Source organism: Sebastes fasciatus, chromosome 23 (genome assembly GCF_043250625.1).
Source record: "Sebastes fasciatus isolate fSebFas1 chromosome 23, fSebFas1.pri, whole genome shotgun sequence".
NCBI classification, from domain to species: Eukaryota; Metazoa; Chordata; class Actinopteri; order Perciformes; family Sebastidae; genus Sebastes; species Sebastes fasciatus.
Window position 1 is genome coordinate 9,216,746 of NC_133817.1, and position 72,089 is coordinate 9,288,834.

At 40.6% G+C, this 72,089-nt stretch overlaps 1 protein-coding gene across 14 annotated transcripts; it reads right to left on the reverse strand.

The window, feature by feature from the left end:
* Nucleotides 1–22,338: 22,338 nt before the first annotated feature.
* On the reverse strand, nt 22,339–41,216 carry gata3 (GATA binding protein 3). 14 transcript variants are annotated; one of them, XM_074625000.1, is made up of 7 exons: nt 34,593–34,864; nt 34,082–34,462; nt 32,057–32,536; nt 29,752–29,808; nt 29,544–29,590; nt 26,063–26,188; nt 22,339–23,886 (listed from the first exon to the last, which is right to left on the reverse strand). In XM_074625000.1, exons 2-7 carry the CDS (start codon nt 34,314–34,316, stop codon nt 23,608–23,610), a joined length of 1,224 nt encoding a protein of 407 aa, XP_074481101.1. In that variant the 5' UTR covers nt 34,317–34,462; nt 34,593–34,864; the 3' UTR covers nt 22,339–23,607. The 14 variants fall into 14 exon arrangements, with proteins under 14 accessions (XP_074481101.1, XP_074481100.1, XP_074481094.1 ...); XM_074624999.1 differs by having other exon boundaries at nt 22,339–23,889; XM_074624993.1 differs by having other exon boundaries at nt 32,000–32,536.
* Between the last annotated feature and the right edge of the window lie 30,873 nt (nt 41,217–72,089).

Sequence of the window (72,089 nt, forward strand, 5' to 3'; positions counted from 1 at the left end):
CAACATACTTAAGAGTAAAAGTAATCAGGAGCATGTGTTGCTCAATAACAGCTTTTGAGTGACTGAAGAAAAAGCAGTTGACACGCCGACTGGCAACGGCCACAAACACATTCTCACAATAACAAGCAGTCTTTGAGCTGTATATACAGTAAACATGAAGAACCCCCGCAAACACACACACACACCCATCCACAAACACACACACACACACACTCAGCATGCTGTCACACACACACCGAGCTCTGACCTGGCCCTGCGGGTCTGACAGGTAAAGAAGAAGAGCTGAGCAACCTGTCGATGCAGGTAGAGAAACATTCCTCATGGCCACACACACACACACACACACACACACACACACTGAAAACAGGGAGTGTGAGGAAGACGGCGCTGCTTACATGTCATATAGTCACTACATCTGCGTTTAGTTTATTCATTTATCAAGCGCCGCAGATCTTCCTCTCAGTGCCCACTCTCGCTAACACCAGTTCTAAAACCCAACATCCCCGTTCTCTCTTTACTATCTCTGCTACTTTACAGAGCTGTCACTGAGCAGAAATCATGAATCTCAGTCCTCCAAAAGCACGAGCAGCCTTCAGACATGTAGTGCCTAATCACAAATCTAACGTTTCACCTGTTTGCAGATGGAATCTCTCCCATATTTATCAAACACGGCCCATCTCCTCTTCCCTGTTCTCCCCTCCTCCCCCTCAGGCTACCGGGCATATCAGAAATGACTGACACATCGGCACATTTATCACACCTATCGCCATCGCCATCACTCTGCCACACATCTAGCCAGCCCAACACACACACCTCAGTTACATTACCACTTATGACACATTACACAGTTGATAAGATCCCTCGCGCTGATAGCGTCACCTTGCCCCAGAAAAGGTCGACGAAATGTGTTGGGGGGTGGGGGGGAAGGAAAACTATCAAAGCACGCGCTGAGAGTTTTTAAAACATGCCAACATGTCACACTAGACTGTTGGAAGGAAGAGCCTAATGTTTTTTCTTTCTTAGTTGTACAAAAGGCTGATAATGAAACTCACGTAAGAGGCAACATTCATTCATTCAACCTTTATTTATACTCAAGAGATGGTTGAGGGGCGACCCTCATTTACAGTGATATCCAGTCAATTACAAAACAAAGAACAACACTGAAATATACAGAGAAGATGCAACAGCATTATAAAAATAGTTAAAGCGACTAAAACTTTTTGATTAGGAAAAATAATGTGTAATAATATTGTGATGGATACATTCGGATATTTAAGATGTAAAACAAGCAGAAAAAAAAGTCCTAGAATATTGTAGTTACAATAGACGGATTCAAATGTAAAATAAAACACAGTAGAAGTTGTCACCACCTATGAGGTTTGCCTCATATATCAGCCAATTAGACTGTTGTCAGGTTATTAAATAGGCGTTATCAGTCGCTATAAGCCCCATAGATGTGGGTCAGTAGGGGCCTACTACACCTACTAGTAGGTTTTATCATCTATTCACATGGTAGATCACTGAAAGAAGGTTTAAAAGAACATGACAGTGACCGTAGAAATTATGACAGGAGCAGAAGTGGAAGTCAGGCGCTTTTATTGCCTAAACCTAAAGAAGTTGTAGTTTTATTGCCTTAACCTAAAGAAGTTGTAGATTTGTCACCTAAACCTAAAGAAGTTGTAGTTTTGTCACCTAAACCTAAAGAAGTTGTAGTTTTGTTGCCTAACCCTAAAGAAGTTGTAGTTTTATTGCCTAAACCTAAAGACGTTGTAGTTTTATTGCCTAAACATAATGTTTTAGTTTTGTTGCCTAAACCTAAAGAATCCTTTTTGTTTGTATTCAAAACTTGACGTTTCATTCAGTTTTACAACATGTTGGAAGTGTTGTTTTTAAGTTTCACTTTCACTTTTACAACATAATAGGCATAGTAGGCCCCTAATGTCCCAAATCTATGGTGCTTACAGCGATATAGCGACCTATTTAATTCCCTGTTACCAGTCGAATCAGGTGCACATATGACCTACTAGTACATCCCATTAACCTTTAGCTGCACTCGTGCGTTTAAGTCTTTAGATAATGAGATTTAGAAACAACTTAAAAGTGACTGAGGCTGAATGATTTCCCTGAAAGACTCCGACTTCACCGCCGGCTGCACCGCGCTGCGTTCCATCATCTTAACCGAGGCAACCATTAAATAAAGTAGTCGTCTTTCCATCCAGCTGCCCTGCTGTCAGCGGTACTCAAGAGCAGCGCGCTGTATTGCAGCCGCTACAGCTAATTGGAATATCTCTGTCTCACTTCTCCAATCACACCTGACATGTTCCCCGTGAGGGAGAAAAAGGGGGCGAGGTGATGAGATGAAGAGGCCTCTGGCGGATAGAGAGCCGCTCTCAAACTCTTTACTTTCCCAAGAAGATTGGGAGGCAGAAAACTCTTAAAGAAGTTGTCTGCATTTGAGGGAACAACCGAAACAAAAGTTCAACTGTTCCTGAGTCTTGGCCTCGCTGCTTTTCATGTCAAATCTTGCCTCATCTGTTACACCACTTGAGGAATGCGAGGAGTGTGAGAGTGTCCGATTTTTCAGATTTTCAAAGTAAAACTCAATAGCATTAGCTCAAAGTTTCCTTCAAAGCCGTCATAATTGCATCAGAACACTGATTGAAACAGGATATAACAAACCTAATGGTGTGTAAAAATATCCGAATGTAGTGTACACGCAGTCGCCCTCACACTACATGCCAAAAAGCTGTCCTCGTGCACTTCACTTCACCTCTCGCTGTGAATTATAGTGTGATTCACCTTTCACGTACTCTGCACACGTGTGCGCTCAGATGCAAGCGGACCGGTGTGTGTTTACGTGCTCATATGAGTGTGACTTCAAGCTTTAGAAATGGAAAATCAGGCATGTTAATGTTGCGAGTATAGCCCCGCAGCGAAGGGAGCGAAATCAACTTCTCTCTGTTAATGAACAGTTGCATTCTTTCATGCGGTAGGTAGTGTGTCCCCTTCGGTCTCACACACACACCTGTCTTAAGCTTTCCCACCTGTTCCATGTCGCAGCACAAAAAAGGTTGCTACTTTCCTTTTCCTTGTTCAGATCAATGCAGCGCCATCAGATTTAATCAGGTTTTGAAACTCTTGTAACCTGAATCATGCTCACACACCTGCACCACAAGCCCCTCCCCTTTACACCTGTCTCCACAGGGGCAGAAGGCAGGTAATGATATGAGTCGGCAGTGGTGATCGAGTTTTAACTACCGGCCGGTGGTCGGGGCTCTCTGAACCTCGGCGTGACCCCCGGCGACCCCTCCACAGCTCCTCGGAGCTGGCTCCGGCCTCGCCGTGAATGGAGCTTTAAATGAAGCCCATTATCCAGTTGCACAACCTCCCAAACTCGAGTCCCACCGGGGCACCCCTTAGGGGCTGGTGAGGGCGTCCGTTATGGGTCTTCAGCCAGGAGTTAGAGGAGGAGGAGGCGGGGGGAGCATCCATTACGGCTCTGGGGGATGTAATGTCCAGATGGCCAGGTGCTACGGAGGGACCTGTCCCACCCTGCAACAATCCCAGCTTTCATCCCCGACAAACCTCAGCCCTCCACCGGCCCAGACCTGGTGGTCACGCAGGGCTGGTCAAGCGGAGAGAAGAGGAGGAAGAGGAGTGGTGGACCTGCCTGGAGATGTTTCATTGACAAGATTTAACCCTCCCTCTTGTGCTTATCTGTTCACGTTAGGCCTGGAAAATAATTAGCCTCACAGCGAGTTCATCCTGATTCAGAGGAAATTCATGCGTAAGGAATCTACGGCAGTGTCAACACCACGTACAGAGATGCTTCTGACTCATCAATCTGTCAACAAGTACATGAGGCGAGATAGTTAAATAAATATAAGACTTGCTACATCATCTCAAACAGCTTTCTCTTTGAGACTGGAATTACCCGAAGCAGAGGTAGAGGAGAAAAAAAAAAATCTATTTTCGATTCCCTGTTGCTCAAGAGCTTGGCAAGTATAAAGCATGCTTCGCTCTCATTCCAGCCCTTCACCGCTCACGCAAACACATACATACATTCGGAAACTCACACACTTCCCACCCACATGCATACAAATCCCACCCCAATACACACAGGCCCATTGTGAAGCCACAAAACAGAAACAACAAGCCGCTCAAAAAGCACCCAGGGGACTCGCAATTCACCGCTCAATCAATCTAACCGCTGTGCGAGCGGACGCGCACGCTCACTCTCACAACGCACTTAAATGCGACAAATATGTTTTATGACAAATGAATGAAAAACATGCGCATACAGAGAGAGAGGGAGAGCACTACATTGCATCGCCCTCGAGGGACAGGCCAGCAAGTGCAGATATAGGATTACTAGAATTGACGCTTCAGTCTTTCCATTGTGAACGTGAAAATCCAATGAGGGGCCTCTAAGTGGATGCACTCACACAGAGAACCTGTTCTGAGGCCGCTAATTAAATCTAAACAGGCGCTGACATTGATTTGAGAGGTCATTATTGTCCCCTTATGGTCATAGAAGACTCGTATATTTTACAAGTGGTGTTGGCGAGGGAGCACCATGGAGTTAACGGTTGAAAACTGCAAAAATCTGCAGAACATATATGTAGAAATAGAGGTACAAAATCATAAGAAAAAGTGAATATTCATTAGTGCATTCTGATTAAAAGAAAGGAGCAAACATGAACTTTTAAGAAACCTATAAATGGTTTTACTAGGGTTATCAAAGTTAACGTGATAACGCGTTAACGCAAAATTTGTTTTGACGGCACTAATTTCTTTAACGCATTTTTGGTTGTATTGGGCTCAGTTTCAAAGAGAAAGGGAAATTAGATAAACCTAATGAATCCATTGGTACCAACCATGTCATACCAGCTTGTCGCGAAGGAGGTTAAATAACGCTCCAAACTTACGATGAATTTTGGCGTGGAAAAACCGTCCTGGCCATTTATTCCATTGACCTCTGACCTCAAGATATGTGAATGAAAATGGGTTCTATGGGTACCGACGAGTCTCCCCTTTACAGACATGCCCACTTTATGATAATCACATGCAGTTTGGGGTCAAGTCATAGTCAAGTCAGCACACTGACACACTGACAGCTGTTGAGTTTGAGTTTGCCATGTATTTTTTATGCTAAATGCAGTACCTGTGAGGGTTTCTGCACAATATTTGTAATTTTTTTGTGTTGTTAATTGATTTCCAATAATAAATATATACATACATTTGCATAAAGCAGCATATTGTCCACTCCCATGTTGATAAGAGTGTTAAATACTTGACAAATCTCCCTTTAAGGTACATTTTGACGACGAAAAAAAAAGTACGATTAATTTGCGATTAATTACAATTAGCTATGGACAATCATGCGATTAATCGCGATTAAATCCATTGACAGCCCTAGAAAAAAGTGATACATTCTGATTAAAAGAAAGGAGCAAACTTGAACTTTTGAGAAACCTAAAAATGATTTTACCACAAACTAAATGTTCTTAAAGTGGTCTCGCCCACCTGCAGCCACTGAGTCCACAATCCATCATGTTCTGATTCAACTGTACTTGCAGAGAGAGCGAGTTAGTCAGTAAACGCTGAAGGGTTCAATAGGCCAAGACTGAGTAATGCTTCCACAGAAAGGCACACTGGCGTTCACCTGAGGGAGGAGCAGAACGGCATGGAGGTGATGCTGCTACTTTTAGTTTTGAATTCAGACCTGCATGAACACAAGAATGGCACTATTAGAGCTGCAAGCATGATTAAACAATTAATATATATTTCTGAGAATTTACCGCACATTTAAATGATGATTTACTATCAATAAATCACATACAAATTAGGAATATTGTGGCATTTACAGCCCAGGGTGAATAGGGACATTCTGTATGACAAGAAGCGCATACCATTTAGGGGAAATCCGGTTTTAGAAAAACACAATCTGACAGGTGTTGGATAACCTGGTCACGGTTCAACTCAATTTGAGTTTCAGGTTTGTAGTGAAGGAGGGGAGGAAGGGATATTATCAGAAACTACGGGAAAGGTAGATCCAGAGTTTCAGTTGCCACTGTAATTACCATAACCTCTGACAGCGTTCAGTTAAACTGTGACTGAGCCGCGGCGGGTGTCTCAACCTGCTTTACAGGTACAAACCAAAGAGGAGGAAGACGGAAGTAAAGGGAACCAAAGAAAGGGCTGCCAGGGTTTCACGGAGAGAAAACTCCTGGTAGAGTATCTGTATGACATGTGTTAATAACTCAGAAATATCCCACCCCGCGTCCCCTTCTCACCCCAGCACCAGGGAGATTTGCTGCGAGGCATCAACGTCCGGGTGAAGCAAAGTTCAGATAGGTTTGTTTTCTCCTGCCGGCCTGACAAACCGCATGCAAAGGATACACAAGAGAGACAGCGAATGCATACCTTGTATATACAGTTAAACCAAAGTATGCGTGAGAAGACATTCAGTGCATGTAGAACATGAAACCAAGTGATTCGTTTTTAAAATAGTTTTGCTGTACTGTTTGTATTGTGTGCTATGTGAGTCACTAAGAAAACTCTTTAGCAAGACTCAAACTGATTTGTTTGAGTAATAACGAAGTTTCCAAGCTTGAGTTAGTTTTTCTCAAACTGAAACCGAGAGGATTAATCACGTCTTCGAGGAAGTGGTGGAGCATCAACGGTTCGGTCACGCCAGGGCAAAACTTCCTTTGTATGTAGTTGCAGTTACCAGACTTTAGCTAGCTCGCAAGCGTGCTATTAAGCTGGAGGCTTGGAAGTCCAGGCCGTATTGATGGGCCCGCTGGAGGGAAGGGAGGCACGGGAGAACCAGAACCAGGACAAAGCGGGGTAAACTTTCAGACCTTGCTGCAGTAAAATGAGAGGTTTTCTAAAGGGACTCTGGTGCTTTGAAACACTACCGCTTTTGTCCACAGGGACCGCCAAAATAAAATCAAGATGAAAGCTCCTCGTAGTAGCTTTAAAGACACAATTACATCTATTGAATAATTACTGTACAAATCACGGATGATCTGAAGGATCAGAGGCTCTGTGTGGCGTCCGTGTATACCGCCAATTTGTTGCGACTGCGCAGACTTGTCCGGACATGGAGGACGCGCTCCATATGTGTGTGCGTATCACCGAGGCTTTAGTCAGGGGGTTGGATTGGAGAAAGCAGCGCAGCATGTGTTATTGAGAAGGGTGGTGTGTCACTGCTATTGCTAATGCTAAAGTGATGCTGAAGGATGCAAATTCTGCAGCTGAATCAGGTCCCAAGACTGATATAATGAACTAGAAGCATCAAAGCATTTAGATTTTATACTAAGAAGAAATGTCACATAGCATGAAATCACAGCATTTTGAAGCTTTTCATGAAGGCAAAGCTGATGAGATATCACTGAAATGAGAAAAAAGAAGTTTAAGAAAACAGGGGAAGACTGAGAAGTGTAATTGAAACCATGCATTTCCAACATCCTATTTCTATTTCCCTCTAGAAGTCTGACTTTTTACAGGTCGCATCATGACTGTTTAAATGCTCCCCGCCAGCCGTGGTTGTAATAAAGCTCCTACGTAACTGTATGAAGTTATCGTGGTGCTCAGTGGACTTTCCTTGAATGGATTTTAAAAAATAGTTGTTGATTGATATTGCCACACCACTCAACTTTTCACACCTGATTAATTGCCATGTGTGAAAAATACGACAATAACAAACAGCCCGCCATCACGGCCAGACGAAGCAAAGAAAAAAAAAACTGTTTTTAAAAACGTCTGCCGGCTTGTCCGAACTCTATTTATCCAACTTCTCTTGGTATGTGGGGAGTTTTTCTTTTTCTTTCCCATGGGCCAACAATTACAGGAACATTTTCATCTCCCTGGAATTTAAAAAAAGAAAATACCTCAGAGAAGGAGAGGAGAGGAGAGGAGAACGTAATGTTGTGAGGGAAAAGCCCTACTTGTGTGAGGAGAAGAAAACTGAAGGAGTGATGGAGATGGAGATGGATACGATAAAGGCAAGCGAAAAAAAAGAAAAAGACTGACGCCAAAAAAGATTGATGAGAAGCAATGAGAGGTGTTTTCTTTTTCTGAAGACTCACTTGCTGTCCTTTTCTCTTCCCTCTCTTTTCTCTTTCCTCCCCTCGGGCTGATCTCTCTCTTGCGTGTTCGGACGGGCTCGAGTCAGTCCCAGGTAAAACTGGTCACCCGAGTCCTCCCCTTCATCTCGCCCCACCTCCATCTCCCCTTTTGCTCACCTGCCCCGAGGCAAGCCTCCCCCTCCATCTGGCACCGTGAGTAAGAACAGGAGAAACCACCGGGATGATCCGCAGCATTCTGCACTGATGAAACATTACGTGAAACAATACCCCCACTGTTGAGCCAAAGTTTTCTATGAAACAACTTTTTTTTTTTTTTTTTCCCAGTTGATTTACAGCGACATTGTTCCAAAATGAACCCGTGTATGCCATTTGACAATCCAAACTTTTGTTTGTCCCACTGCTCTCGGCGCTTGGCGACAATAGGGCCAGCTCTCAAGGTTAAGCTGCAGATGTGTTAATGTGCTAAGACCGTGTGATCGGGCTTTTTAAGACATTTGAAGAAACAGCCGAGTGAATTGCAGGGGAAGAAAAGAAAAGGGAAGGGATGAAAGAGGAGGAAAAAGCTCATTTCTGCTGACATGGACGGGCTGCTTAAAGGGGACAGCGAGCCAGAGCAGCAGAGAGTGACAGAGCTACAATGGAAACACAATGGAAACTCTCCTTCCCCCAACGCCAGCCATCTCCCCTCACTGGCTTTTTTATCCCGCTGTCGCCCCTGCCAGGCGACTAACGCGGGCCAGGCTTGTTCAGCAGAGCCGCAATAAGACAACACTAATAAACGCCAACTGGGGGGAAAAACAACAAACAGCTTACACTTTCATATTTTACACTGAACTAGTCAGGGCTAATTCCTCCTCCAATGTTTAGGGGAAAACACCAACCCTCACTAACCCCTTCCTCTGTCTCTCAAAACTACCCCATCCCAACCCCAACCTGTTTATCCACTGTCAACAATACACGGCCTGCCGTTGGAGCGAGGCACCTGCTGCTTCCTGGTTCACGGCTGGTGATCGGGAGGCGTTCAGATAAACAAACTCCGTCTCGTTTGGTTCGAAGTGTTGACAGCGATGCATTCCCGCTTTTCATCTGCTCTTCTCTTACGCAACCCCACGCTGCACTGGCGCTCTGCAATGCTTTTTTTTTTTTTGACAGATTGGTTTCCCTCGCCGGGGTTAAGCATATTTCTGTGTGTATGTGTGTGTCTGTCTTTGTGTGGCTTTACTTTGCTTATTCTGCAGCTTAAAAATTGCTTGCGCAGGCACCATTAAGTGCAGCGCTCCAGAGCCTTCCCCCCGGAGCAGCAGCGAGATGAACTGTTTATCTGTCTATTACAGTAGAAACCACACCCACCCTTATATTATCACCAGTAAGGCCCTGATGGAAGAATTTCTCCAGTAAACAACGCTACCGTAGCCCAGGTGAATCATCAAAGACACCAGTACCTGAGGGCCTCAGGTAAACCACAAATCAAAAATGACTTTAAAGACTGTCTTTAGTAATGGAAAGCAGAGCTCATGTTTATTAGTTTAATCTTGGGGAGATACATTTGAGGCCGTAGATCATCCAAAGAAGTTTGATGGTGGTTTCTTTGTCCATCTGCTTTGTATGACTGTCACTAGAGGTCAAGGTCTATTAGCGGCATTCTTATCTCCTCCTCACCGTTTAGACTGCACTTAACTAAATTAGAGGCCACACACTCCTGCCTCCATCCTTCCTCAAGTTCGTCTACTGTCCCGGCCTCTTCAGACTGCGCTGTATAACATGAGGCCTGAGCTTCAATCAATATGAACCACATGGTTGAGCTTGGGCAGCTTGGTAGCATAATGTCACAGCATCCCAGTAAGCATTGATTTGGTCCAGCAATAATCCATTAATATCCAGTATGTCTGGAACATAGTTTTGAAATGACTCTTTTTCTCACGGCCATTCTCGACTGAAGAAATGTTTTCAGGAACCTTTTAAAGAAGTCGGGAACTTAACATTTCAGCAGCAGTTTCCTGGTTCCAGTTTTGGTTCCTGGGTCATAGTCACAGTTTCTGCTTGTCTGATTGTTGCTGCTCTTGTCATAGACTATATCATCGAGAACTTTATTGGATGCATACACTCTTTGGTTTTAAATGTGGTGTGTCATGTTAGCATCATGCTATAGATGGAACGTACCACAGGTACGACACCTTCAACCACAGGTGCTTTCCCTCTGCAGGTTCATTATTCATTCAGAAAAATGTACTTTCTTTTCCCGTGATGATATCAATATGCACGCAGCATCAGCCTCAGGTATCCAGCCGGAAAGCAGACGGTCCGCGAGGGAAACTATCAATGGAGTAAAGTAAAAAAACAAACCAAAAATTCAATTAACGTTAGTCCAACGTAGTTTTAAAATGTTTTTCCAGATGTTGTCATGTATGAAAATACCCAAAATGAACACTGTAAGCGGACTACTTGATTAATAATAGTGAATTATTTAGCAGCGTTTGTATAGGAATGATTCTGTCCCGAGATTTTTGATCAATAGAAGCGGTTGATCACTGTAACCGTGATCACTATAAGCGGATTCCACTGTACTGTTTTTTTTACAAATTTATTATTAGTCCCTGATGATCCACTTCAAGTGTCTTACCAAAAAAACAAAATTTTACAAGATTACATTTGAATACATCATGATAACGTTATAATTTACCTTTGCCCAATTCTCATTTTTACTGAATAGAGCTTGAACACATCACAACGTAACTCAAAGCAACCTCCGTGCTGCCCAACGGCTGCTAACAGCTAACGTGTTGAATTTCTCATGAGACTGAAAGCAAATCTTTCGTGCATTGGACCTAAATGTGCAGAATCTTCCCTTTTTACTATTGTTGTTCTGTCTTCTTGCACCATAGAATTAGCTCTTGATTGCAGTAATCTATTTAAAGTATAAGCTCACGTGCTAACATGACTTGCTCAGCCTGCCAGAGCTAAAGGTGGGACTGACAGGTACTGACATTGATGCTGCTTCAGGCAACAATTCACACTGGGAGGGCAGGCAATCTGTTCAACTATTTATCATAAATGATTGTGTCAAAATCTTTTCATCTTGGCAGATGGGGCGTATATTTTAAAATTGTCAGTAATTAATCTTTTTTTTAAATTTTCCAAAATGAAATGGGACTCGGAAAAAAAATAATGAGCAAAAGATATTTGACATAACTTTTGTAATGGTTTTTAACTTCCACGACTGTCACATTCATTCACATGATATAATGTATTTTAAACATTTCCTGACATGTTGTGGGCCTGCTCCATACAGTCAGGCCGTTAGACTCCCAGGCAGCGAATGCATGTGAACTGCAGTGCTTGTGAAATCATGTCATAACGCAAATATCGGCCGCTATTAAACATTAAACTGCAGGGCTCCATGGTGATGTGATCACAGACCATCCATGACCTCTTGCCAGAACCGCCGCCGGTCTGTACGTGCCGCAGCGGTCAACCCAGGCCAGCATTACCTCAGGAAAGAGATTTCACTATGAAAACACCAGCCGTCTCCGCTGGCTGCCTCCAGTACAAACACTCCCAGGGCTCCCAGAGGGAGGTGGGGTGGCTGTGGGAGCAGAGCGGGGCTAAAAGAACATGGGACAGTGGCAGGGGTAGAGGGACAATTTGCGTTAGGGAGGGTGAAACGGGCTCCTTCAGTCCTTGTAAAGCATTGAGCAGTACATAAAAACACGGTCGATCATCACACTGATTGTGTAAGACGGCTCAGATTGCATCAGTGTGATCTGCAGCTGCAAGTTCTGCAACTGTTTAACTGGCACATTTTGTCTTTTTATTCGCTGCTTTGGCATCGCCTCTCAGTATTACATAATCTAATGAAACAAATCATAACTCAGCTGCAAGCACGAACTGAATACAAAACTGGCGGTCCTAAATTTACTAAATCAACATCATCAGTATGGTCTAGGTTGCATATGATGTCACTATGCAACGTATCCTCAGACAAAGGTTCGTATGATATCTTACGAAAAGTTCTTTGTCATTTTTCGTACATTTTCCTACGAATGTCCAGCAACACGTGTCAATTTCCGCTCGTTTCATGCATACAGTCTTTTCAAAATAAACTTCTGTATTCACAGGAAACAACTTGGTTAGGTTTAGGCAACAAAAATACTTAGTTAGGTTTAGGAAAAGATGGTGGTTTGGCTTAAAATAACTACGGAAGTGGCATTACTTAAGTACATAAATTGCATGACAAATAAGTCAACATCTGGGCTTCCTGATTGATTAAATACACATTGGCTTTGTGAGACATACAGTGCATTGCTTTTTTTTTGTAGGTATAGCTCTGAACAGTGTATGAGAACAACATGTACTATCTCTTGAAACAAGGAAGTGCATAAATCTTAATCCAGCCGTTGACATCTGATTGTCATGACCGTGACAGAGCTCTCTGCCTTCTCAGCTTTGTAGGAAATAAGGTGTTTTTTTTGGATCTCATCTTGTTGATCACACATAGTTCTCTATCCAGCATGATGACCTGAGAACATTGGTTGTGTGATTTTGAAATTCTCGAGGTAATCTTCAGGAACAGTATTGGACTCTGCATATGGCATATGGAGGTGCTGGGTATCCCTTTTTTCACATCAGATATAAGAAATACACATTTTCCTGCTCAAAGTCAGGTGATAAACTGAGTGTTTTTTCAAGTTATGATGCATTTACAACCTTACGTTGCATCAATATAGCACAAAAATCAAGTTTTTGGTGTGTCGAATGTGAGAAAACCGTCATACACATCTTTATCACGTGTTTGTTTCCAGATTAAACATCATAACTAAGATTAAATTGGCTTGTTAAAGCTGCAGGACAACCATTTGTTTGTCTGTTGTCTTTTCAGTTTAGTTTTCTGACACAACAGTGTGTAGAAGCAACGATGTCTATCGGCCAACTTGGAAAACACACATTTTGGAAGTTCCCAACAACCCATGAAAACACCTTATGCAAATGGGAGCCTGGCACCTCGAGTGTATTATTACAGCCGATCAACTAAACGTTCCCCAGTGTCGGTCAGTGCTTCTGCAAAATCTGGACAAATCTGCAGGTGTTCACACTTCTCCAAACAGTTAATTTATTATCAGAGATGCTTAAGGCTCTTTATGAAATCCATCGGCCACAGACGAGGAGCGAGCAGAGAGATATCGACCCTCCAATGAGACGGCCACATGAATTAAGTCTCTAATGAGATATGAGGGAGATAGTCAGCGAGGAGGAGATAGAAGTCATGTTTTTGTCACTTCCACCATCATTTCTCCCACTTCCTGGGGTGCTGCAGATAACCAGCCCGGATTGGCTATGGACTTATTTACCTAGTAAGGGTTGTCTGATTGGCCCAAGGGAGACAATGGCATGTGTAAACAGCCCCGGGGCTCTGGACAGCCGACCGACACAGCAGTCCCTTTGTTAGTTAGGTAGCTACTCTAACTGTTGGCAGTCGACTCATGCATGATCACACACGCACTCACTGGTTGCAGTTAGGTTGGACTTACATGGGGGTTTTTTTTAAGGGTAAAAGCTGCCAATAAGCAGTCACCTGGGCCAAAATCGTTAAAGCTGAGCAGTATCAAGAGCTAATTCAGTCTTGCACAACATTAGGAATTCTTCAATAAAGTGCTGGTAGTGTACAGGACACATCAATAATCAAAAGGTCGTTTTCAAACTGACATTAAAAAAATACAGACCACTTATTAATTTCAATGGAAACCAGTGTGTTGTCACGGCGGGAATCATGACTCAGAGGCTCCAGTGAAAGTGTTTACCTTGTGATTGTTGAGCGGGAGCGTAACATGATTGGTATGAGAACTTTTCAGAGTTGTAGTACTATGCTACTAATAATAGTATGGTGTTATTTGAAACCAAAGTGCAGTGTTTTGGCATCTGATGAGCCTTCAATCTCATGGATCTGTTTCTCAAACTGGACTTCCTGGATTTTATTTTGTATAGGGATGTTAATAATTAACCGATATTAAGAATATTTACCAATTAATGCTATCAGTTAAACGGTTTAAAACGCATATTAAAAATTAAACAAAAATCTGAGCAACTCAGAGGAGCGGCTCGTCACTTAAAAGAGAATAGCTGGTCCACCTTAACAGTCCACCTTAAGTGAGCCGGTGTTGTCACTAACTTCGGGGCTAACCCTCTTCACTTTAACCAGCGGACAGCAAGCAAGACACGGGAACTTGGCTTGGGTCTTGAGGAATTGTATCATTTATTCACCGACAAATAAACTGTATACACACAATACACTGCTACGTTCACAGCTATAACGTTACTGCTAACTTCGTACTCACCATCACACATGTAATCACTGAAGAAATAAGAACAAAAAAACTTTCAAAGTAGAATAAATTAATACTCATCCCTAAAAAAGTATGCAAAGATATAAAGCGGCAACATCTGTTCTGAGATTTCAACTTCTTACTCAGTTTATTAAAAGGTGATTAACGCCTGACTTGGCCCAGATATAAAAGGAGTGGTACTCAACACACTCTCTTCAAACACACCTTTTGCAGATGGTGCCAAGATCATGTCATCAAACACAGCTTAGCTAATGCATGTCCCCTGGCACTGCAGCCAAATGAGCAGCATACAAACACCTGTCTGCTCTACTTTTCTGTGGATTTGTGATGCGGCTAAGAGGTGCCAGTCAGCTATCAGTCGGTTTACTTTCGCGGATCAGGTGATTTGGCTCCGAGTGTTCGTTCGCTGTGAAGAGCGGTGAAGCCTTCTTGCGGCGTTGGGTAAACCCCAGTGACAGTTTGTGGATGCAGGCCAATGCAAATGCGCTGCTGCCATGGGAGGTTTCGACAGGTGAGTTCCAGTTTCGCCCGAGGCCGGGTGGCCAACCAGGGGACAAGGCTGTAAAACATGTCCTGAGAGCCATGTGGTGAAGCAGAATACATGGAAATACACCCCAAAGGTACTACAGATGGAGGGATCTGATGGAAAACATTTGACGTCTGACAAATAAGGGGAGGGTTGAAGAATTGAAACAAATTTTTCATTGTAAACGTTCTGCACAACAAGCACAACAATAAAAATGACTTTTATCCAGCACTGTTGTGTTTCAGAATGTGAAGAGAAAGACGGTACGTTAAACTAATACTTCACCCACAAAACGATAATTAGTATATCAATAACTCACCCCGTGTTAACCTTCAATTCTTGAAGAAAACTTTGTTTATCTCTTATGCCTCCACGGTGAACAAAGCATCAAAAAAATTGAGAAAAGTCTTTAACAACAGCAAAACTATTTCAAAACATCAGTTTGCAAACTCTCAAACAGCTCGTGCAGTATAACCCCAGTCTCATTTATCCAGTCGTATGCTCATTACTACTAAAACCTGACTATTTAAAACACTTCCACTTCTGTAATCTGTCTCACGTTTGCGTGCTACTCGTCCGTTCGCGTCTGGACGAGTCCGAAATGTTTTATTAGTAAGGTTTTAGTGAAGAGACGGGCCTCCATTTGCTTCAATTCATCAAGACTTTTCTCTGTTTTTTGATGTTTCGTTCACCGTGGAGGCATGCAACAAATACAAAAATTTCTGAATGGCATTAAAAAAAGTCTTAAATCTAACTTGCTTTAAGCTGTAGGAATCCTGTTACTGTTGCAACTTAGTCGACTAAATAACTCTTTGACTATAACTACTGCACAGGAGAAGTCATGCAACTAAGTTCCACTTTTGCACATAAACATTTACTTTAACTATTTTCTGAAAAATCTTATCTTTGCCTACTTTAACTTGAGGTAATTTTGAATTGTGTTTTTTTTGCATGAGTAGGATAATTTAGTACTCTTTCCTCCACTGGCAGCAACATATTTCACTCATGCAACCTTCCATCCTCCCTAAAATATTCCCCCCTCCACTTCTGTTTAACCCAAATCCTTCGTGCCGTGCCTCAAATCTTCCCTGAAACACGCCACCTCACACTCTTCGTGGCCCTCTCAGGTCGTCATTCATTCCCTCTGACACTTTCTGTCATAGACTGAGGTTTCTGCCTCCCTAAGTGAACCTGTGAACTTTGTGCCACCTCCATTACTCCTAATAGTGCCTAAAAGCAACTTCTTAAAGCCCTGTGTTTTTTCACAACCATGCTGCATAAATCAGACATAAATCAGTTTATTCAGAGTAGGGCTGTCAATCAATAAAAAAGTTCAATAATGATTAATCGCACATTTTGTATCTGTTCAAAATGTACCTTAAAGGGAGATTTGTCAAGTATTTAATACTCTTATCAACATGGGAGTGGACAAATATGCTGCTTTATGCAAATGTATGTACATATTTATTATTGGAAATCAATTAACAACATAAAAAAATTACATATTGTCCAGAAACCCTCACAGGTACTGCATTTAGCATGAACGCTCAAATCGCTCAAATCATAACATGTCAAACTGCAGCCCAACAGGTATCAACAGCTGTCAGTGTGTCAGTGTGCTGACTTTACTATGACTTGCCCCAAACTGCATGTGATTATCATAAAGTGGGCATGTCTGTAAAGGGGAGACTCGTGGGTACCCATAGAACCCATTTTCATTCACACATCTTGAGGTCAGAGTTCAAGGGACCCCTTTGAAAATGGACATGAGTTTTTCCTCGCCAAAATTTAGCGTAAGTTTGGAGCATTGTGTAGCCTCTTTCGCGACACGCGAGTATGACATGGTTAGTACCGATAAATTCCTTAGGTTTTCTAGTTTCATATGATACCAGTATCTTCACTCTAGCTTTAAAACTGAAATGAGTGACATCAAAACAAATTTGCCCTGATTCAGAGACATAACAGAAGGTTTGGAGGCGTTTTTTCCATGTGCACATAAACACTTTGAACATTCAAACTCATCTGTTGACGAATCTCTCATCATAGCGGCGGCAAGCTCCCAAGCCTGTTGCAAGTCTGTGTGTGTTTGTGTGTGTGTGTGTGTGTGTGTGTGTGTGGGAAGAGGGTTTAGGCACGTTGTCTGCTAGGCCGTCCAAGAAGCCCCAGGGCACCTCAGTAAAAGAGATAATTATCTTTTATCTGCTATGTTGTGACGGGAGATTATGGTTCAAATTTACGATTGTTAAGGAGACAATGCAACGCGAGGCTGCTCTTTTCAAAGTGGCGAGGGGGTCTCGAACAAGTGAGAGAACTCCCACAATGCCGCGGCAGCTCATCCCTCATGTTTCAGGCTTCAGGTCTTTGGAAACAAAGGGAAAGGATAAGAGCAACAACAGCCATTTACTTTCTAAAAGGACTATAGTAATCCTATAATATATTTAGGGAGGGTGCTATATTATCTTGTATGGGTATCAAAGTGATATTGAGAAAGATTGAAGATACCACAGACTCCAGTAACATCCCAGTTTGCTCGCTATAGAGCATAAAAATACTCTTAAAATACCCTTAAATTAAGCCTTAAAGTACTATAATATCTATATAGTGTCCCTGCAGAGACTTGAAGGTTGTCTGTTGGACTTCCAAAGTGAATGTATAGCATCTTTATCACAGTTCGGAGTAGTTTTTACACTATAATGTGTCGCAATAACATAGGTATGATATAAGGAAAGTAACCTGTATGGCACATTTAATATTATAGGAAAAATATTTCACTTATATTTAGTCTGATGGCAGCATATTTTGCTTTTTGATTCACTAGCCATTGCTAGCTGTTGAGTTAGAAGAGAAGATTGATTAAAAATGAAGCTGCAGCTGGTTAGCGTAGCTTAGCATAAAGACTGGAAACAGGTGGAAACAGCTAGCCTAGCTCAGTGCCAAAAACAGAGTGTGAAGATGGCTTTTTGAGGGGTTATGCGCCAGACCTTATTCGTGGCCGGGTGCAGTGATTCAGTTTTTGTACGGAGTAAACAAACGAGTTATAGCATGTTCATTAGAGCGCTCCAGAGATGCTGGTAGTCCGATGTTTGGCCACAGTCTGAGCTGGGATTGCCTCCACTTGGCTCTCACCTCTGACTTCACAAGAAAACATGAAGGTGGCTGAGACAAAATTGCGTTGGCTAGCAGTACGCTAGGGAGACCTGGCTTCCGCGACGGCGTTATCGTTATCAGCGGTAACCGCCGTATGAGCACCGCTCTCTCGCCGACGCCCAGCCCGGGTAGTTCGCAGTCCAGAGCGGCGATGATTAAGCTAGCCAGTGGGACATGAACACGAAGGGAGTCAGGGGAAGAAACTGGGAGGGCCAACAGTTTGAAAGGAAGGGACTCACATGCACTAACATGGACACCTGGCCCGACTACATAGACAAAGAACAGAGAAGCTCTGGTTACAACACACACAGAGGGCGAGCGACTTCATTCTAGACAACCATTCACACTCACATTCACACCTACAGACAATTTAGAGTCAACAATTAACCTAACCTGCATGTCTTTGGACTGCGGGAGGAAGCCGGAGTACCCGGAGAAAACCCACGCTAACACGGGGAGAACATGCAAACTCCACACAGAAGGGCCCCAAGCCGGATTCGAACCTGCGACCCCTCTTGCTGTGAGGCGTCAGTGCTAACCACTTTGGTAATAAGCGAATAACATTACATATTTCCCAAAATGTCAAACCATTCCTTTAACAATAAAGAGTGGTATATTCCTAATATGTATCTGCCTCTGGCTGCACCATTCCTTCTCTTGATGTCTTGGGCATCACTTTAATAATAATAGGCTAATAATAGCTTGAATTTTTAGAGCGCCTTTCAGGAGACCCAAGGACGCTTTGCACATATAGGCAGGCACACGAGGCATGAGTTTGTAATGAATGAAGCTCTGGCAAGTTGGTGAAGTTTGACGGGTTAAAAATGGAATGATTTGGGGTTTTGTTTAGGAACAGACACCAAATAGAAGACCAAACTTCCATGTGCTTCTTACCAGCATTTGCTCACATCGCAACTCGTGAACCCGAGCTGTCAGAAAATTTCCACTGATAAAGTTGTGTATATCATGCAAGTGTATCATTCAAATGGACTCTTCTTGTGAAAACACAACCTTCCTCGGAAACTGACGCAAAAAAATGCAAAACAACAAAGCACAGAGTGTGATAAATAATGATGTTTCTTCGCATCAAACTTTTTTTTCATCACTTCATTCATGCCTTTATTAAATCAAATTACAATTGAAGAGCAACTATATCAGTGGTGAGTTCCAGCCCACATACAGTACAAACTTTTCACTGTAACAGACATTGACTGTCACAGACACAACTAGACATTTTCACCCACAACACACATCTGGCTGCCCCATATATGACCACAGTGACACAGTTTGCATTTCTAGATAGAATTTGGATGATAAAGGTGAATTTTTAGCATTCAAATTCCTCCATCATGGTGACCCCGAGTCTGACCTGACCTCTGCTGACGGTGACAGCAGGCGCTGCCTGGATGAAGATGGACTATTCCTTAGAGCCGATTACACCCACAAATCTGTCATCATCCTCACCTGAAAGACGAGAGGCAGACGCAGGAAGAGAGAGAGACAGACGGACGGAGAGAGAGACAGAGACAGAAATAAGTGGTTTGTGACGATGATGATGGAGGAAAGAGATCACAGAGAGTTCGTCAGTCCGTATTCGTCCTCACCTGAGCCCGCCGCCGCACATCCACTCACCCTTGGCAGACGTCCACAGCCAAACGCCAGAGGGAAAGAGGTCAGCCAGAGGCCATGGGGTCCCACCACGGGGCAAAGCGCTCCTCAATCCCTCTGTACACACACACACTATTCCCATTCTCATCCCACATGCCCCCTTGACCTCACTATTAAAACACAGGAGCAAATCTCCCGATTGGTCACAGAGGCTCAGAAACAAATGACGCCAAATACCTGACTTCTGTATGGCCTTTTTCTGCAGGGAGGCATGAGAGGGCTGCAGCTGCATTCCACTTGTGCAAATATATTCTGATATTGGAAATGTGGTTCCCAACAGTCCACATGATTTTTGGGTATAGGGAGATCTGTTTGAGTTGTGTGGAGTTTACAGGCTAGATTTCAACAATAGCTACCAGAACAAATAGCTTGTGTTATGTAAGAGAGGATCGACTTAATGAGACTGATGATGTGCAGAAAAGAAACAAATTAGCAAATTAGTTTTAACGCCTCTAATTTCTTTAACGCAACTTGCGGTTTTAGGTTGTAGCGGGCTCAGTTTCAAAGCTAGAGTGAAGATACTGGTATCATATGAAACTAGAAAAACCTCAGGAACCCATTGGTACCAACTATGTCATACTAGCTTTTTGCAAAGGAGGCGAAACTTAAAATACATTTTGGCGAGTAAAAACTGGCATTGGCAATTTCAAAGGGGTCCCTTGACCTTTGACTTCCAGATATGTGAATAAAAATGTGTTCTATGGTTACCCACGAGTCTCCCCTTTACGGACATGCCCACTTTATGATAATCACATGCAGTTTGGGGCAAGTCGTAGTCAAGTCAGCACACTGACACACTGACAGCTGTTGTTGCCTGTTGGGCTGCAGTTTGCCATGTTATGATTTGAGCACATTTTTGATGCTAAATGCAGTACCTGTGAGGGTTTCTGGACAATATTTGTCATTTTTTTTGTTTTTTGTGTAAACATACATTTGCATAAAGCAGCATATTTGCCCACTCCCATGTTGATAAGAGTATTAAATACTTGACAAATCACCCTTTAAGGTACATTTTGATAAAAAGATGAAAAATGTGCAATTAATTTACGATTAATCGATATATTTTAATCGATTGACAGCCATAAAAGAAACCCATCTGGTTAACTTGTGGCTCAATTATGTAACAATATAGTGGATACTTTCTTTCTTCTTGATATAAGCACCTCGTTATTTACTCTTGCCTTCCGTCCGAGAAATGTATCTGAATGTTAGCAATCGGTAGCAGCTTTAGGATAAAAGGTTAAATATCTTTGTTTAGGATGTTAGTGGGCTTTCGCTGGTAAACACCTGCTGAAAAGTAAAGATTTTCTAAGTTTTGACTTCACACTACTATCACTACATTGCGGCAAATACTTTTATTTACATCTGCAACATAGCAGAGGAATAGCAGCCAACAGTCTTTGTTGTTGTACATGGAAAGTTATATCTTATATTATTCTGTGTTTTTGGCATGGTTCAGTCTTATGCATTACACCTTCTTTTTCTTACATGCTTTTTATAGTTTGTTTTATTTTATTTCGTGTTATACTTTTTGTCTTTGCGTGCCCAGGACCCAAGTTGTGGGTTATGATTTTACTTTTGTTGTTTTGTTGTAATATGAAAAAATCAAGTCAGATCATTGTAGCAAATAACTGAATCATTATATTCAATACCCACTGGGCAATTTGACGTTGAAGATACGTTAAATAGATGTATATTATACTTCTATTTGTCTATAGACGTTTAGTTTTAGATTAAAGTTTTTCAAAAGTGAAAGTTTAGTAGACGTCTAGCCTTAGCCTCGGCGTTGTTTCAATCTGTGAATATGTGTATATGACAAAACGCGGGGGTGTGCAGTGCTTATGTTAAATATTTACTGAGCAGAGCTGATAACTTCCGGGTTCGTAGAATTAAAACATGGAGGAAGCTCCTGACACTGGTGTGGTTAATGCAGCGGTCGAAACCAACAGTTCCTCTTATTTTCCAGATGAATCATTTCTCAGCAGTAGAGGTGATGCATGACGCAACTGAGGTGAACTAAAAGTGTTAATTAATTGACGTAATTGAGTGTTTATCTGAGTTTTTTGTTCATTTTTAAGGTCCAGAATGACAGATGTGACTGTATTTTTACTTTAAAAATTCATATTTGATCACGTTGCAGCATCTCATTGATATAAGACGCTCGATAAACGATCATAAGTCGGAGGAAATGCCTGAAATGGTGCATTTCCTGATGAATCGTCCTCGCTAAATGAGCGCTAGATGTCTGATGTGTGTGTTGCATGTCGGTCGGTGTGTATTTATGTATCAGTACGTTGAGACAAAAGCCCCTTCAGCCCTCGGTGCCTGTGTGGCCCGCCGGCTGGCCTCTCTGACCCTGCCATCTGACTTGTTCCTCCATTGCCACTGTTTATTTCTGCTCTTCCTGTTTGTGCTCAGCTGACCGTAAGAGCCGTTCCTGTGAATGCTGGGTAAAAAAAACAAAAAACTGAAAAAAACTAAAGAAATGGCGGGGTGTCGCTGGTTGTGGTTGCGGTGGGTGTGCAATGTGTCACACAGAAAAGATGTCTCTCGACCACAGCGCTAACATGTCAACAGAGATTAAACTAGTTTATTATTTTCAAAGAGGGAAAAAAAATTACGAAACAAAAAAGCAGTCATATTTTACACTAGTGATTATTATTAAATTTTTACAACCATTCAGTCTGCATAACATAAAGAAATAATTCTACATCTTTGTTTATTTCGTATTTTTGGTACTCTGATTTATACATACAAATAACAAATACAGGAACTTTTTTCACAATGCATATAATCTGTGGGCAGGAAGAAAGTCTTTCAAGGTGATCGAATGTGTGTGTGCATGTGTGTGTGTGTGTGTGTGTCTGTGTGTTCATGTGTGTGTGTGTGTGTGTGTGTGTGTGTGTGTGTATACGTGCGCGCGTCAACACAAACCAATTGCCCGAGACCTATAGCACATCCAAAAACAAAAAAAACAAAAAAGAAGAGAGGCGCCTGCAGCCGGAGCAGCCGACTCTCTGCAAACTTAATGCAACACAATTCAGGCGAAAACCGAGGCCTGCCCTTTTCTCAAGAGTCTCGTCTCCTCATCTCCTCCTCCCTCCTTTCCTTTCCTCGCGTCCTCTCCTCACTCGTCTGGCGGCAAGTCTCTCCAACTGCTGCAACTCGTACCCTTTCTCGTCGTTTAGCTGCCCTGGGGCATTTTTTTTTCTTACTAAATTAAAAAGTCTTCATTAAATGTACTGTATTTCATACAATTTGTACAAATATATTCAACGTCTGTCATCTCCAGCAAGAAGAAGAAGAAGTAGGGGGAGCGGGGGGTTTCCTGTTAAACAGGTGCAAAGTGGAGAGAGAGAGGCGGGTTTGGAAATCTAGGGAGAGGTCGTTGTAAAAGTTTTTTTTAATGTCTGTTTTTGTGATGTGAAAATGGCTTTTTGTACACAAATGGAGCTCCTTATCATGTGGATCAAGCTGGGAGGACAGCCTCAATGTGGTGGTGGTTGTCGCGGCGGCAGCGGCGGCGTACGTCTTGGGGAGAAAATGTGCTTTCTCTCCCTGGTTTGGAGGAAATCTTCCCCCTGGAGGTCAGTGCGCCACAGTCAAGTCTGCAAAGCATTCACATCGCAGAGGTACACTTTTATAAAAATAAGATACAACTGAGGACAAAGGAGCCGTAAAGCCGTTCTCGCACCGCAGCTCGGTGGTGGTGGGGGCTTTAGGGCGGGCCGAGGAGCAGTTTGTCTTTTAGGTAATGGAAGCAGAGGTACCGAGGGACGTGGTTGGTGGTGGCGAGGCCGAGGGTTTCAGGGGTGGCGCAGCACAGCGAGGTCTAACCCATGGCTGTGACCATACTGGAAGGGTGGTGGGGGGCGAAGGAAGGGTGCATGGGTGTGGGGGTGCTCAGCATGTGGCCGGAGTGCGAGAAGGGAGGGAAGGAGGACATGTGGCGGGACAGGGCGGCCGGGCTGAAGGAGCTGCTCTTGTCCATCAGGCTCTTGGAGAAGTCGTCCATGCCGTCCTGGGACTTTTTGCTCTTCTTGGACTTGCTGGACATCTTCCGGTTCCTGGTCTGGATGCCTTCCTTCTTCATGGTCAGAGGTCGGTTGATCTGCTCTCGAAAGGAGACAGAGAAGATGGCAGATTAGTATTTTGTCGCTTTCGTCGCTGTGGCTCCATTTACATTAGCACAACACAATAAAAAAGAGAAACCCTTAAGTGAAGGGTGGCACCGAGTTTGAAAATAAGTCACAAGATGTGGCACATCACTGAGCTTTTTAGTTTCCTTTGAGGCAGATTTTGGGGTTTTTGGGAGACATAATGACATGTAATGGAGTCCCATTACGTTAAATCTGACTGTCCCATCCTGAAACAGAAGATTGTTTATATACTCTTTGTGTGTGTGTGTGTGTGTGTTGGATTTAAATGTTGATTCATTTAACTGTATCTGAGGCTGCGACTGTGCCAGAAAGAAAGAGAGAAAAAGGGGGAAGACGGAGGAGGGGATGTGTGCAGAACAGAGACGGAGAAGGGTCTGGCAGCTAATGTCGACCACAGAGACACATGGCCATGACGACCGCCGGCGTCGGCCAAGTCCTCCTCTCTCCACCCTCCTCCTCGACCGCGTGGCCGTCTCCTGGCCAAAATGGCCCCAGCTGCCATATTCCAGCATAGGTTTATCCGGGAATGAGAGCTGGATGATGGAATTCCGGCTGTGGGCCGGATTACGAGGGGAGGTGGATGATGAGGCCGACTGGATCTTTTCTGAGCGCTTCTTCCCGGGGAAATGGGAGCGGGGAAACGTCTGAGACATTGGCATTTTTTCGCTGAGTGGCCTGGATGATTAGTGGAGGGCAGAGATCTGTGCCCCCCCTAGTGATGTGGTTTCATTCTCTAAGATGTGACTCCATACTGGGGTGACTTTCTCCGCCTCGCTCCCAGCTCTGAAGGCATGCTACGCCCACCTAAAGCCGGTCAGGCCCTGCGCTCTTTGATGCTGAGATGTCTACCGTCTCACAGAGGAAGCCCTGGGCCTCCGGCCTGCGCTCGGGCCGCCGCCCCGGCACATCAAACAAAAGCCAAGCCAAAGGGTTCGAGTCAATGACCACCGCAGAATACACAGCGACAGCCCCTCACATCCTCTCTCCTCAACACCAGCAGCTAACCACCTGAAACCTCAGCCCCCAGTGCTGAGGTGTCAAAGCCGAATACTTCAGAAAAGATGAGAAAGACATCTTTCACACTCTGATTACTAAGAAGATGCTGTCTGGTGTTAAAGGTGTTAACAATGCCTCCTGTTTGTGGTAACTCATCTAAGCTTAGAGTGCAACCAACAGTTGTTTTGGGTCGGTTAAAGTCAAGCAGGGACTTTCGCTAAATTCACCATGAAGAATGAGGAATTTGTTTCAAAGGCCCAACAGAAGTCTGGATTTACCAAAATAAACTCATTTACAGGGGTCGGGGTCAGTTCAGATGCTAATATGTGACTGGGAAATATTATTCTTCTCTCCGTTTTAACCTTGGTCTGAATCTGTTTCTGCAGCTATCTGCCAAAAGTAACATGGGAAAATGATTTAACAGGAGGCGCTTGCGTGACAAGCAGGCCAGCAGAGCAGGATACTCTTCCCACCCCTAGCCTATATAGGCCACCTTTATCTCTTGTGTGTGTGTGTGTGAGAGAGAGGGGGGAAAATATTACCTATACATGTGGCCTCGGAGCCTGAATTATTATTATTATTAGTTTCAACTACAATGGCTGTTTGATTAGAAGTGACAGCTTTGTGTGCACAGGAGAGGCGGAGATAAACTGAGTCCCTGGGGTTTGCAGATTGAGGATGTGAAATGATGTGGTGAGGAAACCCAAAACGAATCAGGCGGATTGGTGGTCAGAGGGGGGACTAGAAATAAGAAAAAAATATTCAGCCTGGAAATTAATCGAATTTTAATTAAGCCCCTCTTCTTTAATATTCAAAAGCAACACTGCTGCTGCTGGCTTAGTTCACTTTTTACATTTTAGATTCACACTTACTGCCAATAAATCATATTAATTCTGCAGTATTTTGTTATCTCGGTGCCCCCTGTAACTCTCTGCAGGGACAAGTCAGATCCAGAGGAGGAGGAGGGGGGAAAGGTGGGAAAAGAAATAAAGATGCAAGCTTTTTTTTTTTTTTTTTTTTAGGTTTTTTTTTTAGGTGGCAAAGAAATTTAAAAAAAAAAAAAGGTGGCAAATAAATAAAAAAAAAAAAAAATCATTTTTTTTTTTCTCCTATGAAGGTTTTATTACTTACATTGTGCAGTTTATAGTAGAGTCCGCAGGCGTTACACACCGGGTCCCCGTTGGCGTTTCTCCGCCACAGCGTCGTCGTTGTCGTCTGGCAGTTTGCGCACGACGTCCCTGCACGTCTGGCTGCAGACTGCATCAACACACACACACACACACAGAGAGAGAGAGAGAGGCCAAAGAGCGTCACATGACCAGTAATAACCCAATCAACATGAAGGTTTATTCTGACACCAAAGATTCAGGGCTGCCATTCCTGCAGAAAGCATTTGAAATGTGCATGGAAAATTGTTTTATTTGCAAATTTCTGGGCATTTAACCAGGATTAAATAAAGAAAAATATGACAAATTTGTTTTGTTTTAGGTTGTAATTGTAATTGTGGCAGCCCTGTATACATGGCATCCTGCATAGTATAGCAACTACTAAAAAATGCAATATTTTCTTAAATGCATTCTTTATTCTCACACGTGCATTGCGTAAAGCAATTTTAAAAACAAGGATTATTTGATGCACTCTTAATATAGGAAATTCTTATTTTGCATTCAAGCTGAAAATAGTTTAAAATAAAGACAGAAAAAAAAAAAAAAAAAAAAAAAACAGAGCTGCTTTCACTCGAGGCTAAAAATAGCGCCATAGAAGCACATACCTCCTGGAGAATAAATATTTACAGAAGACATAAAAGCAGTGCCTTGAAATGGGAGAGCTATTAAATCTGATTAAATTTCCCCTTAAAGTGCCATTTTTTTTAATGTTAAACAATTGAAGTGAACAGGAAAGGGCCTGAACATATAGATTTAAAATACTTTTTTATCATTTAAAAAAATGGATAGAACATATGAATATGTCATGCAGTGAAATGAACCATATAAGCATATAATTGCCAATTAAAAGCATAATAAAATAAATAAAAAGGTGTATATTTTTAGCTTCGCTGCAGGCTATACCAAGCCTCTCCTCATCCTGACACAGTGAAAGTCGTGTCTTCCCATGGATTTAGCTGCCTGTCTGCTGCAGTGGCTCTGACATTGATGTTATAATCTCTAAAAACAATCGATAGACAGGTGACCGCAAAAAGGACACGCAGACGTAAAAGGACTACATTATCTCAGGGAGGGATTTCCAATTAGACACACGTGGGGGCCTAATAACCCCTGCTGCTGCTGGAGCTGTGTGTGCTGTGAATAACCAATCACATTGGAGGATTAAGTCCATATATGATGTGTATATGTATGTTTTGCATCTTTTTTTTTTTTTAATGCGCAAATTCACCAAAATCCTTAAATAACTTCTTATTTTCTACCACCAAAAAGTCGATTTTATTAATTATTACACAATTTATCAGATGGTCTGGTCCTAAATCCTCCTCTGATGTCACTTTCTGGCCTATAAATAACATTTTTGTTGGCCTCCTGCTGCTGGAGCTGTGTGTGCTGTGAATAACCAATCAGATTGGAGGATTAAGTCCATATATGATGTGTGTATGGGGATTTTTTGCATCTCTTTTTTTTTTTTTTTATGCGTAAATTCACCAAATCCTTAAATAACTTCATATTTTCTGCCAGATATGATATTATCTGCTCGATTTTATTAATTATTACGCAATTTATCAGATCGTTTGGTCCTAAATCCTCCTCTGATGTCACTTTCTGGCCAATAAATAACATTTTATTTGGTCATTTCTGTATTGTTATTTAACCATAAACAGATGTTCCTTTTATCACGATATCAGATCACTCCTAATTTGTAGGTTAAATTACATTTGTGTGCCTTTTCAGTTTTGGTTTGATTTAATTAGGACATAATCTTTGTTTTTTGGTGCTGATGCAAGCAGGTTGATTATAAGTTTTCTATTATAGGGCATTAAGGCATTTATCTTAAAATAACACTCACATGCTCGTTAGGGTTGTGTATTGGCAAGAATCTGGCCATACGATATATATCACGATACAGGTGTTACGATTCAATATATTGTGATTTTTTTCTTTAAATCTACTTTTTGAAAGTATAAAGAACACACCACCATGTGCATAAAATCTGAGTAAAAAGTTTACTTTTTTCATGCAATCAGAACATCTGTATTTGCATATTCTAACACTAAACAATCTCAAGTCATCTGTTTTTTTTTGTTTTGTTTTTTTTATGCGTAAATTCACCAAATCCTTAAATAACTGCCACCAAAACGTGTAATATGAGCAGATCTGATATTATCTGCTCTATTTTATTAATTATTACACAATGTATCAGATTGTGGGGTCCTAAATCCTCCTCTGATGTCACTTTCTGGCCTATAAATAACGTGTTTTTTTTGGCCTCTATAACGGTCATTCCTGTATTGTTATTTATCCATAAACAGATTTTGGCCTAGATATAAAAAAACACTACAAGGTCAAATGTTGCGTGCCAATTACGCACCTGACGCGCGTCTTTAAGCAGATATTCTGACACTAAACAATTTCAAGTCGTGACTGTTGTGCTGGCCTGGCCTGGCTCGGACTCCTGTGTGTGTGTGTTATGACTGTGGAAGCTGGGCTGTGTTGTTTAAAGCGACTTATCTGCACTGCTCAGATATCCGGCAGCCCTTTCCTGGGAAGTCAGCTTTTCACATTAGAGAGGAGAGAGAGCAGAGGACTGGACGGCCATCTATTGCCTCGAAAGATTTTTTCATAAGAGGGTAAAGGGGAACTCCTCTAAAAGCTCATGCAGCTTTGATGAGAGGGGGGTTTTCCCTCTGAAATAACTGCAAAAAAAATAGCTCCAAAAATAGCCCAAATGTGTCCTAAAATGATGCGGTTTTTTTTAATGCAGGCCTGCAGCCACAACTCTTTAAAGGTCCCATATCGTGCTCATTTTCAGGTTCATATTTATATTTTGTGTTTCTACTAGAACATGTTTACATGCTGTAATGTTAAAAAAAAAAACTATTTTCCTCATACTATCTGTCTGAATATACCTGTATTCACCCTCTGTCTGAAACGCTCCGTTTTTAGCAAATTTCAACGGAATTGCGTTGCTAGGAAACAGTTTGGGGTCCATGTTTTACTTCCTGTCAGCTGATGTCATTCACATACAATGCAACCAGGAAATAAACTGGGACACATTTAGAATGTTTACGTTTTAAAATCTAAATATTGTATATTTGTGACATCACAAATGTACAGAAATCATGACGGCTTGTTTCAAACGCACAGTTTCTGAATACGGGCTGTGTGTATTTCTCCATATATTGAGCGTTTTGATACTTTCACAGTATTTATATATCACTTAAACCTGCTTTATAATATATAAAAGACATGAAAATCTCACTTTTTTACAATATGGGACCTTTAATGGAGGCATCTCCAAAAAAAATACACCTATTGTTTATTTAAACACTGTGAATCAATGACAATTTGTAGCAAATAAAAAAATAGTCATTGCATTTTTATAAAAAATAAAAAATACTGTGCAGTTTTTTTTTTTTGCTATGGTAGTATCTGAAAACAGAGACCTGCACTTGTCGAGTCAATTTCCTGCAGCTAATAGGCCTACTTCTTCCTGGATAGGGAAAAAAACAGAGAGAGAGACGGAAATGTCATCAATAAAGAGAGAAATGTGGTGGTGACGTACCAGCCGCCGCTTGGGTTTGATGAGAGGGCGATTCTGCCCGTTCATCTTGTGATAGAGTCCGCAGGCGTTACACAGATAGTGACCCGTACCATCCCGCCTCCACAGCGGAGTAGACGTGGCTCCACAGTTCACACACTCTCTACCTTCTGCAAGAGCACATCACACACACATATCACACAACACACACACACACACAGCACACACACAGGCACAAAACACATGGAGATCCAGGTCAGTTCATGCATGCATAATAATGCTGTAAACAGAAAAAAAGGTAAGAATATATTTTTGGAAAACATGCAATAAATGATAATAATAATGTATAATAATGTAACATTGCAAATTTACTGCAGCAGATATTTTATTTTTAACACACACATTCACACACACACAAACACACACACTAAACACACATGTTGGTGGTGAATACAGTAGTTGTGATAAGGTCCATAAGGCAGATATTATTTCAATAAATGTTCAAGCTACGAGTCCTGGAACAGGATTTTAAGACTATAAAATGCAATTTGGTCCTTTATAAATAATTTTTTTTAAATAAAATAAAATAGGCCTTCTTATTTGAATAATTATAATAACAATAATGTGTCTATAGATATAATAGGCCTTCTCATTTGAATCATAATAATAATAAAATTAATAATAATGTGTCTATAGATATAATAGGCCTTCTCATTTGAATCATAATAATAATAATAATAGTTTCTTTATTAATAATAATAATAATAATATGTCTATAGATATAATAGGCCTTCTCATTTGAATAATAATAATAATAATAATAATAATAATAATTTCTTTAATAATAATAATAATAATAATAATAATGTGTCTATAGATACAATAGGCCTTTTGTTTTGAATTGATTGAGGGGTGTTTTCATGTTTGACTGGCACTTCTCTAGTGACACCGACAGGTGAGACGCGCACTAACAGTCTGATTCAGTGGTAATAAAGTGGGCCTGAAACTGAAACAAGCGCGCTGCAGCTTCACTCGCATTATTTGAAAGCAGAGACTCACTCGGTTGCTTTTGTGCAGCGCACTGAGAGTTTTTTTTTTTTTGCATTTTCATACAGCCGCACTTCCCCTTTTTTTTCGGAGCTGCAAAAAAACAGCCCGACTTCTTCGTGCCGCGTTTTGACGTGACAGACATGCAAAAAGCACTTGGACAAGTGTGTGAAAACTGTGCGTAAAAAACAGGCCTCTGCAGTGCACATTTTCTATTGCACCAGGTGTGTTTATGTTGCAAATCACTGATAACCTCATTAATCTGGAAATATCTTAAAACCGCACATTATCTCACATTATCCTCGAATTAAAAATCTTTATTTGCATTAAGTGCATGATGCTGAATAATCCCGATGATATGCATCGACTAATCCACTGTTTTCTATACTCCCATCAAAGCTGCTGATATTAATCTCATTACAGAAAAACTGCTTTTCTGCAACCTTTAAAATAATTACCCTCCTCTTCTCCTCATAATTTAGAAATATCTCCCCTCTCTCTCTGGGTTTCTCTCTCTGGGTTTCTCTCCCTCCCTCGGTGCTTCGTGCTCTCTGCTCAGTCGCTTTTTCCCTGTGAATGAACGAGCAGCATCCGGTGCTCTACCGCTGGGTAAACAATGCAACTGTGTCGTGCACTGGTCTGACAGTAATGGGATTATCTTAAACATATAAACGGGGCGACACAGCCCAGAGAGCTGGCTTCCACTCTGTCTCTCTCTCTGTGTGTGTTAGGGGGAGAGGAGGAAGAAAAAAAATGACCTAAATTAATCTGAACTCTGAACTCGTTTGATGGTTTTATTTTGTTGGGTAAAAAAATATCCTATGAAGTCTGGGAATTTTTTTTCTAGTTGTAAATTTTATTTATCTTTTTCTTTTTTTTTATATTTAAATGTATTTAATTTGCTTAATACATTTATTTTTATATATTTATCTTTTTTTCAAATTAAAATGTATTTAATTAGTTTATTATATATTTATTTTATATATTTATTTTAAATTTAAATTCGATGTATTATTATTACTATTATTCATATTATTATTATAATTATAATTATTTTTTATTTTTTATTATTATTATTATAAGATGATGAAAGGAAGAGCTTTGAGGTATTTTGATGCGCCTGTTTGGAGTACAGGTTGACCTGTGTGGCCTTTAGCCCCTAAAGCAGATTTTTAATGTGAGGGATGAATGAGCTGCTCATGGGGCATTTCTTTTTCTTTAGTATGAGATTAAACATGGCTGATCATTAAAAGGCTGCAAATCTGGGGATAATAATGTTAGATCAAAAGGGTAATGTAATAAAGCGCAGCCTACCTGAACAGGACCTTGCTTTTGGTCTTGTTTTGGAACCATAACTAGAAGATGACCCACCTATCAGGCTACTTGGTGGGAAGAGGCCTGGGCCGTATTCGGGCACATAGGATGGGTATGTGGCGATGGGATGATGGTGGTGAGAGGATGACCCTGCTCCGATTGATGCCACGCTCCGGCTGTGAGCTGCAGACTCCAGTTTCATACTCTCGGCCAGGGTCACCTGGTACTTTATGCACTCTTTATCCTCCTGGCGCCCGGAGCTGGTGCCCGGGGTGGATATGCCCGGGTCAGGGGACACATCTTTAGGTGGGGTTGGGGGGAAAGTGAAGAGGTGTGGACTGGAGTGACCTGTGGACAGGGAGGAGGAGGAGGCCGAGGGGTAGACGGACAGGCTGGTTGGGGAGCCGTGGTGCAAGGGGTTCTTGGGAAAGGGGCTCAGGTTCCAGGGAGAAGTGCTGTGATGAGGGGCGATGCCTTTGCTGCCCTCCAGCCAGGGCAGAGAACCGTGCAGTAATGAGGGACGGCACACCTGGCTACCTGGGATACCACACAGAGACACAAGAAAACAACATCACAACCTGACCTCCTGTCTCCAAAAACAACAATATAGGCCCTGAACAAGCAGCTTTACACACTGATTTTACACATTTACATGATGCAATTTTAACAAAGATTGAATTTGCCTGCAGCTGTTCATTCAAAGAACAAGAAAACATCACAACCTGACCTCTAAAAAGGTTTAAAAAAAGTGATTTTTCTGTGTGTTTAGTTCAAGCTTTAAATGGCTGATAAAACACATAGAGACATGCAACAAAAATAATACACTTAGCTGATAAGACATAAACTGTGTTGGTTTGTTATAAAGTACAAATGTATTTTCTTTATCAACATCTGGACAAAGCAGGGTGAAACAGAAGTGGGAAGAAAATACAGGTAGATCAGACCACACAAGCCTTTTCAACAGAATTAGGACAACAATAAATACTGTAGGCCCCCGAACTTTACGCACTGATTTTACACATTTACATGATTTATTTTTAACAAAGATTTAATTTGCCTTTTTTTTTTGCCGGCAATATTTTTACACTATCTGTTTATATCATGTTTATTTTTGTTTATAGCTTATTTTGTATATTGTATATTGGTAGAAATTCAATTTTTTTGTATTCTTATTTTATTCTAACGTTTTTATCTATTCTTTTGTTATTATTATACTGTTTAACTTGCACCAACAAAACCAAAGCAAATTCCTAGTGTATGCCTCTTATACCTGGCGATAAACACGATTCTGATTTGGATTCTAATTCTGAAGTTGTTCATTCAAAAATATTTTCTATCCAGATTCAGTTGCCTGTCTGGAAAACTATTCGATCCTCTCTTTATGTAGAGAAACATATGCGTAATGTTGCCCTTTTTTCCAATGAACAGGCCGTGATGCAAATACTCAAAACAAACAGCGTCGTGATTGACTGTTGAGGAAGTTAACGTCTATACAATAAAGGGAACTCCACAAATGACTGCGTGCGGATGAATAGCATATTATAATAAAGATAAATGGAAAAAAAAAAAACATGCTACTGAGCATTACCAAAATATTCCAGGTGTATGTAACTGATTTGGAAAACAAATTACGCACGGGCTTTTAGAAAAAACTTCTGACACATGAGTCAGCTAAATGTAATATTTTTGAAGTTTTAAACGGGAAAAAGAAGTGGTAGACAGAAACCAAAAAAGACAAACTGGAGGTAAACCATGCGTATTTACGCAGTGGTTTCACAACACTTTATACGCTCCCGGGTTGTTTTTTAACACGCGAGTCATCTCAGGCCAAAAAAAACGAAACCTGGTCTGCATCACAGTCACATAATACAAATAATTCCAAACACACACTGACAGTAATTGAGTATTCGGTGCAGGGGATGAATTACGCACGCGGAATCTAAAGAGGATGTATTCGGTTCTAAAGTTCTAAATTCTGTTCTAAATTCGAATCTAAAAGAGGATAGTTCTAAATTCGAATCTAAAAGAGGATAGAGTGCAACATTATTAAATAAAAAGGCCTAAAAGAGGTGTTTTACTTACTGTGTGGAGGAGGAGGGTACCTCTGGACGGCTCGGACTGAGTTTCCATAGTATGGAGAGACGTGGTTGCCCTGTGCGTCGATATTAAAGAGTACATCCACATCGTCAGCGAGCTGATACTGCGAAGGGTCCATGTATGAGTGGCCGAGGCCCGGGTGATGTGAGCCGGGATGCTGCTCGTTCAACACCGATGGGTGATGGCTCATCCATCGTGGCTGATCCGCACTTACTTCCATCGCTTTCTTTCCTTTTTTGTTTCTTTTTTTAGTAAATTCAGTTCATGCAAAGCCGAAGCAAACAAGTCACAAGAAATAATCTGTCCACAAATCCAAATTTTTTTTTGGTTAAATCCACAGGTTCCGCGCTTGCTTCTTCCGATCACCTGGAAGAAGACACACAGAGAAAGAATTGTCTTATTTTCTTATAATAAAATAGTTCACATACAGGATTAACGACTGGGATAATAACACAGTTAGTGAGTTTACAGTTTTATATTTAAACACGAAACATACCCCACATTGCAAAATGCAACAAAAGGTGTTGTCATATAAATAAACGTCCAAAATGGAATCCAGTCCCACGCAGAGCTCCTGAACTTCTTCCTCTTATAGTAGTAAAGAAAAAATGTGAGTAGAGGAGGTTTTGATCGAGGCTTGTTTGCAGCAGTCGGCTTCACTGCACACTGACCAGCACCAGCAAGTTAAACTCACTGATCAAATCTGTGTTTGTGCGCAGTTGTAGAGCTTCTCTCCATTAACTCTCCTCTCTCTCTCCGTCTGTGTGGCTGTGTAGCTCGCTCACTCTTTGCTTTACCTCTCTCTCTCTCTCTCTTCTCTCTTGCTCTCTCCCCTTTTTTTTTTTTTTTTTTTTTTTTTTACAGTGAAGGCATTCTTTCAGGATGGCGCCAGGCAGCTCAATGCTTGCAGACAGCTGTGGCGCGACGCAACTTAAGGAGGGTCTGTCAGTGTCATCAGTTAAAGGGGAGGGGCTTTGCCCTAATTGAATATAACCAGGAGAGATGTGCACAAGTGCTGCAAGATTTTCTTTCAATGACCTTGCCCAAAAATATATATTATCTAAGTAGATGTACTTCTTTTTTAAATAGGCCCTAATACAACTGTTACGCATGGAAACAAACACACATTTAAAAAAAAAAGAAAAATAAACATCCACCCCTTATAAAAAACATCTGAGGCAATTGATTAATTAAAACAAAAATAATAAAGAGCAGATTTTAATCTTAATATATATGTTGGACTAAAGCAGTGTATATAGAGAGAGAGAGGCTGCAGCAGCAGCAGCAGAGCCTGTTGCAGGTTGCGGGACTCTTTAAAATTGTGACAGTGCGTCCTCTCGCGGTGACATGCGCGTTATTCTAATGGCATGAGCACGATCTCACCGTGAAGCAGCAGGCGCACGGACAAAGACGTATGAGAGAGTGAGCTTTTAGACTCCAAAAATATAAATAAAAATCCTTATGTAGGCTTTTTATTGGCCTGAGTTTATAGACTCCAAAAAAATAAAATAAAATAAAATAAATAAAAATCCTTAATGTAGGCTTTTTATTGGCCTGAGTTTATAAACTCCAAAATAAAAAAATAATAAATAAAAAATAAAAATCCTAATGTAGGCTTTTTATTGGCCTGAGTTTATAGACTCCGAATAAAATAAATATAATAAAATAAATAATGTAGGTTTTTTATTGTCTTTCAGTTTACCAGTATCTGTGCCCTCAAACAGACATGTCATTATTTATCCAAAACAGTGCATTAAATGTAACACGATAGCGCGCACAGGGGAGTAATTTAACCCACCTCCCTTTTCATCCTTTTCTTAACAGATAGTTTATATCATGTTTATTTTTGTTTATAGCTTATTTTGTATATTGTATATTGGTAGAAATTCCATTTTTGTATTCTTATTTTATTCTAACGTTTTTATCTATTCTTTTGTTATTATACTTTTTAACTTGCACCAACAAAACCAAAGCAAATTCCTAGTGTATACCTCTTACACCTGGCAATAAACACCATTCTGATTCTGATTCTGATTCTGATTCTGATTCTGATAAGGAACTATAATTTCCCTTTAAACCATAGATGGATTCACCTCATATTCACCCAGTGTAAGTGTTTTATGTCGTTTGGGCTTCATATTCTCTCAGATTTGGCAGTGCGTAATAGTAGAGTTGGGTATATATGTGTGTGTGTGTGTGTGTGTGTATGTGTGTGGTGGGGGCAGCCTCGGCGACGCCACTGGATGTGACGTCACCGCGGTGTAAAACAGCCAGGAAATGAACCCTCTCACGGGCGCGCGCAGAAGCAGTGGGTATATAGGCAGCGGGAGCGCGCACGCACGCCCTTGCAGCACCACGTATAGGTATCAGCTTTACAGGTATATATAGGGGTCGCTTTAATGTATAGCATGCACCACAAAACGCATGAAAAATAGACTATCAGTGCACATAAAGGTTTCTATTTTTAATTATTAATTTAAACACAAGGCATCACATAGTGGAACAGCAATGTTTTTTTTCACACCAATTCCTTTGATTTTTTTATATATTTTTATGTGATATTATGATTTCAGATCCAAAAAATGCCATTATTCCACATGGAGGGGGTTATTTTTGTTTTTGTGTATTTGCATGTATGTATATTTGTATGTATGTATGCAGGCTATACGCTAATATGTGTCTCCTAGGGTTTTTTTTAGAGACTCTTGTGACAGTTCAGACGTTTTGTGTTTTTAGCATTATTTACATGAAAAGAGGACTTACTGCCACATTTGGACAGTATAGGAAACCAAGCACAGCTCACACTATGCTGTGTTGTTAAGATTTTAATGATTATTTTCAACACAATTAAGGGCGCACAGGTGATGACTCCATTATGCGTCTAATTCCCAGTTTATTCCCAGTTTATTCCCACTCCTCTTTGATATGGAGGCTGTGGGAGCGCAGACTGAGCGAGACTTGGCACTCTCTCTCTCTCCATCTCTCTCTCCAGGATGGTACTATACCTGGAGAGAGAGAGAGAGAGAGAGAGGGATGCAAACCTGAGACTGAACTTGGATGCAAACTGCTGTAGCTGCCATTGTCAAGCTGTCAGTGGACTCGTGTAATTATCCTCTTGGAAAAAGTATCTTGCAGCCATTATCCATCAAAGTCCCAGTTATAGGTGCTCAGAGGCAACACATGACGGTGAATGTAGATTATGTTTTTTTTTGTTTCCTAGACTGGATGTATCGAAAGCTTAGAGAATGGGGACATGGAGTTTTTTACCATGCCTTGATTCCCACAGCCTCGGTGTCAATAACGCTGGAGCTTATTATTCAGCACCGGAATAAGGCTGCCTCTCTTTAAAAAGTTGTCATTTATAATCCCAAAATCTCCACAGAGGGAGGAATTTCTCTGTCAGTGTGTGTGTGAGAGTGTATAATGCGAAACCCTGCATGCGTTGGGTCTATTTTGGAAGTTAAAGGTCCCATATCATGCTCATTTTCAGGTTCATATGTCTATTTTGTGGAACATGTTTACATGCTTTAATGTTAAAAAAAAACTTTATTTAACTCATACGGTCTGCCTGAATATACCTGTATTTACCCTTTGTCTGAAACGCTCCGTTTTAGTGCATTTCAACGAAGGAATCACAACAGAATTGTGTTGCCTGGCAACAGTTTGGGCCCATGTGTACTTCCTGTCAGCTGATGTCATTTACATACACTGCAATCAGGAAATAAACTGGGACACATTTAGAATGTTTATGTTTAAAACCGTGTGATGATCTAAATATTGTGTATTTGTGACATCACAAATGGACAGAAATTCGAACGGCTTGTTTCAAACGCACAATTTCTGTATACGAGCTGTGTGTATTTCTCTGTATATTGAGTGTTTTTATATTTTCACAGTATTTATATCACACTTAAACCTGCTTTATAATATAAAAGACATGAAAATCTTACTTTTTACAAAATGGGACCTTTAATGGCCTACAAATAGCAAGCGGTGTTTGGTGCGTAAAAGGTTGATTCATAAAAGTAGGCGATGGGCCAGTCACAGATGTGTGATTATGTCAAGCCAGCTGCGATTAAAATCAACGACATGGCACACTTTTCTTTCTCTACACTGCGGCTGAGAATTTAAGACACGAACGGATTATTCCACTGCTGCCAGTGTGTGGGGGATGAAATGTTTTATAGATAACGTCTCTCTCTCTATGTGTGTGTGTGTGTGTGTGTGTATGTGTGTCTGCGTGTGTACGTGTGTGTGTGTGTTTACTTTGTCCCCCAACTTCCTGTGTGTGTGTGTGTGTGTGTGTGTGTGTGTGTGTGTGTGTGTGTGTGTGTGTGACCTCATCAGCAATTACAATCATTGTTTTTTCCACATAAATAACAGTTTCCTTCCGTCAGCTGATTCATCACAGGTCAGGAGATAAAATCACACAACAGTAATGATGATAATAATAATAGTAATAATAAATTATAATGGTAATATAACACCACTAGCCTACTATCCTACTACCACTACTACTATAATAGTGAGAAGAAGAAGAAGAAGACTATTACTACTACTACTACTGGTACTATTAACAATAGTAGTAATAATAATAATAAGAAGAATACTATTACTGCTACTGCTAATACTACTATTACTACTAATAATAATGATAATAATACGAAGAAGAATACTATTACTACTAATGATAATAAGACTACTACTACTATTACTACTACTACTATAATAATAATCATAATGATAATAATAACAAAACTACTATTACTGCTAATAATAATAGTAGTAGTGAGAAGAAGAACAATACTATTACTGCTACTACTACCACTACTAATAATAATACATTTAAACGTTTTATTTTAAATAGCAGGACCTATACTACTTATAAACAAGAGCAGATACAAAATATACATTTTTACAAATAATAATGTAAAATGTGTGTTTACTATTTCATTAAGTGCCTGATGCATCGAAAGCTTTATAGTATCCGGGTCATATTTTGCTTTCATTTTCATTAATCCTCGACTAAAAAGGCCAGTATAACCTTTCATCTTGAGTATAACCTTTCATCTTGATAAGAAAATAAGAAAATAAATAAAACAAAATGGAGAGAAAATACGATTAGAAAGGAGGAAAAGTCACTCGACACATGTGAATAATAAATGATTCGAAGAGTCAGTGATTAAAACTGCTACAGGCGAGTCACACTGTACCAGTAATATATAGATTACTGGTTAAATGTTCTTTTATACATTTAGAAACCGGTGTTGCACACTTCATACCATGTGAGTCATCTGTCACCTTTCTAGTCTTTTCAAGAAAAAGCAGCATGATCTTTCTCTGTCAGCATGTGAACCAGATCGGCTTCTTAGAATAAAACCAGGGCGTCGAAATCTGCTCGTCGATTCGAGCTTCTGAACTGAAACCTGACGTGGATTTCCAAGAATGATTTAAAATGAGAAAGCTGGAGGAGAGAAAATCGTATTTTTTCTTCGAGTGTTTAAAAAAAATAATCGTATTTTGTGTCATTCATTCCCATCGAAAAAGAAAAACAAAACGGTGTGTGCCAATTGAGTGACTCCTCGTGATGCTTATCAGTGTCTATATCGCTTCTCGCCAGACGCACTGATGTAATCTTTCATTTAGCGTATATATACGGAGGCCTTTTCACCTCTCAGCTTACACTGGATCCCACAACAGAAACACATTTTGGATTATTTATTAATTCTATTATTATCACTATAATTTAAATTTGAGGTCACAATATTAAAATCTGTGCGTAAAGTCTTATAAAAAAGCAAAATATGTCCTTCTTTGTCACATTCCAGGCTGTTTTTGTATTTATTTATTGTCTGTTTTCATATATGCAATCCACTGTTTTGTAATTACAACAGTCTATAAACTAACTTTTAAGTAGATGAGCTTTTAAAGACAAACCCATCAAGTACACTATAAAAGAAAACAACCTCAACATTCAAAACCGAAACAAAACCAGGAAAAGAAATAACAATAATAGTAATGACAAAAAGAAAGAGTAGAGTTAAAAAAAAAAAGCAAAAATAAATAAATTAATACAAAATAATAGTACAAAAATACGAGAGTAATAGTAAATGAAATCAACAAATAAGTTAATAGAAAATAAAAAAGGGGGGGAGGGGAGGAGGCTGTTTTTTTTTTAGATTTAATATTATTTTTAATAACATTATGACCTTTTTGTATTTATCAAAACAGAAAAAAATATATCAAAAAATTATAAAAAATAGCACCAATAAGTGTGCGCACTGCATGCATATAACGTTTGGAGCTCTTGGCACAGTGCGCGTGTGATGCCCTTAATTGTGCATCCTATTCATTCGAACAGTCTCTCTCTCTCTCACTCTCTCTCTCTCTCTCTCTCTCTCTCTCTTTCCACCATATCAAGACATATCGACCAAAAGACGAGATGGAGGAAACTAATAACGCAGCCTCAGCAACTCCTTTTTTTTTTTTTTTTATGACCCTCTGGCAAGAAGGTAATCAGATCAATTTCACGGCTTGTATGGGATCCTGCCTGCTTGTACCTCCAACCTGCAGCGCCATAATGGCTCGTTAAAACACCTCATCTGCGCTATTTATGGGGCTGGTTTTGGAGGTAAGGTGGCTAAATATGTGAAGAAATGTTTTTTTTTTAACATCCCAAAATGTGTCAAGTGGAAAAATAACAAAACAAGCGACGTTAAAAGGCAACAATGGCGGATGTTGATGGGTGGATATTGTAGTTTTTGCGCATGTGGAGAGAAATAACCCAACAGCTTCCTCTAATGCACAGCTCTGTATTTTCGTTTTGCTTTTCTTATTTTAATGCAATCTAACATGCAACCTCAAAAGTTTCCCATCAGTCATATATAGACGAGCAGCAGTGCGCTCTCCAAAGCGCGCAGCAGCAGATTTGGAGAGCATTTAAAGGATGAAATGTAAATATTTACTGACCTGTATAGTGGACGCTTGGTGGGTTTTTTTCCTGCAGATGTGAAGAAAAGAGTGACATAGAGATGGAAGCGCCGATGGCATTTAGAGAGAGACACAGAGAGAGAAAAGAGAGACGACAGAGGAGAGAAAACACTCTCTCTCTTTCTCTCTCTCTCTCACACAGTGGTGGTGGTGGTGGTGGTGGTGCGCGCGCCCTCGGTCACATCATCATATAACAGCGAGGAGAGACACGCGCACACATCTGGCTACCGGGCATTCTGCACGCGCATCTGGGCCAACCAAAGACGGCCTCTTTTACTGTTATGTGCACGCGAGCTCTTCCGGGTCTGAAAGCATCACAGGTTAAAAATAATGGCAATAAATTAATAATAATAAAATAATATATATATATATATTTTTTTTTACATTAAATGCTCCCACTTTTTGATCCCAAATATTACAGCTTTTATTATTTTGTTTTTTTTAAATATTTTTATTATAATATTTCTATAAATAAAAGTAATACCAATAAATTAATAATAAAATAATATATATTTTTTACATTAAATGCTCCCACTTTGTGATCCAAATATACATTATTTTATTTTTTTTAATTATTTTTATTATAATATTTCTATTCTAATGCGCAACACCTGCCCACACCAGGTGACGCCCACTGCTTTACGCACAAACATCCCTATAATCAGGTGTCAATGAGCTGTAGATATTGGGCATAAAATACGTATTTACGTGGTTAGATATGAGAAAATCTGTTCTAATTGTTCAAATATAAGGCTATTCCTGTTTTAATCTCTTATTTTCACAAAAAGCCCTTCTAGGGACAGGTGTTGCAAATTAGCATCCGCTATAAGCACTATGATACTGGCATCAGATAGCTGTTTTTAAGTTGTCTATGTACATTGTATTGGTCCCTATTAAATAAACCATGCATGAATGAATATTTTGTGCCTGAATTCAGCATGTTGTTGTATCATGTATATAGCCAACTAATAAGAAATGGTGCCTCTTCTGCAGATATTTCTGTCTCTCCGTGACACACAAAATGTTGCACCTCCTTTTGTGCTGGAAGAGGAGCCTTTTTTCTCTCCTCTGCTGCCACAAAGGACAGATGAAGCCATATAGCTGCTGCTGCTGCTGCTGCTGCTGCAATTAGAGCTACATTTGAACAATGTGTAAGCAAACAAAATGTGAAATCTTGTCCATATAGCAATATGGGATCTGGAGCTATGGAGCTGCATTGTGGCTAGTTTGTTCTGAAAAAGGCAAAAAGCTTTCCACATGCACTAACCCAGAGAGGCCTGCTATAGCCTGCTTATTGACACCATGGTTCATTGAAAGGAGCACCAAGCAAATCCGATCCTTCTCTCTGTGAAATGCACTGAGGAGAAGAGAGAGGAGAGGAGAGAGGAGGAGAGGGAGGATGCTGCAGGCTTGGTATCTCTCTTGACTCTTCGGAGGAGAATTGTAAACTGATCACACCCAAATCTATCTTTGGGGAATTCAATTAAGGTAATAAATTAAAGATAATTGGCGCAAACTATACGAATACAGCCAAAATGTGCCTTTTTTTTATAATAAACCAATGAATAATTCAGTGGAGCTTTTCATTTGTGGAATTAGTATTTCAACATCTAAATAGAATTTGCAAAAGAAATAACAAATCCAGATAGTAAATGATTTAATAATCTGCTTATTTTTGGGTGTGAATTATTAGCTCTTCCATTTCAATGTATAAAAGGTGATAAATAAATGCGCATACTGATTTGCTTTGATAGAAAACGGTTATTTATGCTGCAGATGATTAAAGCATATTATTGGTGTAATAAAAAAAGATTAATTATGAGGGAGAATCAATTTGGTGTTTTGGAATACAAATAAATAAAGGGGGAAAAATGTTTTTTTTAATTTCTAAAGGGGTATAAAATGATTTATTTTGGAAAGGAGGAGGGTGCAGATTTTTGTGGAGTCTTAATTATAAACGGAGACTGTAAATGGTGTTATACCTTCTAGAACACACTGTGTCACATTATTAGAGGAATATACTATAGTGTCCGTTTTGCGCTCCTCGAACCGTTCTAGAACGGGAGTCACTCCTCTTTTTCCCGCTTGCGTAAAATCGAATGTAGAATTTTGACGCACATTCTATTTAGAATCTCCCCAGCAGATATAGAACAAGAGTTGCCACAATGTCACCTTTTATATTCTGATTAAATACACCACCTTTTTTTATTTTAAGAGTTAATTTTGCAGTTTTGAAACCAGAGCTGCAGCATCATTTATCTGTATAAGCCACCTCTTTGCACTACCGGGGCTTTTCTGCACCCGTTTAGTGCATTTAAACGGAGTAAATCATTTACGGTCACCGTCTTTTATAGCCCTAAATTTTATTAGACACATCCCACTCCAAAATGTGGAATAAATGCTGCAGTATATATCTCCCTGCCTACACGATTCCTCGCTGTAAATGTCGAATAAGATGACCTTAATTTGAGACAAAACACCTCCAAAAAATGTATGGGGCCACGTATTATCTATTTACTTATTTTTTTTTTTCTCAATGTGTTTTATTATTCTAGTGCAACCCTCTCTCCAAAAACGTTAAGCCAATGTGCTGTTTTTTTTTTTTTTTTCCTCCCTGCCGATTTTATTTTAAAATATTAGGCCGAGGTGGTGGAGAATTATAAACGACTCTGCTCTTATCTGCTCCCTTCACGTATCCAGGATCACAGAAGCTGATTAAGAAAGAAGTCACAGCCAAACGCTGGATTCATAATGATTTGGAATAATGAATCCTTATCTCCCCTCTGCAGATTATCAGCCTTTCAGCTCGCCATGTTTTGTTACATGGGATAATTTATTGCATCTAATACATCACAATGAATCTGATGGGGGAAAGTGATGGCCATGTTAGGAGAGAGGCTGCTTTTTTTTTTTTTTTTTTTTATCCTGGGGCAATGAAATGCCTTTACGATTTTTAATTGGTAAAATATAAGGGGGGGGATCTGATAAAAAAAAAAATAGAAGCACAGAGGTATAATCTTGCCTGCTAGTGTTCCAGCAGCACTCTGCAGCTATAATTAGTGTGTCAATTTCAACCTGAAATTAACAGCATCGACCTGCCATCGCTGCTTATACGCCCGGTGGAGTCAGCTAGATCCTAATTTCGCATGATTTATTTTTCACCAAGAAGAGATAATTAATCATAAACACTGAAAAACAGTGCAGCAAAGTGGAGATAACAAAATATTTGCATCTAAAAAGATTCGATGGAGCTAATTCGTTTCCACCACCTCCTCTCCATCCAGAGCCCACCTGATCGAGTTCTCATGAGTACCTCCAAGATTTCTTCTTTTTTTTAAAATTTTCCATGATTAATCTTTGGGTGGTGATGTATCATTAATCACTATAAGGTGGAGGGAGGCTATACAGTGAAGGGGAACTGTAATTGTTGGATTGTGGATGATCATGTGTTGTTGGGAAGTGTGCCATCTTTTTTTTATTATTATTATTAACCACCAGGATGCAATGTGCAGCAGCTAATATAATAATATTTTATACATTATTATTATTATTATTATTATTAACCACCAGGATGCAATGTGCAGCAACTAATATAATAATATTTTATATATTATTATTATTATTAACCACCAGGATGCAATGTGCAGCAGCTAATATAATAACATTTTATGTATTATTATTATTATTATTATTATTAACCACCAGGATGCAATGTGCAGCAACTAATATAATAATATTTTATATATTATTATTATTATTATTATTATTATTAACCACCAGGATGCAATGTGCAGCAACTAATATAATAATATTTTATATATTATTATTATTATTATTAACCACCAGGATGCAATGTGCAGCAACTAATATAATAACATTTTATATATTATTATTATTATTATTAACCACCAGGATGCAATGTGCAGCAGCTAATACAATAATATTTTATATATTATTATTATTATTATTATTGGATAATCATTCTTTGTTTGGAAGTCGTCATTGGCACAGTGCCTGCTGCAGCTCTGAATTTTTTGGATGGCGCTATGTTTAAACTTGTGCATGCTCACCGTGCCAGGATAAATTTGCATTTTATTTGCAGCTGTAATTAGCTGATCAGCATCTCTCTCTCTCTCTCTCTCTCTCTGCCCATCTTTCTTCTCATTATGATTTTGTGTTCTTTCACTGCCTCTCTCTCTCTCTCCCTCCAATCCCTCATTTTCCCAATGTCCTGGCAACGCCGCCAGATGTTTATCTGGTTTTTATACCCAGGGACACTGCCATGTCAAATAAACCGGGGATGGACACTTATAGGCGGCAAGCCCTCCCTCTTCCTCCTCCTCCTCCTCCTCCTCCTCTTTTCCTGGCTGCAGCAGAATAATCCTGGACTGGGTGGCCACTGGGAGTCCAGTGAGGGGTTTCATATAAAAAGAACAACAACCAGATCACGTCGGTTGTTGCTTAAAGGGGTTCTCCTCCAAAATAGCCCCTGTGACAGAAAATCTTTCACAGGCCACATATATGATGCTGCAAGATAGAGATGTGGAGCTTAATGAGGTGCGAGGCTGGGGAGTTGGGGGGGACAAACATCCAGTCCTCCCAGGAGACACCAGCACAATGCAACCTGCCTGTTATCTGCAGGGGAATGTACTCTCCAATTTAATGAGCATTAAAACACACTCTTTTAACCTCATAATTGAAAGAAATTAGCTTTTGCAGGAGCATCTTAACCTCCCACACTGCTGCTGCTGCTTCCACTACAGTATAGCTATCTCACTGTAGATCACCTGTGTTGCAGCAATCACAACAACACGTCAGAGGGGTTGTGCAGAGTCCCCAGTTGGCCATGATATACAAATATTTATCCAACTGATAAGGAACCGCCACCATAAGCAGATAACCTCCTGCGTCAGGACTCTTTTGTCTGTACAGTCTCAGCAATTACAAAATATTTCCCTTTTTCCTCTCTCTTTTTCTCTGTATAAACTTGCTTTTAATGCGTTATTAGGAGACTCCCTAAGCTGCTTTAGTCAATGACTGTTTGTGGAGTCTGGAAAAGAAAGAGGAGAGATGGGGGGGAACCGGAGTGGGAGGAGGGTTTCCACACACACACACACACACAAAAAGAAAAGAATGAATGAAGGCTTGATTTTCCTCGCAATCCACGGAACAAATAGCTAACATTTAACGTTTACACCCTGCCTGGCGACTCTCTGGCGCTGCGGGGCCGAGCCGAGCCGGGCTAAAGTGTCCCGAAAGCCTTTGGAGGGGTGTAAGTCCCCGGCTATCGGGTTCTCCAGATCCCCTTTAAATGACTGTCAAAGAGGCAAATATCAAATTGCATGGGGGTCTCACTCTCCCCGCCCTCCTGCTCCCTCTCTTTCTCTCTCTTTCTCTCTCCTCTCTCTCTGTGCCAGCCTGGCACCAGTACTGCGTTACTGTAATGGGATTACTTCTGCAGGAAGAGCAGGGATTCTTTCTTTTCAGCGTGTGAATTTAGCTGTCATCATTCATATTTAAAAAACAGACACCATCATCAGGCAAATATGAAGCTTTATTTGAAAAGAAAGGTTTTCTTTCTTTTTTTAACAATAGGGTTTTCCCAATTATAACAAACATTATATATTAATAAAATGGTCAGTCTTGACAGCAAATATAGTATGATTATGATTATGCAAGTAAATAATAAAAAATAATAATAATTAAAACAGAAATTAATATGTTACGTACATAAATCTTATTCCAGTTACCCAACCCCAGTCTTTGGCTTTACTGAAAGATTTTGTTTTTTAAGTTTTTTATCCTTTTTTAATAATTGATCACGCCTTGTCAATGTGGAGAGTTTGCAGCACTATTTACTGAATTTACAGCCCAGTTTGAGACATAAATAATATAATAAACAATCAAAATAAGAAGCAATAATGTGCAATTATGACATTAAAATGAACAGAGTTGAGGATACATTTGATGTGTATTTATACTGGTGGTTTCTTATTGCATCACTGGTGACTACAAGTTACAGTAACCAGGGCCCTCTCCAGCCCTTTTGGTGCCCTGAGGCAAAATTTGGATTTGGAGCCCCCACAGAGGTGAAAAGTGTATTTCTGCCTTTCTTTATTTATTTACTTCATTTGTTACCTCTATACAGAAAATGAGGAAGGGCGCCCACCGGCCTTTTTATCTATTTATCTATTTATCTATCCATTTATTTACTTATTTTTTATTATATTTTGTGTTTTTTTAGAGGGCGACCAGCTCCCCCCAGAAGGTGGCGCTCTGGGCGACCGCCTACATGGCCTGAAGCAGACCCTGACAGTAACACCACTATAATGAATTCTGCAAGAGTTAATAATGCTGTTTTGAGTCTACAATGACCATAACCTCAAAAACCTTCAATCTTTTCTGGTTTAGTATATCAATAACAAAAGACATGTATGTTTATTTGTTTTTGTTTTGCTATTAACACAATTACAAGACAGTAACGTTACATATTCACTTTACAACAACAACAAGAACACCATCAGCAACAAGATTTCACGACATTAAAACACATCAAGTGTTTGCGTTCATGTGATGAGGACATGATTTGGTTGATGTTAGCCATCATTTCATGTTGAATATAAAACCAGCAAGGCTGCAGCACTCTCTTCTGTACTGATATTGTATACTAATATTGTAAAATAAACATTTTATACACAGCTATTAATGCCATACGTTTAAGAAGACAGATGTTGAGCTGAAGATGCAGCACTAAACCTGATCATATGGTGCATAAACACACGTTTGTTGTACCTTTTCAGCCCAATATATACTGTATATCATTGTGTTGCTATAAGACACGTTTTCTTTAATAACAGTAAACTCTGTTCCTCTGTGATGTTGTGGTCCAATGATGCAAATAAACAACAATTAGCCTGTATTTCAGAAGAAAACATCCCTTTTAAAGAAGTGAATTCAGTGTGATGCTACTGAACCTCATCATTCAGATTTATCTCCACAGATAAATGCAAAGCCAAGGTTATAAAAAAATCCACACTATACTAATTTTACCACACTCCCCACTTTCCCAAATTAGACACACGGCCGTGTTGAAAATAACCCAGTGTATAGCCTTATCTACAGAAGGCCTATGCATTGTCATTAATCTTCACCAGGCTAATTAAATTAATCCATCGCCTCTTGGCATTGGAATATAACGACCACCACTAAATCCGCTGCAGGATAACGGATTTGTTTTTAGTTCTCTGCTGCTGCTGCTGCTTTAATAGCTTACAAACAGCACCAGGATTCATTATCAGTGTAATTTCCTTTATTTTCTGACAGATGATTCATAATAAAAGCACACCTTTTAGGTTGCAGTGTGTTTTTTTTTTTTTTTGTGTGAGTGGAAGGAGGTTGTAGAGTTGTGGTTTTGATTGACAGTCCGTCCGCGGGATCATGTTTAATCCCTGCCTCTCTCGAGCCTGTTCAGAACTCATTTCTCCACCACGAGATGGGGGACTCAGATGGTTGCCGGGGCAACGGTGATAGTGCTAAGCCATTTCCATTTTCTGCGAATGAGGGAGGGGGGGGACATTTGCAACAGAGGTCGTCACAAAGTCATTCACAAACACAGTGGAGGGGCTCATTACTCTGAAGGAAACAGATTACTAGTTACTTCACTCAGAAGGGGCATCACTCCTCCTTACTCTGTGGAAGAAGTACTCACATCCTTTTCTTAAGAAAAAGTACCAATATCCAGATGTGCAAATACTTAAATACAAGTAAAGGTCCTGCATTTAAAATACTACATCTTAAAGTAAAATTACAGAAGTATTATCAGTATTTAAAGTATAAAAAGTGCTCGTTCTGCAGAAAAAGATGGCCCCTGTGACTGATGTGTTATTATATATGTCAGTTTATGACAGTAGTTTAAACTAGTGGTTTACAACCTAAGGGTTGGGGCCCCTTAACAGGCCCTCAGGAAAAATCTGGGGGGCCATGAGACAATTAATGAGGTAGAAAGTTCTGCTTCACAACTTTGTATAATTTGTTAGGTTCTCGGCTAATCTATAGGACCACAATGGAAATAAGTTTCCTTTAACTTAACTGTGTTATCATTAAAGCTGCAGTCAGTAGAAATGGAGCAAATGTGATTAAAAATACGCTTTTTTTATAAAACGGCCACTATATCCTGACAGTAGTGCGTGAGACAGGTAATTTGAAAAAAATCATGTGCCTCTGTGTCCTCCGGTGCTCCTAATGGCATCTGCAAGATTTCACAGACCGGAGGAAAACAACCAATCAGAGCCGAGCTGGAGCCTGCCGTCTCTGAGAGGCTGTCAATCACTCACAAACTCCAATCAAACGGTCAAACTAGGCAGCGCTGATCAAATATGAATCAATATTCTGTTACTGTAATGCCCATTTTTCTCCTCAAATGTTTCCAGAAACATCTTGTAGTGCACTGTTTAGCTGTAAAATGACAAAGTTTGTGACCCGGCAGCCGTGTTGAGATCTGCTGTGGAAATACTAAGCACCGCCCACCAGCCGGATCACAGCCAATAGGAACGCTCGCTCTCTCTGAAATTACTTGTGATTGGTCAAAGTCTCCTGTCACAGGCTAGATTTTTTAATGCCTGAAAACAGAGCCACGAGGAGATGCAGAAGTCTAGTTTTTCAGAACAAGACTTCCATGAGCGAAACACACAACAACAAACAAACCAGATCAAGAAGTAAAAAAAAAAAGTTTCATTCTCTGTTGGGTCCTTTCCATAATGTTGTCAGACACTTCCAATCTGAGCCTGTCAGTGGCAAAAACTAGCACTTTTAGTGGATGTAAACTGACGGTACCAGGTTGCCCCAAATGATTACATTACAGCCTGTTTAGTGGCTGCCGTCTGCATCGTTCTTCCTCAATACTGGACCAATTTCAAAAAGTGTTGTCCCCATTAGTCACTTAGATACAAAAACATGGGACAATAGGGTTAAAAAATACCAAAGTTACCCTTTAAGCACGGTAAAACTGACATGTTACATGTTTCCATCCACTTTATTTCCTTGGTGTCTCTTCAGAGAGACCGATGCATCAGCATCCAGTGATGGCGTCCATGAGAAGGTAAAGATGAACCGGCCTTTCTGATCAAAGCGTCTCTAAAGCTCAAGGCTGGCCTTCCTTTAGACGGGCATGTTGCCTTTACTCTGAGGGCACCACACACACACACAGACACATTTATTACACACATGTCTTTGCTTTCAATCAGGCTGCACAAACCTGCCATCTTTCTTTTTGGCATTTTAAATCAACTCTACCTGCATCTGGAATCGTGCACCGTCTCCCCGGGGTGCTGCTTACACACAAGCAGGTTGACGGTGTCAGCGTGCCGGCAGGGTGTTAATGCACTGCTTGTTAGTTTTAATTAAGTAGCCTATAGCCTGGTGATCAGCGAGATCAAGGGCAGTTATTTAAATAAGAAGCACACCAGGCCTCCAGTAAACTGCAGGCGGGAGTGTTGGCTCCTTCTCTCCATCACCTGGCCTCATTAATTCAGAAACATCTTTGCCTTTCGGTTGACTTCGACACCACACCTGTCAGAACATAGCCCACTCTTCAGTCAGTCCTGGCATCAGTGGTCTCATAATTTTATTTTCACAACCGACCAACTTTGTTTCTCAGCGGAGAGCCACGGGCGTCTGCAGAGTTTATTTGGTCTGTGTCTACACGATAAAGAGGAAAGTTAGGTGAAGGACAACAATCTGGTGGAGGAGAGCGATCAGGAGGAGTAATGATAATAAGGCTAATAAGGTATCTCTCTCCAGCACATTGTTGAAGAGTTTGCATGTCGCCTATGAGGCTGCTTAAATTAAGCCACATCCAGCAGTTTTTTTTTTTTTTTTTCATATTGAATATGCAAACATATTTGACAACGAATAGTGTAATTGCAGATGATGCTTTAGGCCTGTCTTTAAAAGGAAAAAAGCTTTGAGAATATTCAAACTGCCCTCCTTTCACATCACATCCCCAACAGCTTTTGAAAAGCTGATGTTTAAAAAGAAATTGATAAAGGAGAGAGAAGATCCACGGGCGGAGCAGATAGAAGAGTTGCTCTCAGGCGAAACGGAGTCTGACGCAGTCAACACATCTGATGAAAGGTCGGGATATTGTTTCAAGAGTAAGCAGAATGAAACTGTGAGTTACAGATTGTTGAAGGAAAAATGGGTCTATTATGCAGTTTGAACTTTTAGAAGAACATTTATTACTTTTATCAAAGAGAACAGACGCCAGATTTTGATTGGCTGCTTTCTGTGACCTCACATTATTATTATTAACATGTTATCAAATCATGCTGTTTCCAATTATTGATGTAATTTGTGTTAGTTTCTAATGATGATTTGTTGAAATACATGCTACTTCCCCTCTTAATCGATTAGTCGACTAATTGGTTGTTTTGGTCTTTAGTCAATTACTCATTTTTTATGCTTTTCTCATGCTGAATGACTTATTCCCAAGAAACTTATGAGCACTTCTCTGGTAAACACAATATTTAAAGCGGTGCTTTTGTGTGATTCTTTGTGGAGAAACTCAGTTTTACCGATCTGTCGACAAACTTGTATGAGTGTTAGTCAACTAAGAATTTCTTTGGTCGAGGACAGCCCTACTACTTGCACACGAAAACGGATTTAAGCTGTATTCAGTGTCTATTTTGATCATTTTTGTATGGAAATTGGTCCAGAGTTTTATGTAACTATTCCAATTATTGAATTCAACCTTTTAATTAGGTTTAAAAGATCAATTTGAATATTAAAATGATGTCCTTATGTTGTCTAACAGCCTAAAAGAATAAGAATGCACACATTGGGCTGTGAGTTATAACATTATGCAACTTTAAAAACACTGCGTAGTTATTTAATGTTGAATTACCCTCTAATTTTCAGACAAAATATCCACTTTTTTGCGTTTTCTTCTACAGCTTTCTCAGATAGCCTTGAGATGTGGTTGAAAGTTCTGGAAAAGGTCAGTAAATTCTGTCAATATGTTGTTTCCGAGGACAAGAATGAACTTTTTTAAAGGTACCGGTCTGTTTTTGAACACTAGTAGCCAAGCGCGTGAGTCGCCGCATGCAAATAACTTTTTTCTAGAAGCAAATTCAATTTAGACTTCATTAGCTATGAATTAAATAGCATTTAAAGCATCAATTCTGAATACTTTACCTTTTTTTCTTTCTTCTTGAGGTCACGTTTTGTCCTGCGAGAACCCCTCGGAGGATTATTCATGATCAAAGATAGCGGCTAAACAAAAAGAATCAAACCTTACTGAAAGCCAACTGAAACATATTAAGACATTATTCATAGCAGGCAGGAGCCACTGAGATTGTAGATAACCTCATAAATAATTCCCCAAAAATATTGCAATTCTCGCATATTCTACCACATTACACGACATTCAAACATAAAACCATGTCTTCTGACGTTCAGGTCCCAGTAGATGTACTCAGGCCGCTGCTCATTAGACGCTATAATCTTATCTGCTTCTCTTCCTTCAATAACATATCCATCACTAACTGTTATCCATGAAAACAGATTATGTTATTGTTAGATCTCCCCGACCTCAAAGTATTTCTTCCAACCAAAACAACAGGTGTAAGATGAAAAGTGTGAGGTTGGACGACAGAGAAAGTGATGTTGTTTTTGTGACAATGAGGACTTGATTGGAGCTTTACCTTTTAACCTCGTCGGCGAGGCACTGTGGCAACTCTTCCTCTTGATGAAGTGCTTCCTCGTTACAACCTGGACGGCTTTTTAAAACTGTTTGATGATGAAAAAGAGAAGCATATTCGAGGTTGGAAAGATAAACTGTATGTGAACTACTGCTGTAATTGTATAGTTTATATACATATCACACATATACATCAGCACACAAATGTTACAGGCTTAACAGATTTGGCCCAAGTTCTCGCAGCATGAGAGGAAAATACTCATGTGGAAAACATTCCTTATCAATTCTCCAACATACAGCGGCAAACTGCTACCGTCTGTCTGCTCGCGCCTGTGTCATTTTGTTCGAAGGAAACGGGAACAGATTGCAAAAATAAAAAGGCCACAATTTTCCTTTGATTGGTCTTATCATAGAGCAGAAATCTCAGATTGTTCTGGCCACGTCATTAAGGAGAGGGACATTACAGCCAAATGTATGAAAAGGTTATGAGAGCTATCAAGAGAGAGGTGACATCATGAGCAGTGGCGGATTCAAGCTGTCTGACGGGGAGGGGCGGAAAAAATAAAAAAAAGGGCACCAGCTGCATGCAATGGGGAATGATTTCTCCATTTTAAGGGCACCCTAGAGGGCACTTCATCACGTTTTCTTCATTTAAAGACACTATAGAGGGCACTTTAGCACACTTTCTCCACTGGAAGGGCACCCTAGAGGGCACTTCATCATGTTTTCTTCATTTAAAGACACTATAGAGGGCACTTTATCACACTTTCTCTACTGGAAGGGCACCCTAGAGGGCACTTTATCACGCTTTTTTCACTGGAAGGGCACCCTAGAGGGCACTTCATCATGTTTTCTTCATTTAAAGACACTATAGAGGGCACTTAATCACGTTTTATCTACTGGAAGGGCACCCTAGAGGACACTTCATCATGTTTTCTTCATTTAAAGACACTATAGAGGGCACTTTATCACACTTTCTCTACTGGAAGGGCACCCTAGAGGGCACTTTATCACGCTTTTTTCACTGGAAGGGCAACCTAGAGGACACTTTATCGTGTTTTCTCCACTGGAAGGGCACCCAAGAGGGCACTTCATCATGTTTTCTTCATTTAAAGACACTATAAAGGGCACTTAATCACGTTTTCTCTACTGGAAGGGCACCCTAGACGACACTTTATCATGTTTTCTCCACTGGAAGGGCACCCAAAGGGCACTTCATCATGTTATCTCCACTGGATGGGCACCCGAGAGGGCACTGCATTACGTTTTCTCTATTGGAAGGGCACCCTAGAGGGCACTTTATCACGCTTTCTCCACTGGAAGAGCACCCAAAGGGCAATTTATCATGTTTTCTCCACTGGAAGGGCACCCAAAGGGCAATTCATAATATTTTGTCCACTGAAGCTACCCTAGAGGGCACTTTATCACGTTTTCTCTACTGGAAGGGTACCCTAGAGGGCACATAATTATGTTTTATTTACCACAGTGGCATCCAAGAGGACACTTTTGCTGCGGTTTGTTCGAACATGGGGCACCAAGAGTCCACGAGTGATCATGAGTACATTGCTGTGTTCAGTGAACGAAAGATTGGAAAATATCCAAACAGCCCCGGCTACAATAAGGGAACAACCTCTGTGGAGGAGATTGCAACAAAAGTATTTTTTATTCAGGGATGTCAACCTGTCTACTGAAAAGTAGAAGATGGATGAAAAAGGAGACAGAGCCTGAATAACTAGAAGCCCCACAGGCATCTGCCACTCATCTGCCACTCAACCGATGCAGATCCGGTTTGATATTTAACTCCTTAATACTTGATTGTATTATCTGGGGCGTGATAAAAATAAGTCACTGTTTTCAGCCCAGAGCAACAGAATGTCAGTCAAGAAGCCGCGGCGGAGATATGCTAAAAGGCTTTCTGTGCTGCCGGCGCAGACACGCAGATACAGAGCAGATTATGCTTTATTAGCTGTTCATGGAGACTTAATTGTGAGATCAAAGTTAACAGTGTGTTCCATCGGTGCGAGGCAGAGCAGATTTCATTAGGCTGAGAAATATCAGTGCAATAATAGTGTCATCTGCACACAGCAAGTTCACAACTCAGAGTGTCTTAATAATACTTTTTGGGACAATTTGGAGGCGGAAATTCAGCCACATGCAGCCAGTTGGATGGCAAAATATATTAAGAATGTTTCAGAATTCACAATAAAAGAGTTTACGATACAGAAAATATTTCTAAGTGACAAATACAATTGAATTAGACATGATGGCTACATTCAAATGAGTCAGAAGTTTGTTGCTCAGTGTTAGCTGTACGTATATACTGTAATATCACACTATGTGTTGTACAACCAGTGGGGGAAGAAGTATTCACATCTTTTAATTAAGTAAAAGTGCCAATACTACAGTGTAAAAATACTCTGTTACAAGTAAAAGTCTTGCATTCAAAATCATACTTAAATTAAAGTAGTGATTATGCAGAATGGCCCATTTCGGAATCGTATATATTGTATTAACTGGATTATAATTAGTGATGCGTGAATACGTACATCACTTTAATGTTATGGGGCTAATTTGAATTACTTTATATCAAGGCCACTTTTTTTGTCTGCCACTTCTGAAATGTATGTAGCACGCTTTAGTATTGTAAACAAGTAAGTATTGTTAGTGGTACCAGACAGTAGAAATATAGAATATCTACATCTTCAAAGTAACTAATAAATGTAGTGGAGTAAAAATTACAATATTTGCCTCCAAAATGCGGTGGTGTATGACTATAAAGAAGCTAAAATAGAAATACTTAAGTAAAGTTACAAGTACTTTATACTCAATATTGTACTTAAGTACAGTACTTGAGTAAATATACTTCCACCACTGAGTACAAGATACTGCATGGGTGAGAAATTGATAGAAATACTTGGAGAAACAAAGATGTGAGTAATTACACACAGATCAGGAAATGAAGTACTCAGAGATCAGCTTGCAGAAAATCAGGAGTTTGGAGATCTTAAAAGACGCCGAAGAGGCCAAAACTGTACGGGGAGGCTAAAAAGAGACATGTATTTCAAGTTTTATTCCAGGCCCATAATGCAAAGATTATACTCAGCTCGGCAATGCGTTAGTATGTTGAAGGCCATTGGTGGCCAATTTCAGCTTGTGATGTGCCGTGACTTCTGGTCAGTGGCAGTATAGTTAGTAGCTACATTATCAGTTTTTAACAACCAAAGCAGTAGAGGACTCCCTCATCACCCTATAAAAACATTTAGCAGGGTGAAATTCAGGATGGTTGGTAGTTTTTAGCTTTGTAATGCAGCAGTTACATGCATGGATCTGTATATTTAATTAGTGTTTTTGTCCCTTAGATATATTTTAAGTGTTGTGGCCTCCAGATCTCTGCAATTAATGCTAATTAATGTTATTACTACTGACAGGAATCATTGCCAAAATTATGAACATAACATCCAAGTTGTAATAAACCATAATTATCCTTTAAATAGACCGTCTTGTGTCATGTGAATGTAGCTGCTGCTCAGGGAACAGCAGCATTATGATGTAGTTTTTCAACAGTCTTACTTTATAGACCAACTTGCCTTTTCCTTTGCCAGTCAGAGAGACGTCCTCTCTGCAGAAAGCACGCTCTTTTATTACACAGACTGCAGGATTGGATTTCTCCTGGAAGAGAAAACACTTTCTGGTGAAACAGATGAAGGAAAGCTGAATATTTTTTCTTTATTATAAACTTTTTTTGTTCTGTTACATACATCAAAACTCTCTTCTCTAGATTGGATCATCCAGAAATAACAGATTATGTCAACAGAAAGTGAAATCAGTGGGCTGACTCTGTACTGTATGTCCCAGCATCCCGTCTGTGGCTGCCAGGTAACCACGTGATTGACAGGCCACATACTAACATGAGCCCCTCATAGGAGGTGTGGCAGACTGCCACTGTTGCCGTGGCGCTGACCCTACACGACCTCTGCTGTAACTGGCCGGTCTCAGATGGCCGACTCATTTTTTATGTCTTATCTGAGCGACAACGTCCTCTCTCGCCACCTCAAACATCACGCACACACGTATCGGTTTACTCAAATACATACATAACACTCACGTAAAGCGTCAGCTCAGTGCGGCTGACAGCTCTCTGACCCACCGCCGGCTGATAAGCACCCATCATCTGCAGAGAGGGGGAGCTGTGGGGGGGTCGGCCTGTTGAGGAGTTGACCCCGTGACCTCATGAAGCTGGAGGTCGGAGGGTGGGGCTAATGACGGCATGGCATCAATGGAGATCTGTTTTGAGGAGTGAAGACAGGAAGTCTGATACCTACTTAGTTCGTCATCCTTCAGGTGTTTTTGAAGGCGGAAGATAAAAAGGGATAGTATAGTAGTTTATATTACAATATTATATTATATATTTATATTTTTTTAAATATCTGTTGATTAATCTGTCGATTATTGTATCGATTAATCGATTAGTTCTTTGGTCTATAAAATGCCAGAAAATATTCTCATTTAAGAAGCTGCAATCAGAGAAGTCTGACTTTTGTTTCTTAAATATTAAATATTCAAACTGATTAATAGATTATCAAAATAGTTGGCACTTAATTTAATAGTTGACAAGGGATTCATTAATCGTTGCAGCTCTAGAGAGGTTTATGTAAATATCCTCTTACAGTGTATTTAATGTTATATCATGACACTGATATACTGTATATTGTGATACATTCTCTACAAGAAACGATTTATGGCTAAAATAACCAGAAAGAAATATATGTTTTTTTACTAATCTAGCTAATCAAATACTTAACAAAACAAAGTACTTTGTCACATTGATGCAAAAAAAATATTATAAATGCAGTATTGCAATAAAGAAGTCGTGCTGATATGGACTTCAGTGCAAAATCTATGACAACAGATACATTTATATCACCTCACAGCATCCTAATGTTGCCCAATTCTAAAACCAGGTGCAAATTTGATTAAAAAAAACATTTACACAACAAGAACTGTGCTGTTTAACTATTTCTGTTTTTTTACAGAAAAAGAAACTGGTGCATAATACGATAGAAAATAAGCAATTTGTGTGCTTCTTAATTGCTGACATTAACAAACCTGTTGCAGCATCAGGAAACATTACTAACAGATTTAGTTTCTGTCTAATTAGTCAATTCAGTTTAATGGCTTCATTGGCATGAAAGTAAAAAAATATATATATTTTGTCAAAGCATAGATGTACAAATGATAAACTATTTGTACATACACAAAACAGTAATATTACCAATAACATAGAATAGATACAATACAATATATAACATTAAAACTGTACAAATGTGTGTGTGTGTCTTGGGGTCATTGCTGCTTTTGGTTGTAGAGCTTGTCACAGATTGTATCTTTAAGGTTAAGTAAACAAGTGTTTCTTGATTTAGGCATTTTTAATGAACTTGCAGTGAGGAAATCATCATCCAACAGAGGACAACAATGACTATAAAAGGCCAATGTTATCTCCTTATATAAATCTAACCCTCACCCTACACCTGTGTCACCCTCAGTGCACACGCCGCCTCCGTTTAGCTTCATTAGACACATCAGACGCTGCAGCAGGTGATTCTGTTGTAGACGTGCAACAAGTGTGTGACAGAAAGAAAACGTCCTGCCTGCTGAATCAAAGAGCATCAGAGAGCGGGAGCAGATTGAGGGAATAATAGTGTTGTGTCACTCTGCGGTTTTTGGGAGGAAAAGATGAAATGGGCTTTTAGTAGTGGAGGAAACTGAGGGAATCAAACGCTTCCTGGCTTTAAAGTGGAAACAGCGGAGACTTCCTCCCTCATATGCAGGTAGAAGGAGGCTCCATCAGGGAGGAACAAAGACGGCAGAGTCTAAACACGCAGCTTTACGCCGTCACCATCTCGCCGCTGGACGACACACACACAGAGAGAGCTTGTGTGTGTGAGCGTCTACATGTGTGTGTTTGGTGTGTCTGCCTCTCTTGGGGTGGTAACACACACCGAGCCGGTGCCGTTTGGTGGGTGGGTGGGGGGGGGGCTCTGCGGTGATTTCAGTGGAGCTCATTCCACAACCGGTCACAGGGTTAAGTGCCGCAGTCATACACACACATGCAGACACACACACATATGAACACTGGAGCCATTGAGTCGAATGTACAGAGTAGACGCCACCGGAGGGGGGGCCCTTACACACACACATACACACACACACACTCACACAGCATACATGGAGCTGAAAGGAGAGGGTGACCACACAGGCTGCGGGAGTTTTACGACCAACATCCGTTAATTTTCATGTAATTCTGAACTATTGTAGACACACTGAACTGAAGTAATTATAACAGCCGGAAGCTCTTCAATGAGAGGTGGAACTAGTTAAAGGGCCGGTTCACCCCAAATAACAAACTCACCTAAACGTGAGTGGTGTCTCACCATGCAGAAATCGCAAAGACAGATAAACCAAAATTCTTGTACTTGTTTAAATTAACCAGCAAGTAACAAAGATGAGGCCAATATACTGTATGTGAGGGGTGACGCAGGCTTTGTTGCAGATTTTACAGTCTGACCGCCCTGTAATTGTTTTACTTGTCAAACATGGACAAGGACTGAACTGGCCCAGTAAATTGGTTTATGTTAAAGCTGAAGTAGGCGAGATTGGAGCAAATATGATTAAAAAAATGGTTGCTATATCATGACAGTAGTACATGAAACAGGTAACCTGAAATAAATCATGTTCCTCCGGTGTCCTCCAGTGCTCCAAACGGCATCTGCAAGATTTCACAGACCGGGGGATAACAAGCAGTAACAGCTGATCTGAGGTCTGCTGTCCAGCTGCTGTCTATGAGAACCGGCTGTCAATCACTTGCGAACTCCGACCAAACGGTCAAACTAGGCAGCGCTGATCAAACATGAATCAGTATTCTGTTACGTTAATGCCTATTTCTCTCCTCAAATGTTTTCAGAATCATCTTGTAGTGCACGGTTTAGCTGTCAAATGAGAAAGTTTGTGACGCCGCCGCCATTGTGAAATCTGTTGAAGGAACGCCAAGTACCGGTCACATGACCAGAGCACAGCCAATAGGATCTCTCTCTCAATGAAATGACCTGTGATTGGTCAAAGTCTCCCGTCATGGGGTAGATGTTCTAAAGGCTGAAAACAGAGCCATGAGGAGGTGCAGAAGTCTAGTTTTCTCTCAGAACACTTGAATTACAATATGCTGAAAGGTTATTATGGAATTTGTGCCTAATAATGCCAAAAATATACTGCCTACTGCCACTTTAAGTAGCTTTAAGCTAAATAAAACTTCTGTTTTCTATTTCTTTGTTTCTTTTACCATATAGCCATGGAAAATATTTGTTGTATATTTTGATTGGCTGGCAGTTGTTCACTTACATCACATCTGGACACCTCAAATATATGAATTTAGTCAACAGTTTAACTAAATCAAATACTATGGTGGCCCTGACAGCTCAATGTCAGGGCCACCATAGTATTTGATTTAGTTAAACTGAGCACCACACGACAGCAGAAACTGAGAAATATGTTTCCCTCAAAACATAATTCACAATAGTTTCGTTTTATGTGAACGTGATCTAAGATCATTTTGGAGCGTATACTCCAACCTCCGATTGTATAGAAGTCTATGAGAAAATGAGCCTACTTCTCACTTGATTTATTACCTCAGTAAACATTGTAAACATAAGTTTACAAGTGTATTGAACCTCCATAATACTCTCTAAATGTAAATTGAAAGTTGACAAAAATGGGCCCTATTATAGTTACACATCAGGGTGCCTTGTTGTGTGTTATCTCTTAGTTGTTTTACGATTTAGTGAAGCAATATCATGTTTATAATACAAACACATTTCCGCGTAACTTAACACTTTTTCATAGACAAGAAAGAAATCCGTCTGTTAGTCATATAGTTTAAGAGGTTAAAGGTTGTCATAGCAATACCACTATACATAATATACTTTAACACATACAGCCCGTTGATTACTGAGCTTCTGAGAGCAGATCATGTAGACGGATGTATCAAAGTGTTACTATTCTGACCCTATACATTACAGCCCTACAGACAGTTGGATGGTGGATGTTGTGGTTCCTACAGCTCCAGTGGAAGCTAGTGTGGTAGTGTAGCTTGGCTGGGCTGCAGAGCATCTGTCTTTGTGTCTTTGTGTCTGGGGTAAACCCCTGCTGCTGCCGAGCTTTTGTCTCTTCCTGATCGGCTCTAATGCTGCAGCACTAATTGTTTAACACAGAAACACGTCTTTTCTCCCTTTAATGTTTTTGTTTTTATTGTCGTCGATGCATTTATTACAAAACCTTTGTGGATTTTGAACACACGCCTCCCCTCGCCCCTTCCCCTTCCTCCTCCTCCCCTCTTCATCATCCTCCCTTTGCTCTCTCTCTCTCTCTCTCGCTCTAAAATGCCCGCCCTGAGAAAGAGAGGGAAAAAAAGAAAATGTGAACATCAGCAGAAAAACGGATGTCTGGCAAGTTGCATCATTTTCAGAAACAAACAGTGTGAAACCGTGTTAGCCAGCCTATTAGCATATATACATAAAGACCGTGTGTGCGTGCCCGTCTCCAAAATAAAAGGAAAACACAAAAAGAGGCGAACGTTACTCTCCGCTACCCGTGACGGACGTTTCTCAAAGAGATAGCGCTCTGGGTAAACATGTGATCGCCACAGATCCAATCAGCTCAAACAAAGGGGATAAGCAATGGAGCTGGGTGAATTTGATCATGTGTGTGTGTCTGTGTGCGCACGGTAATGTAGGTGTGCATCCGTACTATAATGTGCCCGTGTTGTTCATAGTAAAAGTGCAGAAGAAAAGAGGGAGCCAGGCGCCACTGTTATCATTTGCATCATAATGGTAAACTGATATGAATAGTGCTGCGTCGATGCTAAGCTCTTAACGTGCATGGAAATTGCTTACCTTCAAGAAATGTGTCGCCACGTTCGTGCTTATGCGCGAGTATTGTTTCGTGGTTTCATCATACTTTTTCTCACAACACACACAAAAAAAAAGTCCCGCCGAGGTATCGTAGGAGTTGATTTAGAGGCCGCTGGTGGAGACGCGGACGCCTCCTGAAATAGGTAACATGAATATAGAAAAGGCAGAAATTTGGGTGAATCAACTTTTCATTTCGGGTTTGTTTTGTTAAGTTAGAAATAAACTGTCAAACTTTGAGCTGAGGAGAGGAAGACGTGCACAGAGGCTGAGAGATGAAGAGTTTTCCTGGTCGTTCAGGTAAATCCAGTTTATTACAAACTGGATTTTATTACCATATGATTGGCCATTGTTTCTAACCATTATAACATATTACTCTCTAAGTTAATTGATGGGAACACACGCTAAAGAAGTCCAAAGGGGAAAGAAACACGAGCACTCAGATAGGTTGTAAACAAACCCAGACGTTAGTCAAACTGACAGCAGTGCTTATTTATTTGTTAATTGCAAAAGCACAATATCAACTATAGAAATAGAATACGAGTAGAATAGACATTACCATTCAAATCAACATAGCAGGATGGTCAGAGTTGCGACCATTTTTATGTGTACAGTTGCCATTGCAACCGTTGTAGTGGCCTAACCTAACTTCCGTATAAACTGACTTGCGGCAAGTCGTGAACTCACTCATTGTGGTATGATGTGTAAAACAACAGCGTCGGCGTCTAGTGTGTGTGTGTGTGTGTGCGTTTGTGTCCATTCCGGCTGTCCCTTTTTACAAGTGAGCACCGTAAGAAAGTATTCCGCTGCCGGCTTAGCGTCAAAGCAACACACTTTACGGCTCCACTGACGTGTTGTCACCATAACAACTAACAACAATCGCCACTTTCTTTTGTACTAATCAAATTACCACAGCAAACAGTTAAATGTCCCTTCTGCTCATATTCTATTTCAATATCAACTGACGTGCATCATTACCTGAAAGAAATGATAACCAAAATCTCAAAAATGAGACCTAAGTTGAAATAAATATTGTTTTATGATTGAGATTCTTCTTTTCTGCCTATCCGTTTTTTATTGAGCTATCCTCGACCAAATAAATTCATAGTCGATTAACACTTAGGATAGGATTTTGTCGACTAATCGATTAATTTATTTAATCATCAGATCTGTAAAACTGAGTTTCTCCGCAACGAATCACACTTTAAATCTCATGTTTACCAGAGATGTGCTCATAAGTTTCTTGGAAATAAGTTATTCAGCTTGAAAAAAAGCATAAAAGACGACTAATCAACTAAAGAAATCTAAGTTGACTGAGACCAAAACGACCGATTAGACGACTAATCGACTAAGAGGGGGCAGCGCTATGATTTGTTTTATCTGATTTTTAAAGCAACTCTGTTACTGCATTTTTAAAAAAGTGCTCCAGAAATAAAGTTTATTATTTAATATTATCATTCAAAAGGCAATGAAAACATTAGAGGACACATCCAAAGACACAGAGCGTTCAACAACGGGATCACCCCCCCCACTCCCCTTCTCCTCTTTTCCCATCCAACCCCCACATCCTCCTTCCCTACAGTACCCACCTCTGCCTCCTCCCTCCATCATCTCCCCAGGAGGCTACAGAGGCCCTGTACATCCCCGATAAGACCTTCTCAGAGGGACAAAGGAGGAGGTGGTGGAGGGGGTAGGATGGGTGTTGGTGGTGGTGGTGGTGGTGGTGGAGGAGGAGGGGGGGATGTGGGGCTTCAGGGTCACCTCAATGGCACGCTCCTGATAGCGCTATCAGCTTATGCTAATCACCAGCTAAGTGTTTCAGGACGAGAGGGAGCGGCGGGGCGCTATCCTAAAACATGCGCCTCCTACTTAACCTGCGCCATATCGCGATGAGCCCCGGCTCATTCAAACAGCCAGCGCTCTTTATTTAAAGAGCGACGACAGTGACGAGACACCGAGAGAAGGGTCCAAATTGATTAATCGTGTCACAAATTGATGTTAAGCGCCATCGCAGATACAGCCCCTTCTCTCTTTTTGTGACCAACTTGGCTTTTTTTGAGGGTATTGTTCTGCCAATAATGGCGAGGGTGGGAGGGGTGTCGGAGCCGCTTTGGATGTCTGACTGGATGGCGTGAATACAGAGCGGGCGTGTAATGTAATGTAAGGCGCTATTGTTACCTGGGCTTACTGTACATGACAGGTGGAAGATAAAGAAGTGTGCAGGGCAAGCTCCCCTCAACCTATATTTCAAGATGAAAAAAGTTGGCTGATAAACGCACCTCAGGAACAGAAGATTTAGATAAAAGTCCCAGTGAAAGTAGAATGGGAAGCTTCAGTGTCTCAGTGAAGCATTTAGCTGCCGCCCAAAGAGAAGGATGAGACCTTTTGCTCCGTCACTTCAGTGCATTCATCTTGAATCTCTCCGTCAAACCTGCTCTACCTCTCCACAGTCTCTTTATAACTCTGATTTATGCCCATTTAACCCTCCGTCTTTCACAGTTTATAGTAAAACTTCATTCCTCTGTAACTTCATAACTTTATCTGCCAAGTGCCTAGGTTCAGGTACAGAACTGTAGAAGTGAAGCCAATGCTGAAGTGCCTTAAACTTGCATTCTTTCTAACAGCCAGCAGGGGGCGACTCCTCTGGTTGCAAAAAGAAGTCTGATTGTATAGAAGTCTGTGAGAAAATGAGCCTACTTCTCACTTGATTTATTACCTCAGTAAACATTGTAAACATGAGTTTATGGTCTCAATCACTAGTTTCAAGTCTTCTTCAATACAGCATGATGTTCATTTAGTAAATTATGATCCCATTTAGAGTCAAATAGACCATAAAGCAGGGGATGCTTTAGGGCGAGGCTACCTTGTGATTGACAGGTCGATATCACGGCGTTGTCCGGTCTTGGAGTTGTCCGTGTTTTCGTCTTACAACTTTAACTTTTTCACAGTGCGTTTTCAGTTCATCAAAGTTAATTCTAACATTTTGGTCGCCAAAAAATGTCTTATTAATCATTCGGTTGTACTTAGCTCCACCCTCTCTTGTCACTTCTGGTTCCAAAAAATCAAGATGGTGACGGCCAAAATGTCGTTCTCAAGGCTTCAAAACTGTAGTCCACAAACCAATCGGTGATGTTACAGTGACTACCTCCACTTCTTATTTACAGTCTATGGTCGGCCACCGTAATTCTTCTACGCATTTGGCACACCAAGTTTCAGCTGGTTGCAATCTGCAACCTCACCGCTAGATGCCGCCAAATCCTACACACTGCACCTTTAAGTAAAAGTAATACTAAAAATACAAGTAAAAGTCCTGCATTCAAAGTCTTACTGAGGTAAAGTACAAAAGTATTAGCATCAAAATATACTTAGAAAGAAAGAAGTATTAGGCCCATTTCAGAACAATGTCGATTATATAACTGGATTATAATGTTTGATGCATTAATGTGTTCATCACTTTGATGCTGCAGCTGGTAAAGGTGGAGCTGATTTTAATTACTTTATATACTGCTGGGTAGTTTAATTTATGATAATATATCATCATTTATTAGTTGATTTATATTTTGTAGTAATAATCTAAATCTGTAAAAGCTATCAAATAAGTAAAAGTACAATATTCGCTTCCAAAATGTGGTGGGAGAAGTTTAGAGTAGCATAAAATGGAAATACTCAAGTAAAGTACAATTACCTCAAAATTGTACTTAAGTACAGTACAGTACTTAAGTACTTGTACCAAGGACTGTAAATTGCTGCCAGCACAAATTAAGGAGATCTAGATGAACATCCTGATCTGGTCTTTCACATTAAAAGTCTTCCAGCAGCTCATAAAGCTTGTGCTTTATGAGTCTCCCTTTCCTTGCCTGCCTTTAATGTGAAAAAAAACCTACAGGAAGTGCAGCGCTTTACTGACAGTATGTTAACAGTGGTCCAAAAAAAACGGCAGATTGGAAATAAATTCAAATTTGTTCATTATTTGTGAGACTATCTCAATCCTGCTTTTATTTCATAATATATGATTTCACCATTTATACTAACTCTCATCGAGATTGTGGTGGCTGGACAGTAGGAAGACTTCTGGGAGTAAATTAAACCGAAGTCAGGTGGGGACAAAAGTAGGATTTTGAAAAGTGAAGTGGACATGATCCCGCCTCGTCCCCGGTGGAAATTACGCCCTCGCCATTTCCTGACAAACCGGCTTCCCGGTGAACTCTGAAAATGAAGTTTGGTGCGGCGCCATATCTTCTCCTCTCTCCCCTGTCCATCTGTGTTTTCTCCTCCTTCCCTCAGTCTCTACTCCTGTTTAGATAGAGGAGCTTTGGGGAACCCGGGGGACAGGAGGTGAGGTCCACAGATAGAGGGCCCCATTGTGGTCCAACGGGAAATGCATTGTAGCTGGATTTGTCCAGTTTTATGTAAAAGCAATACTCTTTTCACCTGAACTAATACAAGCTGTGGCGTAAGCCCCTTACTGCCATGTGCTGCATTTTTCCCCTAATCTCTCTGGATTCAGCAGCGTCCCCACATACCTCAGGGCACTCACTGATAAAGCCTTAACTCTATACCACTCTCCCTCTCTCTCTCTCTCCGCACTCACCCAGCCTCCTTCGCAGTCTCTCGCCCCGTCTGCTCTTCCCTTTCCTCCTCTTTTCTCTTTCCCAGGACACCGATGAAGCAGCCTAGCAAAAAATTAAAGTGATCAAGAGATTTAGAGGAACGAGGAGAAAATCACTTTGTGAATTCCATCTAGGAGAGGAGATGAGAAATGTTGAGGGGAAAGAAGAGAAACGAGGAGAGAGAGAGAGAGAGAGAGGCAGGGGGATTTCTGAACGGAGAGTAAATCAACTTCAGCATCGTCTGCTGTTATGGGGAGACACACACCATGTTCAGCTACTGATTGATCACCAGGTCAAATGTCCCAAATTTCTTCTTTTTTCCCCTCTGTACACCTTAAATAAGAAAGATAATACGAGGCACAATCATTACCTAAACACGCAACCATCAAATCTTCGTCTTTGCCTTCTAAAACGACCCATTTGACCATTCAAACAATGATTCATGTGAGTGTTTTCTGACCCGCCACCTCTAAGCTCTGATTGAGTTAGACAACTAAAACTACTCGGTTACGGTTGCGTTAATATCGTGGTCATGATTAAAAGAAACCAGCGTTGACTGTACAGGAATCGGGATGTGAACAAACGTTTCCTTTGTCAAGTCGGACTCTTTGAGCTCTTTCTGATCTTCTCTATGGTCTAAAGTCAGGCAACTTCTTTGTTATGGTTAGAGAAAGATGACGGTTAAAGGAAAAACTACGTTGATTGTTTGTAGAAAACAGTATGGAAACTGTTAGAGAAAGGTCGTGGTCATGGTTAAAAGAAACCAATGTTGACTGTTGCTGAGGAACAGCGTGCAAACTGACATTTCTGGGGTCAAAGTGGGACACTTTGTACAACCAACCATCCACACAGTTTTGCTTTTGAGAGCGCACACTTCAATTTAAAATTTTTGTTTTAAACATTTCAACAGATGATTGATGATGTTGTTTTTCCAGTGAGGACCATCTCCATGTAACAGTTGTGAAGCTCACTTTAAAGTTGTGGGATAGAAAATTAGGATTTTTGTATGAGGATTGGTGCGGAGCCCCTAAGAGGACATAAAAAGTAGGTGGGTGAAAAAAAACAACAATATTTTTGCTTCCCAAGAAACTTTTTTTTCCTTCAGAGTCCTTATGACAGCTACAGTAGCTTGGAAGATTGTGATATGGGACACTGAATTTGATGAATTTTGATGTATTTACCACAAATGAGACAAGAATTAGCGAATCAGCTGTTCGTTCATGTCCATGTTCACAAGATTCAGTTTCATTTTCACTATACAAACCTAGCAGTTTTAAGACCAACCATGATGTTGTTTCTTAAACCTATAACTATAATGGTCTGATGCCAAACATTAGGTGACGCTAAGGGGCGTGACAAAGCGGCAGTATGACTAACTGGGATGAGAATGTGTTAATTTTGCTTGTGTACTTCCATTTCCCTGCTCTAGCTCTGTGTTTTATTGTGTTGATGTGTCGATGTTGTCTTTTATGTGAACCCTGGATGCAATACAAATTTACCCGAGTGGGACAATAAAGATAACCTTGAACCTCACAAGGAATCCATCAAATTTAGTGCCCCATATCACTATTTTCCAAGCTACTGTAGTTGTCATAGGGACTCGAAATGCAAAAGTTTTTCAGGAGCATTCAAAATGATTTAACTCCCCTTTGGGGACTCCGTAGATTGGAGCTTGTCATGGCTTTTGGTGTGGATTAAAAACAAAAATCTCAACTATATCTGTTCATTATGGTACAATATAATATCATCTGCATAAATTAAACTGAACTTTTAGTTCACGCGATGCATCCCTCATGAGATTATAAGACACCTTGTTTAGTTGTTTGTTCAGTACACCAATTTCCCTTGTACAAAGAGACAGCCTCCAGCTGTGCTGATCTAGACTGAATGTAAATACATGAACAATGGAGGAAAAATCATGATACATAAATTGTGCAAAAGTTACTGATACAAAGCTCTCCTTCTACATTTCATGCTATAGCTTGCAAACGTACATCTTTTTCAAAGATTTGTGTGTGAATACAGCATATTTCAAGTCATATGTCCATTATCCATGGCCAATTCTGTTTTTTATTCCATGTAAATATTCTTCTGCGCATGTATGTTCCTACTATTTAATTGCTTTTGTGTAAAAACGACTGTACTTTCTACATTTGACCGACATCAGCTGATTGAGGAAAAGCTCAACATGTAAAAATAAAAAAGGACAGATATCATTTTTATTACACGCCTAATCCAGCATTTAAGCCGCTCTAATATCTTTGAGAAGTATTTTGCCGTTCTCCTTAGATTCCCTCCGATTATAAAGTTGTGTCGAGGTGTCTCCATCAGGCGTGTTTAGCTATGCACAGGTAGGACGGCGTCTTTCTCCCATCAGCCGTGATTTGTCAAAGCAATTTGAGTTCGTGCAGAAGCTACTGTAGGTCCTCCTCTTAAGCAACCAGAAGCACATAGCACTGACAGGATCTTTATTCAAATGAAGATCCTGTCAGGAGAGATTAACTGTTCACGAGCCCACACAGGGATCTCCTTGCCAAAAACTGCAGATATTTTACCACTGACTGCTGCTTTAACATCACTTCATGTCCTCAGAGGTCTTCCTCCTTTTCCTGCTCTTGAGCATGACTTTTAAAACTTCTATCTTCCTCTAATCTACCTCAGGCTTGTAGGCTCGGCGTCGCATGTTTCTTGATCTGGGAGAGTCTCGTCAGGGACGGCTGGGATTAGACAGTTTGCTGCTGTGAATTTCTCCTCTCTGAATTTAAGCATAAGAATGCAAAATCTTCCTTCTCCTTCACCTTGTCCTTGCTTTGGTCCCTTCTCTTCCTCCTCTCTCCCGCTTTGGTTTTATCTCGTCCTTGTGCTCGTCCTCTCCCCTCATCCTCCTCCTTATAGGAGAGGCTCAAGTGTCCTTTGAAGCCATTTATGTTCTCAGTTTCTTTCTTTGCCGTTTCACGTTGAACAGGAGGTGTAGCTATGCACCACACACACTAAACACAGGCGGAAATGTTGTGAGAAGATGTTGAATATACAGTTAAAGGCACTTTTTCAAAACTAATGCCTAAATATTATGTGTATGTATGTTTTTTGTAATTGCAATGTTCTGGGTTGTTGTTTTTCTTTGTGTGATGCTGACCAATACACATCATATCAAGTCTCCCGTCTCCAGTGGTGTAGTGTTTCTAGTGTGGTGTTGTAGTTTTTCTGGCGGTGTACAGTACATCCGCCTATCAGCCATTGGAAGTATAACCTACTCTCCATCTACCTAGTCGTCCACCCACCTGCCCGTCTCACATCACTTTGCTGCTCTTGACTTGAAGCTTGAAGGAGATCACGTCAGACATGTCACAGTCTGCAAGGCTGTAATTTGGATTTACATGACATTTCAGGGTAACTTTGTCAATAGTTAATGTCTGATTTGTTACATTTATATTTTTATGATGTGTGTTTTTCTGATATTTGTGTGTTTTTGGCTAGTTTTGGACGGACATTACTAAATATCAGACTGGTGCTTCTCTTGTTAATGTTGTGGCACATAAACTGCCATGTCTTAGTGGGAACAAACACTATTACGTGGTAGTTGGCCGTAGGCTGTAGTCTTTGCAGTGTGTTCGAGTGGCGATGTGAGGCGACCCAAGATGTGGCCTTCGTCGCCGCTAGTTCTCTGATGTCGGTTTGGTTTGTGTGGACCTTAAAGCTTCAGTAGGCAGAAAGTTTTTAACCTTTCAGCATATTGTAATTCAAGTGTTCTGATAGATAACTTGACTTCTGCAACTCCTCATGGCTCTGTTTTCAGGCTTTAAAAAATCTAGTGACGGGAGACTTTGACCAATCACAGGTCATTTCAGAGAGAGAGCGTTCCTATTGGCTGTGCTCCGGCTGGTGGGCGGTGCTTGGTATTTCCTCAACTGATCTCAACATGGCTGCCGGGTCACAAACTTTCTAATTTTACAGCTAAACAGTACACTACAAGATGTTATAGGCATTAACGTAACAGAATATTGATTCATATTTGATCAGCGTTGCCTAGTTTGACCGTTTGATCGGAGTTTGCGTGTGATTGACAGCTGCTCAGAGACGGCAGACTCCAGCTCGGCTCTGATTGGTTGTTTTCCTCCAGTCTGTGAAATCTTGCAGATGCACCGGAGGACACAGAGGAACATGATTTTTTTCAGATTACTTGTCTCATGCACTACTGTCAGGATATAGTGACCGTTTTATAAAAATAACTTTTGTTAATCATATTTGCTCCAATTCTGCCTACTCCTGCTTTAACTGTTTGTGTTGCCTAAACCTTACCATACCATTCCTTACCATAGTTTTGTTGCATAGCGTAAAAATGACACGCGAAATGTCCTCGTAATGTGGTCCTATTTATACGTCTTCCCATGAGACCGAGTGTGTAGTATATAGTAGTAATATAGAGGCTGGGGTTTTTCTTTATCAGTCTTAATTACACCAATACTACTTAAAATTAAAGTAGTAACAATTTATTGATGTTAAAACATGTGAAGGAGGAAACTGTGTGTCGCGTGGGTGGGAAGTTACAGCGGTGGGTGGGCGCTGTGTGTGTGTGTGTGTAGGTGGGAAGCATCCACATATCACCGCTCTCCATCAGAAAATTTCTATCAGCAGATAAAACAAGGAGGAACAACACCTCGGACAAGATACGCCTACACTAATCTCCAACACTTATCAACGTTTCCCTGCTAATATCTCCTCCTCTAGTTTTCCCTCCATCTCGGCGAGTCCCCACCCACCCGACCCCTCCCTCAACACACACACACACACACACACACACACATCGCCGCCCGACTCCTCTCCCACCATGCCATTGTGAGCGCCGGCCGCCCTGGCAATGTGCTGCCGTGTGATACTGAGAGAGGGCAATTCAGCTCCTCATAAAGACCAGGCTATAATCTCCTCCCAACGACAGGTCCACCTACCCCACCCACGCAGTCGCCGCACACCTTCACGTACACACAACCTCGACGCGTCCTACACCTACACACACATGACAACTTAAAGCCGCACCCAGAATGACACGCACCATTATAAATAGTCTAATCTATATGGTAATAGTGTTGTATTCTACAAGCAGAGAATAGGGATAAGATAACATTGTGACTTCGGGGTTTGTACTGCCTTCTATGGTAATTGTTATCAAAGGTTATTTGGGATGACATCGGCGCCTCCTTGTGATTGGCTGGGCCCTGTTATTTACGATATGAATTATGATAACCATGATGTCTCTCTGCTCCTCTCCCTCGCCGCCGCCGCGCCGGCCGCCAGATACAATAAATTGCTATCGTTAATCACGGCGCTTTGTTCTGCCATGATTACCCCTCCACCGCAGTAAGAGTTTTATTTAAGGGAGAATATGGATTTGTCATCCTTCTGGCGGCAAAATGAAACTGACAATATTTTATGTCCTGACATTTAATTTGTAAAAGCGGACGCAGGCTGCATTTGCATTTTATGACACTCTCTCTCTCTCTCTCTTCCACTGATCTATCTCTCTTCCCTCCTCCTCGATGTCTTCCTCTGCTTTTATACGCAGAGTGGAGGTGACATTTGTGGATCAGGTTGGGGCTGGAACGAGAGCAGAGGAAAGGAAAAAGGCGAGGCGATGAATGCTTTTGAATGCCGGCCAGAGTTTACGTGTTTTCTTTTGCATGATGTTATTTTGCTGGAGCACGTCGCCCGGCCAACAAAATGAACTAAAAATAGTTTCGTTGGCG

Bases quoted from the DNA above. Each gene is read 5' to 3' on its own strand.
- gata3 (XM_074624988.1), bottom strand. From the start codon at position 34,316: ATGGAAGTAAGTGCGGATCAGCCACGATGGATGAGCCATCACCCATCG. The intron at 32,537-34,081 runs GTAAGTAAAACA...GTGGTATCCCAG, and splicing joins GTACCCTCCTCCTCCACACA to GTAGCCAGGTGTGCCGTCCC. The intron at 26,189-29,662 runs GTACGTCACCAC...GTGTTGATGCAG, and splicing joins TCAAACCCAAGCGGCGGCTG to TCTGCAGCCAGACGTGCAGG.